At 41.5% G+C, this 72,089-nt stretch overlaps 2 protein-coding genes across 3 annotated transcripts; both read left to right on the top strand.

Moving 5' to 3' along the window:
- The first annotated feature begins 14,486 nt into the window (after window positions 1-14,486).
- LOC307089705 (uncharacterized protein) lies at window positions 14,487-17,533 on the top strand. Its single transcript, XM_079756114.1, has 8 exons — window positions 14,487-14,548; window positions 15,024-15,169; window positions 15,300-15,423; window positions 15,794-15,945; window positions 16,200-16,279; window positions 16,537-16,650; window positions 16,792-16,893; window positions 17,054-17,533. Exons 2-8 carry the CDS (start codon window positions 15,036-15,038, stop codon window positions 17,140-17,142), a joined length of 795 nt encoding a protein of 264 aa, XP_079612240.1. The 5' UTR covers window positions 14,487-14,548; window positions 15,024-15,035; the 3' UTR covers window positions 17,143-17,533.
- A 20,370-nt stretch (window positions 17,534-37,903) lies between these two features.
- On the top strand, window positions 37,904-67,593 carry znf618 (zinc finger protein 618). Of its 2 annotated transcripts, none has more exons than XM_079755591.1 (14): window positions 37,904-38,202; window positions 45,041-45,348; window positions 47,224-47,301; window positions 47,704-47,748; window positions 52,535-52,624; window positions 52,935-53,015; window positions 54,055-54,144; window positions 55,539-55,625; window positions 56,455-56,532; window positions 57,236-57,280; window positions 58,253-58,330; window positions 58,802-58,984; window positions 60,940-62,063; window positions 63,604-67,593. In XM_079755591.1, the coding sequence occupies exons 2-14, from the start codon at window positions 45,069-45,071 to the stop codon at window positions 64,240-64,242; spliced, it is 2,898 nt and encodes a 965-aa protein (XP_079611717.1). In that variant the 5' UTR covers window positions 37,904-38,202; window positions 45,041-45,068; the 3' UTR covers window positions 64,243-67,593. The 2 variants fall into 2 exon arrangements, with proteins under 2 accessions (XP_079611717.1, XP_079611716.1); XM_079755590.1 differs by having other exon boundaries at window positions 45,041-45,402.
- Window positions 67,594-72,089: the final 4,496 nt, after the last annotated feature.

The following is a 72,089-nucleotide window of genomic DNA, read 5'->3' as shown; positions in this document are numbered from 1 at the left end:
CTGAGTGTATCCTGCTCCTCGTCTCAGAACAGGTGTGTGCCTTAAGCCGTTCGCGTGAGCGTTTGACATGTGTGTCCGGGAAAAGGAGCGTGACCTGGTGCTCCCTGACACCCTGGTGTAGCCAGCTGCTATGTTGGTGACACGTTGTCTGTTTGGCTGGGTCGGACCTCCTCCTTATAAACAGCCTTCTTTGACCCACATAGCGGGCTTGGTCACATTGAGTTCCGTTTCGCTGTTCCCTGCAAAGTCTAGAGTGGGTGTTTACATCCGCCAGCCTGGGACCCACCGGAGGCTGGGAGCCAAGAAGTAGTGGATGTATCCTTAACGTTTGATACAACAACCACCATGGCTATATCCACCACAAAGCTTCCGTTATTGGGGACAAACACCGCTACAAACTTTGTACCGGTGTGTCTATTCGTCACTCCCCAGTTTCATTGTGTCGTTTTTTAATTGAATTTAACTCTTTTATCTTGAAGCCCAGTTCCAAGCCGTCCTTGAAGCTGCTTTCAGAAGTCAGAATTTGTTCTTCTTTGTGGAGAGAAATGTGCAGGTTGTAATCCATGTGAATCCCACTTGTTTATAAGAAAGATGAATTTAATGTGGAAAACCTCTCAGTGTCTACAGCAGCTTCCTCTGGGCCGGGGAGAGAGATGTGGTGTGTGTGTGTGTGTGTGTGTGTGTGTGTGTGTGTGTGTGTGTGTGTGTGTGTGTGTGTGTGTGTGTGTGTGTGCGCGCGCGCACACACTGACGGACAGGGTTGAAACCTGCTCCAACATCAAGGCTTTTTGCTCCATAGAAATACAGATCTTAAGCATGACTTTGTTTGACTTATTCAAGTTTAAAAATATCCCTTTAAAGAACTCCAAGAAGCTTTTATTGTATTTGTCATGCGTTAAGTTATTTGAACGAACCAGCAAAAGAGCCGCACACACAAAAAAAACGCTGGGTTTGGACACCTGAAAGGTGCTCCTCTTTGAGGGTGGTTTGTCCGTTCTCCCCGGGGACATGTGGCGCTCCTACACCCAGAGCCTCCGGCTTACTCCAACGCCAAAAGACACGCATGTCGGCTCAGTTTGATAGACAACCCCCCTGCTCCATGCACTCGAGCAAGGCACTGGCGTTTGACCCGCAGTTGCTCCTCAGGGTGACTGCGAACTGTGGGGCTGTCCAACAACCGCTGGAACTGAAATTCCTTTCCGGGGGTGACAGTAAAGACTCATCTGGCTGATACTTCACTCCCGAGTTTCGATTTGGATTCAATCTCGGATCGTTAGCGTAGGTATGTGTACTCAGTGTCGGGGGCCGAACAAATACGAAACAGGAGGATTTCAAAAGAGTCTGTGGTGGATGGACTGACTGGGAATACAATGGCGGTGGTTAGCTGACGTTCTGAGTCCGGCCGGGTCGAGATGAATCACTGCGATCTGGTGTGGGCTGATATAATTAAATCATATCCCGATGATGTGTAAGACACATAAATAAAAGCATTAAAAATAGAAAATGTTGCTTCTTAATCGTCATTAACCCTCCCCCCACACCCACACAGATAACATGTAATCTTAGAAAAAAATCGTAATTTACACAAGTGCAGCTGGAAGGGAAGAAAAGGAGCTAAAGTTGTTGGCTCAAAGATGCGGTGGGCGATAAGGAGAATGACCGGACCCTCAGGGCCCCTGAAGGCTGTCTGCCAAGAGCCCCCCCCCCCGCTGGTGCAGAAACAAAAACTTGCACAGAAAGAGAAATATTTGGGAGAAGAGTGCCAGCAGGAATTTATCTTTATTCAATTGTATAAAGTTTATCTTCCATTACTAAGAATGTGGTGAGTGATGGTTTTGGCTGAGCTCAGGGTGCTTTAAATAGTTTCCAGCTTGGCAGGTGTGTGTGTGTGTGTGTGTGTGTGTGTGTGTGTGTGTGTGTGTGTGTGTGTGTGTGTGTGCGTGTGGAAAGGGGGGGGGGGGGGGGGGGCTGGTGTGTGTGTGGGGGGGGGGCTGATGTATGTGTGTGAAGGAGTGTGTGCGTTTGGGAGGGGGGATTGTGTGTGTGTGTGTGTGTGTGTGTGTGTGTGTGTGTGTGTGTGTGTGTGTGTGGGCGTGCGCGGGCACTTTCATGGGTTATTTTTATGCAAGATACAAGTGGAGTGAGGTAAAACAACTTTCTTGCATAGATTTTATCTTTGAAAACAAAGCTGAAGAAATGACATGAAATCTGACATTTCTGACATTTGGCATTTTTGATGTGCCCTACGAACTGCGGGTCGCTGACCTACTTTGCTGAAACAGCTAACAGTGCAACGCGATACGGTGAAACCACATGGCTTTTTAATCAGCTGTGTCCGCAGCCCGGCCGTGTGGACAGTGTGTCCTGAAACGCTCGTAAAAAGGGATCAAATCCCCATCAATTTACAACATGATTTTCAATAAATTTGTTAATAAAATCTCAGAGTATCATCCCGTATCATCCCATCCCGTCCCGTTTTTTTATGGCTGAAAATCTATTTTTACTTACAAAGGTACCTAAAATAATCTGAAACTTGTGAACTTTTAAACCACAAGTGCTAATCCTGTTTATTATATAAACTAACATGGTTGACAGTGGGACAAAGCATATCACAGGTCTGTCTTTTAACTTGGTAAAAAAAAAGGGTCAGCATTTTATCACCAGATAAAATCGCCATTGCAAGCTGTTTGAAATGCTGTAAGTTTGTGACAACACAAATGGGAGGGTCCAACCTTTGTGTGTGCTGAACTCCCAGTTTGACCGTACCAACAGATGGGACCAAATTAATTCATCAATCATACTTGGTGGACACTCCCAACATTAGCTCATGGTAGAATGGCCAATTATACATGGCCACCCCCATTTTGGATGTCACAAAGGGATAGATTTTGGTCTAAAGTATCTAAGACTAGGGGCATGAAGTCCACAGAATGTGCACAAAAAAATGTTCTCAGCCCCTCGTTTTTTCATTTGCTGCTTGGTTAATCTCATCTGTCCTTCACAGCAGCCTAACCCTTAAATGCCACGATCATTATCATCAGCTCAATGCATTGTTTTTCCTCTGGTTTTCGGTGGACGGAAACGTTGAGCTCTTGCAATTGATTTGATTTGCAATTGACTGGTTTACAGGCTGTGTATACGATACCGAAGCCAAATGTATGGGTCTGCTTTCAACAGCGTTTTCAAAATGATGCCCATGTCCCATTTCATTCCATATGTCCAACTCCTTCAGCTGGCTCAGTCCACTCAGCTCCGCACAGCCAGCATTTTCAGATGTAGTCCACTTGACTTTTCACCCGTTCAGCCAGTGCATCAGACGAGGTGTGGACAGCTACATCTGGGGCCTTCCATAACAGTGTTGAGGGCCATTGGATAGCCCTCAAGTTGAGGGCTAATACATGACCTATATAGCAAATCAAGCCCTCAATCAAACCAAGCCCCACATCATAATTACTCAACAGGTCAGAGCCTTGGTCTTTTCCCAGCCGGATGACCACAACACATTCCACTGTCCTCGACTGGTCCAGGGTGTAATAGGTATACGCTTGTTGAGGTCACGTTTTGGCCATGACCTCCTGTGATGTTGACGCTTAAGGGAGATTTAATGGGATAGGGGTGTTGAGGTAAGAGGCTGTTTTACTGCCATTTCTCTCTATAGCAACTCAGTGTTTATTTATGTCCGGGTTAAATATGAGTGTCGGCTGACCTTACCGTAACTCACTCACTTTTGTTTTCGTTCGTGATGACAGTCCTGTTTGCTGAGTCAACACAACACCTTCTCTGCTCATTGGCTTACCTAAAGATAATAGTCTTCCCAAAACAATATTGCTATCTTGTGGTTTAACGGGAATCCTTGTTTTATATTATGTCCCGTGTTATTATAGATGTCGTTCTGTGTCAAATCTCTAATCTAGATGATACAAATGAACTAAGTGAGCTCGAGTTAGTATCAAAACAAAGTATAAAAACGTGTGTCTCCATCTGACTTTAAAATCACCGGGCTAGCATAGCATTCCAGCATGATGCTCTTTCAGAGGCCAGGAGTTATTAGCGGGCCAACAGATTTATGCATCGCTCCGAACATCGCTTTGCTTTTTATTTATTATTTTCAATATTTTATGAGAAACAGGCGAAACAGGTATGGTGTTACTTTTAATATTCCGTTGCCACGGTTGCAAAGAAATACAAAAATAACAATGCACTGGCGGTGACATCATGGGGGCCTCCGAGCAAAGCCTTGTTTATTTTCTTTTGAGGTTCTCCCGGGAGAAACGCCGTGCCGGGCGCCAGCAGGAACATCTGGAGCTAATAACCACGGTAGTATTTCAAGGTTTCCTACAAGTCCAACCCCTCAAAGGCCTCACAGATTTTCCGGCGTTTTTTCTTGAATTTATTCTCATTTGGTTAATCATTCGGTAACTGTTTCCGATCGACTCAACCATAGGCTTTTCATCGGAATCTGCCATGGTTCTGGGGAATCGGCATCGTTGCCGACAACCGAGGAACTGATGACTGGGTTGGCACCTTGGATCTTCTGAGAGGAGTTTGTTCTTTGAGTTGAGAGCTGCTGTCTGTTCTACTGGTGGTTGTAAATCATGCCATGGTTAAGGCCTCATGGATCTGCACCTGGTAGAGAAATCAAGAAAACTGTTTGATTCAGCGTTGGGATATGACACCACTATACAGGCTGAGGATATGCTGACACTGGCTTTTAAATAGATTTCACTACGTCAGACTCCCACCTTTGGTGTGCGCCACTGACTTTGATTACATTTTTGTTTTATTGGATTCCATGATATTGCTTTACCTTGACTTACCTTGGCTTATTATAGTTTTTGGCTTAGAATAATTGCATGCGTCATAGAGGCATGACTGTATCAAGGACCAACATGCTGGCTGTACTGCACCGTGCCTTCTGATTGTGTTTGCTCATGGATCATTTCTTTTTATTTCGTCAGTTTTTTCTGACGATCAATTTACACTATTTTTCGCATTACGCCTTGTTATGAAAAACTAAAAAGAATACTTAAAAAGCTATTATTTGGCAAGCGGAAATTACTGTTAGCATTTGTGAAACACACTTGAGTATGTAGCCCTCTTCTTAATAAAAATGACCTTCACTAAATATGGGTTAAAGGGCACTGAAACTGGTCTCATTGACATACTCTCACAATCAGTACCTACACTGCTGAGCTAGGTGTTTCACTGCTGGTTCTCCAACTTTATCATAGTTTTCAACCTTTCACTAAGTTTCTCTACGAACACGATGACACCGAACACACATTACCTAATTTGAATCAGTTTCTACACGTTTATCTTGTTTGGTCAAGCTGCTGTCGGAGGTGTTTTTCACATACATCCCACCTTCACCAGCAGCTGATTGTGTTGATCGAGGAGGCCTTTGTGCTAAAACGCGGGTTTCCCCAGTTAGATAAAGAGGATTATAACCTATTCTATATTTTGCTGGCGGGAGGCTGGACAGTTTCGATGCTAGGACCCAAAGGTACTGGGTTTGGTCAACCTGCGTCTGCAGCTTTCCTGTTAGGCCATCGCTGCAGGGATCTTTAGCTAGATCATGATCAGTCCCTTTTGATAAGAATAAACCATTAATATGATGAGGATGATGAAATACATTTCTATACGTTTTTCACATACGTCCTGATACCTAACTCTAATGTTATATTTGGGTAATACCTTGCAGTCAACTCCCCTCACCACTAGGGTCTAGTGGTAAGGGGAGTTGACTGAGAGGTACTGAGTTTGATCAGCAATGTGCCCATGCCTACCTCACCATCCTGCAAGTCTGCCAACAACTGTCCCTTTGAATAAAACCACCTGCCAATTGTTCTCCATAGGAAACAGTAACCTAAACAGAGGGAGCTGATGTGATGTAGGTGTTGTCTCAGCTAGCGGTAATGATGGCAACCCCCCCCCCCCCCCCCCCCGGACACGCCTGACGTTCTTTCTCTTGGTCGTACCTGCCAGCTCTTGCTTGACGCTTGGTGACGCAAGAACCTGGTGTCGTTTCTCTTTCCATGAGTCACACCAGGCTCTTAGCGTTTTGCCTTTTAGCCTATTCATCCCACTCTCGCCTTCTTATTCTCTGTCTCTGTCTCTCTCTGTCTCTCTGTCTCTCTCAAAAAATAAATTCAAAGTGCTTTATTAGCATGAAAGAATTTGAATACAGTATTGCCAAAGCATATTCAAGTTACACAAGAATAATTGTACAAATAACAGATGACAATAATAATAATAATAATTATAACAATAACAACAACAATAATAAAATAAATACAAAGTTAGACTGAATCTCTCAGGTTATGACATTTCAGGACATATTGTGCTGCAAGGGCAGCAGATGGGCCTTCACCAAGAAGAATTGCAATTTTGTCCATGTCTGCAAAATCCGGAATATAGGTTTGTAATTTGGTGAAGTATATCTGTCTTAAAATGTCATATTTTTTACAATTTAAAAGGAAGTGCTCCTCTGTCTCAACCTTCTCTGTCTGATAGTGACCACACATTCTGTGTTTGCTCGACAGCCAGGTCTTTCTGTGTCTGCCTGTTTCCACTGCAAGATTGTGGTCACTGAGAATGTACTTGGTCAGGATTTGTCTCTGCTTCACATCTCTGACAGAGAGGAGATAGTCTAGACAGAATTGAGCATGTAGGGCCTCTATTGGATGCTTATCCCATGTAGTGTAGTCATGTGAACTGAGTGGACGCCAGACCTCACTTCCATACAGCGCGATAGGCTGTATTGTACTTTCAAATAATTTGTACCAGATTGAGAAAGGTATGTTTATTTTTTAAAATTTAGATTTTATGGCATAAAGGGCTTGACAGGTTTTTTCTTTGAGTGCATTCACTGCCATGCTGAAACTTCCAGATGCAGTAATATCCAGACCAAGGTGCTTCCTAGAGTGAACATGTATTTGTTTTCCTGACATCTGGGCTTCTTTTGTAAAATCATAATTTTGGTTTTCGTTTGGTTTACTGTCAGGGCCCAGTTCTGGCAGAATTTCGCTAGCAGGTCCAGGTGCTGCTGTAGGCCCTGTTCAGAGGGTGACAGGAGAACCAGATCATTTGCAAATAGGAGAAAATTTTACCTCTGTGCTTTGAAGGTTGAGTCCGGGAGCTGCAGACTGTTCCAACTGCACCGCTAACTCATTTATGTAGATGTTGAATAGCGAGACAAGGCTGCAGCCCTGTCTCACCCCCCGTTTCTGTTTGTTTTGTGCCAATTTTTACACTGCATTTATTATTAAATGTCAGTTAAATATATCAGTATTATTAAATATCAGTTCTAAATTGTGCATTTTTTCTTTAATCTGGTTCTGATTTGTTTGTTAATTTTACTTCACTGTAAAGCTGTTTTGAAATGCTCTGTCCAAATATTTCCATTTGCATTGGTATTTCTTTTGGTTCTTTTATGCTCCAATTGTTCCACATACTCCAGAACTCATTTTTATTGATGGATTCTTCGATTTCATGAAGAAGTTTGCTGTTATAGTGTTGTTTTATCTTTTGATAGTTTCTTTGTATCTGTGTTTCGAGGGTGGCGGTGCTTTTGATTGACAGATTCTCAGTTGTTTCCTCATTTTTTTACATTCTGTGTCAAACCATTTCTCATTTTTTTTAATGGTTACTCAGCCTTTTAAGCCGCCTTGTAGAAAATGTTGTTCACTTCTTGAACAGCCATGTTGATGCTCTTTTCATCAGAACTGTTGGTTAGTAAAGTTAGTTATTTTGTAGGTTAATTCAGGTGAGTTTAGTGCTTGTATACATTTTTCTGTGGTATCTAGAGCCCATCTGTAGGTTGGATTGAGTTTGTACATTTTATCAGCTTCTTTACATGTGTTAGTAGACTGGTTGGTCATTTTCAGGAATATATTTATTTGGTTATGGTCACACTCTCTCTCTCTCTCTCTCTCTCTCTCTCTCACTGTATATTTCATCTACCTCACTTTATCTCTGTGAAAATACCAAATAAAGTAACAAAGTATGCAAAAGAAAAACATGCAATATCCATTGGTGGTACACGTGTGCACAAAACTATTTTTCTATCCGATTTGAAGGAGGCTGATTAAAATACAGCAATTGAATGGCTTTACCAGATATATTACAGCAAATATCCCAGTTCATTGTATGTGTCCCCACTTATCTCATGGTGCATTTATACTGAGTACACATTTCACACACAATAACGATAAAACGTTGCCCAACTAAAAGGAATGTGTACAATAAAATGCAAAGGATTGCAGAGATCCTGATCACGTTGTTGTGGTCATGGCCAGAGCCATTGAGCAAACATGACAAAGAAAGAATCTAGTTTTGAATTAGTATCATTCTACAGTTGGCCAAATTGGGATCGAACCCAGAACTTAGTGCGAGGGTCAAAAGGCTAGTCACTACACTGTCCATCCCTTCTCATGTGAACCAGTCCCTAAAATAATTATCAAGGGGTACATCTATGCGGTTTTAATCCCGTTAAAGGTGACATATTATACCACCAGGTGTGAGTATGATTAGCCAATTACAATCCTTTTTGAATATCTGCCTCTTCTGACATCACAAGTGGGCGTGTCCACCTAGATGTGTGCTGGATAGATCAGTCCACCAGCCTACCCAGTGGACTGTAGCAAACGTTACTCATCTATCCGTCATATATCTAGGTAGACACGCCCACTTGTGATGTCAGAAGAGGCCGATTTTCCAAACGGCCTCTTCTGGCCGTTTGGAAACTCACACCTGGTGGTATAATGTGTCACCTTTAACATACTGTTTACAACGAAGAAACGACACAAGCAAAATGCATGGGCAGACAACAGAGCAGAATGTGGAATTGATTGATGACTAATCCGGAGATTAGTGCTGCCTATCCGCTCGGTGCACCTGGGTTAAGGTTGGATCGTTTGTTTTGCCAAACATGTTATTTTGGGCATTCTCGTTAATTACACCTGAATAAAAAAACGAAATGAAAATAGCCAATGTGGAGATGTTGAGCTGCCTCCTCTTCCATGATCTCAGCCCAGCAAGACCCCATGCTCAGCCTCTTGAAGAAGAAAGATATCTGCTTCATATTGAAGGGCCCTTCTCGACCTTCAGGCCTTAGTATTTATAGATTCTATTTTGGGCTGCTTCTCCTCTGGCACTGTGCCCCGCAATTGTTCGTACAAAAAACATATTCATATTTTGTACACACACACACACATACACACACACACACACACACGCACACACACACACACATACACACACACACACACACACACACACACACACACACACACACACACACACACACACACACACACACACACACACACACACACACACACACACACAAACACCTTATCTGCCCAAGACATCTACTAAATAAGGACCATATTACTAGGATGGGATACCAGAACACCAGATGAAAAGCTAGTGCTTACCGCCATCCTGGTGGAATTCAGTTAATGTTTAACAAATATATTAACATCAAACAACAAGTAAACACGACATTACAGAACATAGCTAAATAAACCCTCATTAGTCATTCCTTCGCCATGTTATCCGTAGTTACACGGTACTCCTGATGTCTATTCACATGTAAATAAAGCTCACCTATATTTAGAGAGACTGCAGACGCTCAATGAATAATGAGACTCTTCCTGAGATTCACTGTCTGCCTGCGTCGACGGAGCCCAGAGAGTATTAAGTCTGGTAAACAACTAGCCTAGCTCACCCTGAACCACATGCTAGGACCTCTTTAGAGGACGAAACACCAATGAAAAAATTGAACATAAGCCTTTTGAGATATCGTTCAAGTACCCGCTGATAATTTTTCCAGCACACTTATGCATTTGAATCAGGATTATGACCCCTAATATTTCATTGTTTCTCCTTTTTAGAGAATGCGCACTCTGGCACAAAATCAGTTTGTCGGGTAATAATGCAAGGTCTCTTCCTGATGAGGTGCAGCAGCACATTTGATTTGACTGAACAGTACTGTCTCTTTGGCCATGCATGTTGACCATTCTAACATACGGGTAAAACCTGCTAAATACAAGTCCCCACAACAACACGCCAGACACGGGTGACATATTGGCAAAGTAAGTTAAGGCCCTGAGGTTTAGCAAATATCATTATGCTTCGGAAATAAGCGGCTTGTTCCCAGATGAATGGCTTTATTCCTAGATGTCATAAATCGTGTGCTTAGCATTAGCCAACGAGCTGCATGATGTTTGGATTGGAGATGGTAAAAGCCGACACTGACTATATAAGAGTCTGTCATGTCACAGCACAAAAACATCTTTAATTTATTTTTGTATTTTTCTTATTTTAGTTTCCTTTATATTTTATTTCAGGGAAACTATGGTCCTGCAGAATATCGCAAAAAAATTGGCGATTTTATTTATGATGGGGAAAATCTCAGGAAATGTTCAAGTGGATTAGAAATCAAACGTAAAAAAGAAATGCATGAAGACACTCACTTCAGTAAATCATGGAATACTAACCTCAAGACCCTTGTTTGTCTGTTTGAATGCGTTCTCTGTCTGTCCGTCAATCTCTTTCTGAGGGTCCATCTCTATAGCGTAAAAGCACTTACTGTGTTGCTTTACTTTTCTGGCCTACGTAAAATAAAAACAAAAGTTTTAATTATTTCGTCAAATAATTAAGTCGAATGAACGACAACACCAAAGATCAAATCATGTATACTCGCCCAATGTCTCCATCTTCCACCTAACACAGCGAAGGTCAACTACTCAGGGATTTATCAACGAGACAAGTGTTGTCTCGTTGATATCAAACGCCCTGCAACACCTTCTCTTAACCAACACTCGTATAACAAACACACACACACACACATACACACGCACACACTTATGCAACACATATGCAACACGTGCAGCCTGCAACGGCAGGGAAAGCCATCTTACTTGTTCTGTACAAATGCAAACACGCACATACACACACACAAACACACACATCAGAGGGATATGGAGCCAGAAGATTAGAATGAGCTACGGAGATAACTGTGCTTATAAGTCATGTGATCCCTGCGGTGATAGGGTTAGGGTTAGAGGCCAACCGTTGACCTAAATGGTCTCTACTTACCACTCCATCGTCCACCATTGTGCCCATCTTTATTTCCATCTTTTTATAGTTTCAGGTGCACATGTACACAGTGGTGTAGTGCAGGGTATACAACGTACACCTACTTAAGGCTCAGTTATGGTTCCACGTCGACGCAACGCAATTCTGCGTCGGGTTTTAGTGAACTGACCAGTCACAGCCCTTGCTGCTGCATCGCCTCGACGCAAGGTTACAATTTTTGGGAGGCGCACGTCAGGCCCTTGCCGTGGACACAAGGAGGGTCCGCAAGGACGTAATGGGTCCGTAAACCCCCTTGCGTTGCGTCGACGAGGATCCATAACCAAGCCTTTATTTCATCATTCGGCATTGCGTGTACCCACTTCAAAATCCCCAATGACGCAAATTATTCAGTAGTGTCCTGTAATAGCCATACAGTCCAACACAGGAGTAGCTAATCCATCGCATGGGAATACATTTAGGTTCTTCATGTGAATAAATAGATTATCTTCATGTGGCTGAAATGTACGAAGCTCCTCCATCACGGTTGTTAAATTGTAGAAAGGAAAAACCGTGATGTGCAAATCCGTGTGAACGGATTTGGAAACCGTGTCTTCGGATTCCCAAACCGCTCGCATGGTTTTTTAAATCCGTTCCCTCGGATTCATTATCCTTGCCCTCGGATTTGGTTTGTTCTACACAGCGGGGACTCTGCTTGAAGCATTGTGACAGCGGATGCATATCTGACTCAGACGGACATCTCCACTGTATTGTAATGCACATAGAATAACTGCCATAACGGAAAACGAAACACAATGCAACACATAACACACAAACTATTTAAATGTCCCAGGGTCGCTACAGTATGAATGACGAATTACGAATTTAGTGTTTATCTTTCCACATTGTATTGTATTAGCTATGGTATTATTCCACTCTTTTCTTGAGCTTCCTGCTGTAGGGTTCAAAGTATGACATACAGATGTCAGATACAGAATACCAGCCGCATACCAACATTTGATAAAAGGGATCACTATAAAATATACTTTCAGATATCTGATACAATACAAAGCAGAACCAAAGCAGGTGGTTGTGTGAGTGTTTTAGATTGAAGGTCTTATAGGTGACGCCCACTTGTGATGTCAGAAGAGGCAGATTTCGGCTTGTTACGGCTAATCACACTCACACCTGCTGGTATTGTATTGGGAAATTATGTTTTCACATTCTGTTTCAGTAACCGCCATTTGTTGACGCCCTCCTGTTCTTCCAAGGCCCTCCCCCAGCTGACCTGATGATTCGCCCCCCCCCCCCCCCCCCCCCCCCCCCCCCACACACACTGATTTGACAAGAAGAACACTGCAATACATGCGCACAGAACAACTGCCATAATTTGTTGACACCCTTGGGGTGTTCAAGGGTCAAAGTGTCCAACTGAGAAGTCATCACTGTGAGACCCCACATTGCAATTGTCAATGTCAAATCAAATAATGTTTACTTAAAGGACAGTTAAAAGAAGTATACAGTTTCCTGTATTCCCATCAAGTAGAAGAATGATGACCACATAAGCGATTTTCCCACCACAAGTCATGTGTGGGAGCAGACCTGTTCTCAGCATTTCTGAGACCATTGCATCAAAAGTCCCTAAATTTGACAATGAATGGGACCAGCTTGCGGCTCTCTGGGGACATGCAAGTTGATTTCCTGTCTGTAGGCCTTGGATGATTGTTTGTAAGACCTCAGATTATTGAATGTTTGTTGCATATTCTTTTATTACCCAAATATATTACCATAATTGTTATAAGTTCGAATGACTCTTTTTTACCCCGTTTGGTCAGTTTATGATTGACGTGGTTCCGGAATTCCCACCACAGTATAATATGTCACCTTTAAATTTATTTTTAGCAACACTGAAATATGAGTTTCCTGCTTTTGGTTGATTAGCGTCACCTGTGTTAGAGATTATGTTATTGCTATTTCATTTACCCAGTTCCTGCTCTTTGGTGTTAGTTATTTATTGTTTGAGCTTTTACCCATTTTAAAAGTTTAAAATAATAATTGTAAAAAAAACATTAGTGTCTAATTAATTACTATGTGTGGGGAAACACTGCATTCGCTTGGTGGCTGCATGAGCCACTTTTCAAAGCAGCACATAGAGTAAGCTAGATCGATATTGAAATATTATATCGCTAAACAAGGTCTCTACTGGAATGCAGAGGTTAGGGGGTAAGGGGCATATGACAGAATTGAAATGAGATTAATTGTAACAGGCTTTACGATGGACATGGGTTTGAAGATTGGTTGTAAACAAATACTACAGAACTCAACAAAATGGATAAGGTTCATGGATATTTTCATTTGAAAATCATACAATCATACCTTTTTAAAGATTACCCTTAAGAACAAAACTCCAAATGATTACATAATATATTGGCTACTAAAACATACTTCCTCTTTGGGTTTCCAAGATTACCCACGTTCAAACTGTAAATCTGCAAGAAGGTGAAATAAGAGTTAAAGTAATGTCCTCTTCTAGGATTACAATTTGACTGTTTGCGTAATCCACCTTCATCCACTCCTGTTGTGACATTGGTTTTCTCTGCTTGTGATATGAAAATAAATTAAATTAAACGATTAGGATTAATAACAAGAATGAGGACTCATTTTATGAAGTATTCATAAATGTTAGTTCATAGTAACTTACTAATACCATTCCAAATTAAATATTTGTAAAGACATATTTGTAGTAAATGATTAGGCCAATGAAGTAATTTATATAGGGCCATAAAAAATCGAATCACGTTTTTTATTTTTTTATGAAGAACAATATCTTCATGGATCAGTAAATGGAACATAAATGGTAAATTAATAACTTTTAAAGTAATGGAAATAGAAAATCAATTTAAATGACTCATTACAATTTGAAAGTCAAAAACACACACACACACACGAGCAAGCACATACATATGTGCATGCACGAGCAATCCCGTGCAAATCGGAGGACAGATGTAAAGATCAACGGCCTCTTGATTACTTTAGTAGTCCGGAGTGTAGTATACGTTTGTTTCTTGGTTAGAAGGATCCATTATCTGTTGCCTTGGCGATCATCTAGGCACCTAGGCAACCCACAGCAAATAGGAATCAAATAAACACAAAGAAACAGAAAAAGCACAACCCGAAAAACAAAAGCCAACAAGAAATTATTGAAGTGTACAAATATAGCATATAGAAGACACAAAAAACGTTTAGCATAACCATGGTTTACTTGAATGCATTACAATTGTTATTACAAGAAATCATGTAGTCACACACCTTGACTTATGACATCGTGACGTCTAGTTGAGCATTAACCAAATTTAAGGGAAGTGAGTCTTGTATATATATAGACACCAGCAGCATTTGGAGATGCAAAACCATAGCGAAGACATCAACAGCTCATTAACGTCAGATTGGGAAGAAATCGTTCTCACTGGTGAGTTGCTTATTTTTTTTAAAACTGTTTCATTGAGATGATTGATGACTCTCTTTGGCATGCAAAGGCTAACGCATAATATGTAATTTTTGAAAAACAATAATGATGATGTTGGAAATTTTTATTAATATGTTCATGAGTGAAGCCAGTCCTTCATAAATGGATTGATAGGGATAGGTCATTTATTCAGGCGCATGAGTGAAGGCGTTACAACAATTCACATAAAAAATCCCATAATAATACAATAAAAATATAAGAAATAAGTAAGAATAGATAAATACATCTCTATAAATGTTTTTTTTTAATACATTTACATTTAAATACAAGTGAACTGACCTAGGTCTTTTTCAAAAGCCGTAAGGACAAATGTAGATGCAAATCCAAATGTAAACCAAAGCCTGACCTTAACCTGTTCCTGATTGTTTTGTAATGTAATTGTAATGTCGTAAATTTGTGATTTTCTTCCTCCTTACAGCCCTCTTAGGAAATGACCAATCCGGCCTTCGGCAGTCGGTCTCCCATTATCAGCAACGATGTGGAGAAGCAGCATGGACAGAAGATCAGCAGAGGGGAACCACCCGCCAAGAAGCAATGTTGTATAAAAACATATATTGCGACACTGTATCCATATCTCGTTAAAACCAGTCCAGTAAGGGTTGGGTGTGCGACTGGTAAAAGTGTGTATGTTTTGCAGCGCTGATTTGTGATATGGCCACTTAAAGTCGATGCTGCTACCTTAACCGCGCCCTAGTCTCCTTCTTCTGTACGGTGCTATGTTGGTGGCGCTGTTGGTGAAGGCCTACTACCCTGTGCCACCATCACCAAACTGCTCCCCACTCCTGGCACCCATCCCTTCTGATGACTTCCTTAAACTGGTATGAATCAAACCCACAGACAGATGCATAACATCAATCTATGACGATTATTATACACTTCATTTTAAGCCATATAGCAGGGACTTTCTTCAAATGTGATTTAGAGTGATTAAAGATGCATGTCACTGAGGAGCAGGCTGGGGCGTTTGGGCATATTGCTCAAGGGCATCTACCAATAGACTGCAGGGATCGGGGGTTAAACCGCAGCAGCTTTCATCTGGAAATACACCATTACCGCTAGACTGCCACCCCCTTAAATGCACACAGGAGGACATGACAACGATTCATTTCTCTATGGATTTGTATGATCAATTGAGGAAGCTGGATTTGAGTAAAAAAGAACAACTTTTGTTTCACTATTATCGATCAGATCTTCGCTGGGAGGTGGATCCTGCAGGAGGCGTACTCTAGTGACTCCATTGATCAGTATGCCCTGACCCACGCTAAGAGCTCTTGGGCACAGTTCACCAGGGGGCCCGACGGCACCATCCACCTGGACATGGCCCACATGCTGAGTGTCCCGTGAGTAGCGCTCACTTCCGCTTTCAGCTCCCCCATCACAGGGAGGAGCACTCACCGCTAATGGGTGAAGACCAGTGTGTAGATCATTATTTGGTAGCTTTAAACCTTATATATTGGGTGACACATTTTGGCCTCATGTCAGGAGAATCAAATCTTTTTACGTTAAAGTGTACTGTAGTCGATTAGCTTGAAGTAGCTGTAACTGCGGCTTTGAAATCAGAACAACAGGTTTTATTCCTTTCTTCATGTAACAGAAAGAGGAAAAATTGGTGTGTCTACCACCACTTCAGGGGCATTGAACAACACAACAACACACTGTACCTCTATCTGCCCAGTAAGTAAATGAACCAATAAACAAATGCATAATCGCATGATATATTTGATGATGTGTAAACCTACACTTTGTTGATCTACTGTATCTATTAACTCCATTCAAAGCGAGTTAATCCATTTATAAATCGTTTTATTCTTGCCCCTGTGTGAAAATGAACAGCAACTGTCAACCGTCAGAAACCGTCGTCATATACATAATACAGCTATAACTTGGGTCTATATAAGGAATATAAGACATGCATTGGGTCTCTATTTCAGTGTTCAATTCGTCAGCGAAGTTCCAGTTCCTCAAGGCCTGCAACGAGTGTCTGGTCATGACGGGTGAAGCCAAGGTTCCTGGATATGAGCCTCTGGACTACCTGTTTACCTATGGTGATGCAGTACTCGTCTGTTTATTCTGTCCCTATCTCTCTCTGTCTGACTGTCCAACTGGTGGTTTTCTAGATTAAGCACTACAATGTGGGGGGATGCTCATAGTTGGTTTACCTAATAGTGCTAATTTGTCGTTTGCAGGTCTATATCCAGACTTAAACGAGTATTACATCCGACCAACCAGACTGCAGGCCTCCTGCAAGCACCTGGTGACCCCGCCTCCTTTCAAGTATCATGGAGCAAGTGAGAAAATAAATACCTGTGTGTGTGCGCGTGTGTGTGTGTGTGTGTGTGTGTGCGTGCGTGTGTGTGTGTGTGTGTGTGTGTAGTGGCACATCCAACAACCTCTTCATCTAACTCTCTATAGTTGTTGAACTGGTCATGTTTCATGTGTCCCTTGCAGAATTCTGCCCTAAGGACGTGAATGAGAGTGATTCTCCAAGTCATGAAGCGAGAGACATGGATTTTAAACACTTTTTTATTCCACGGTGATCATGGTCTACAGTAAGAAATCAAATGGCTCTATCAAAAACAAATAATCTCTCATTGGAAATTTTACATGTTTTTTTGTCTTTAAAGTGCCACTATTATATGCATATAAAACACCTGCATTTCAGCTTGACAAAACCTTGCTTCATCTTTTAATTCATGGCAATATATATTGATTGTCTCAATACTTGTTACATCCTTGAATTAAAATAATATTTTCTATCGTGTTACTGAAACTATAAAGGCATTGAGTTGATACTTTTGAAAACAATGTCACATTGTTTTCAAAAGTTGTTTGTGTGTTACTTGCTGAGAGTACCATATCTTGCTATATTATGATTGTTTGCTGCGTTTTGCAATCTAATAAATTGTTTGTCTGTGATTTCATTATGTCAGTGTATTTTCTTAATGAATCAAGGAAACTTGAGTGCATGATTCAGAGAATTAGGTGGTGCCCACAGCAAAGTTTATCATTTAAGTTCCATTTTAGTTTCCAAATGTCTGCAGTTAAAACAAGTGTTTGGTAGTTGCTAATGTTGAAATCAGCTATCATACTGATGATAGCTGATTTCAACCAAGGGTGTAGGAACCGGGGGGTACGGAGGGGACGTGTCCCCTCCAATATTGGAGACAGGCGCATTTGTCCCACCTAAAAATTATACCGGGGGGAGAAAAATATTTTATTTTATTTTGAAAGCGCAACACAGCGTCTTGTCACCGCTTCTTATTCTAAAAAACTGGATGATTGAGGAATTAAAGAATTGATTTGATATTTATCAGTTCATTACTGCCATTCAAAATGTGTTTTCCGTTACATTTACAAATGTATCTTTTTAGTAGAATAAAATATATTTGTGAATTTTTTCAGTGTAGTTAATTTATGACATATTTCTGTTCAAACCATTAACGGATCTGTCAGGTTTCCGATATGTGTCCCCCCCAATGTTAAACTCATTCCTACGCCCCTGATTTCAACAATAGCTGATTTCAACATGAGTTACGTCAACATGTGCACAACTGTGTAACAACCTGTTAAGACATTATGATAACGATTCAAAGTCAGTTTCCAAAGATTCTGGTATGCGAGTGTGTGGGGATGATGGCTTGTTTAAGCTGCCTTTAAGAGTATCATATACGATTGTGTGAAAATGGCAAGTGATAAACTGAGACATAATTGAGGTAGTGCATCAAATTGTTTGGATCGTATGGAGACTGATTTGATGGCTTGCTCTACTCTAATTCTTCTACACCTTCTACTCCAACGTGACAAGATACCCATCTTGTCACGTAGAAGTAGTCAAAATAAACCACTTGCATGTAAATCATTGAATTCACATATGAAGCAGAACGAAGAAAGCTTTGACTGACTGCTCCAGAAAACAGCTTTAGGCAGGAGTTTTCTGAGTTCAGTGTGTGCGCTCAAGCAGAGCGATGGTGGCCAACGTTAGTCTTGTGAAATGCTTAGCCAGCCTCATTAAAGATCTGCTCCAGTGATTTTACTACTGGTACAGATATGAATTAAAAAGGTGGCGCAGAATTATGAGCAGCAGATAGAATATAAATTTCAGGAATAATTTTCACGATGGTACAATTGTTTATTTAAAACACAAATTTGGTATTCTGATGGGAGTGTTCTGTGGGGTGATTGTCATTCAATTCAAAATGGAGATCTTTTTGAAGTGGTCACAAATTCGAACAAGCTCTTTACACCCAGTCTGCCAAGGTCTGCAACACAACTGGGTCCACTGCTGCTGGGCACATCAGATCATGATCATGTCCATAAAAAGCTTTTTGGTGATTGGGTAAGGGGCTCAGATTGATGTCTGTATAAATATGTTAATGCTGGTTTCGGGGTCTAATTTAGAGAGCTGTTACATCATAGAATGATCCAAGCATGTGTCCTGTTGTTTGGACTATTCATGCGGACAGTATAATACCCTGAAGAGGACTGATTCTCTTTCTGTATGACCGGTGAATCACCGTTTCTGTTATCTGTTCTGAGTGAGATTCTGCTTACTCTGCATACATAGGATGCACTATATGTACCTATATCATGAAATAGGACATACTTTTAGTTTACACTTCTTTAGTTTTGTTAAAATGAATGTGGGACATTTGGGATTGAGTCATTGAGGCATTTTCAGGATAATTTGAATTGTGAGTATTTTGCTATTTTGTTTGGATTTATTTTGTAGTAGTTTTGAGGTGTTTTGGGGGTATAATGTTTGTTATGCTCTAGGTTGATTTTTGTTTGTGATATAATGTTCTTGCTCTGGCCATTTCTGGGTAAATTGCAGGTTAATTATTGGCATATTTTGAAGATTTCATTTATATATTGTTGTTAGATTACGGTGATTCTTCTGACCCTTATAATTGAAAAAAGTCTCTTGAAAATGCAGTGCTAGTGGATAAACTTTCACAAATTCCTTTTACATCTAAACATTTATTGTTACTTACCTCAGATCAATTCCTGGTTTAACATACCTATCTCAAATAATTAGTCCTGGTTGAACAGATGAGGCATGCTCCAGTCTGGGAACAGTGGGTAGCAGATGTTTCTGAATGCCTGTTCCTTCAGCTCGTCCCCTGGGTTTTCTTCTTAATACTTCCTAGAATATTACACAGAGACCCAGTTTGCTTTCTTCCTCCTTCCACTTCATTCACTCGGATATGAATGACATCCGCGAGAGTCGACGTAGTGTCGTGTGGATTGGGAATTCTTTATTTAGGACACTGCATACAAACTGCTTATTAGATGTTTGATTGAGTTTCCAAGAATACAAGTGGAAACGAGTTAAATAGGATGTTTCTGTATTTTTCAGGTCAGATTTTCTTCTCTTGTGTGTGTGTGAGCATGCGTGCGTGTGTATGTATGCACCCGTTCGTTGGTGAGTGTGTGTGTGTGAGTGTGTGTGTGGGTGTGTGTGCAAACTGATATCCAATGAGGTTCAAGGCACTGACACAACATAGACATGAGTGTTACATCTGAAGAATGTGATTTTGCCAAATGTTTTCATCCCCACTCAAGTGTTTCACAACCCATCCATAATCCCCCACTCAGCACCGTTAAGGTAGGATTTACAGTGCATTTTAGAAAACAACATATATACACACAAATACATGGACACACAAAAACCTACGTGTGTGGGGGGCCCTAAAGTCCAAACTTCAATAAACTGCATACAGAAAATCACACACAATGATACAATGTATTAGTCTGTTTAGATCTTTCAATATTATTCAATCTTACAATTATGTTTGAGTTCTCATTGAATTGTAGTTGTAACCCTTTTTCCCTTTTTAAAGACCTCTTTCAAAAGTACTCCCACATCCTCCTTTATCGGATTTCCCTGATGCACCTCATCTTTTGGGTTAAGGGTTAATAAAAAAAAGCACACTCAAATACCAGGCCAAGTGTGTGTGATTATTCAATCTCAAGTTGACACGGTGTGCATCGGATGCTTTTGTTTCAGTCATCTCCTCCCTGGCCTTCCCTGGAATGAGGTCAGGGATGCAGTACATTAGAAAATTGCTTTTATGAAAGAACACCTTTGGTCTGAATGGAAAAATGGGGGGGGAAATGTTTCATTCAAATGAAAGTGGTCTTTGGCTTGCCTTATCCAGTTTATTTGATATATCATACCATATTTGACCGACAAGCTAACCTGGTTCCTCAACAGCGCCTCCCTGGCGGAGGAGGCGCAGCAAGGCCTGCACTTCCTGCGCCGGATGAGGAAAGTCTCCCTCCCCCCTCCCATCCTGATCACCTTCTACAGAGGCGCTATCGAGAGTCTGCTGACCAACTGTGTGCCTAGGTAACACAATTTCGTTTAACATGTGCACTGGTGCACTTATTGAATGACAATAAAACAAGTCTAAGTCTATATTTGTAGACATAGCATTATTTTTCTATAGATTACTCACTAATATGCCATTATGGTCTCTCTATTTCTGCTGCTTATAAAATACTGTACAAACAATATATTATTAAGCAAGCAAAAATATATGATTACTATGAGCAAATAGATATTTACATTTAAGTTATGTTGATTGTTTCACTGTACATGGTCACTGTTGATTTTGATTCTCTATCTTTTTGGAAGACAAATTATAAAAAAACACGGACAGTATCATTAAATCAATTGTAAATATGACCTGATTTGGGTATTTCTTTTTGGTAATGTAGCAAAGTCTTTGTAGAGGTGCTTTGTTACATTGAGGTACTGCTCCGTCTGTGAGATACGGTTTGTTCCAGAGCCAACCATATACTAGACCGCACAAACAGACTTCAAGACTGATCTCAGTGTGAGGGTGGTTTATTTCTGGAGCGACCTTGCCGTCTGTCTCGCTCGTTGTCACAGAGATATGCAATCACACTCAACTTTTGACCCTGTTCTTTCACGCTCATTTGTCTTAGAGATGACCTTAAGCTTTTTTTCATCCATATGCATGTAGCACTATGACTTTCCAACATGTCCAAGACATAGATATAGGTCAAGATATGGGGATAAATACAAATAATTTTCTTCATATGCTTGCATGGCTTGATATCTTATTCTTTCTCATTATGGCAGATAAAAAAGCAATGAAATACAAATAGTTTCTTGATCAATATATTGATATCCATGATGAAAAACTCAATATACTTTTTATATCTTCCCTTCATTATTTGATCCATGTGTCAATTCCCTTTTACATTTTCGCTAACCATATCCCTTTCCATTTATTTTTCATGTCCCTCTGAAATTTCTTTACCATTTATTTATTTTCTACTTTAATCGTACAGTTCAATCACTACATCTTTTTCTTTCTGTACCATTTTCTCTTCTTCAGTCCTCCTGCTCTCCCTTACAGGTATAGGCAATGTCACAGAAAATCACATAGTTGCATAACAAGACCAGTACAAATATCTAAATAGCTGTTCAAATCTAGAATCAGATTTAGATTAGATGTTGGTTTTTTTTCAAATTATTTATGCATCACAGATGGATTCCAATGACAGCAGCATAATTATCATTGAAAAAAATAAGCAATTCTATATCCTAATATTTCCATGTAGCCTATTATTTTTTTACATGCTGTATTTTTTTAATGAGGTACTGCTGGGTACATAAAGGTTTACCCGGACTCTGTTTGAAGTAAGAAAGTTCAACTTTACAGTGTGCGAGGAAAAAAACTGCTCTGTTGGACATCGTTATTTGAGGTTACATATCAACTTTTTTTTTTGATTTTGTTGGCTTGTCAGCATACATGTGCTTAACCAAGCACACCTTAAACATTTAGGAACCCTGTTGTCTCTTGTAGTTTGTTGTTTGTTATTGTAGCTGACGGTATCATACATCATGCTATCATATTTCATGCTATCATACATCATGCTATATATTTCATGCTTTCATACTTAATATTTGCATACATCATGCTATCTTATTTCAGGCTTCATACATCATGCTTTCATGCTATATATTTCATGCTTTCATTCTTAATTCTGGCATATATCATGCTATCATACTTCATGCTATCTTAAATGCTATCATTCTTCATTCTATCATACCACGTGCTAGCATGCTCACAGTTCAATCCATTCCTGAACTTTTGCAAAGATTCAAAAAAGAAATTCCTTCACAGCTTTTATCGATTAAAGACAATGTACCTTAAGGTGAGTCTAAAAAGCTAAGTAAACAATATCAACTAACTGGCAGGTGTAGAGTTGAACTCAAATTTACCTTTGTAATAATTATTCTAAGTAATGGGCCCGTGGCTATCACTGTTGCCTCATAGCAAAGGTCATGGGTTAAAACCCTGCTGGGTTTCGATTTTTCCCTGTTTGATGTGGGTTTCCCCACACACAGAAAGACATGTGTGTTAGTTTAATACTCCTGCCATTACCCTTGACCAAGGTTTTGGCAGTATGGCTACATTTTGTCCCTGGGCAATACACTGTGTCTGCCCATTACTCCCAGTGCTGCTAGTGTAGGTTTAACCGCAGAGATCACATTTTGTTGTGCAATGACAACAAAGTTGAAATTTCTTTGGTTTGAATGTTCTTGTGCCTTAGTAGCATCTTGTATTCTCCTCTGTCTGTCTACCCCTACAGTTCACCAGATCCCCAATTTTTGGTCAGAATTTGTTTCTCAAAGCTGGGAACCAATCCTGATCTAAAAATATGGATTATTGTGTGAAAACAGGCCGAAAGCTCTCACACAATTGAATTGGATTTTACCTAACAGTCATTTCTATTTATAACCCCATATTCGAATAACTGGTCATCCTTGAATCAACACTGAACAATATATTATTTAATCTGAAACCTCAACTGATCCTTCAACCATTAAACATTCCCTGGCCCTTGGCCTTCTTTGTCTAGCAGCTATCTCAGTTCTATCTTGGTTATAAACCCTAGCTTGGTAGAACTGAATGCGGAACATAGCTGGTGATTATTGTGCTAGCTGAAACTTCATCTCTGACCTGTTGGCACATACAGACTATTTCACTGACCATTAATCTGAAGTTATCAGCCCTCGTGATCCAGTTATTAGGGGTCTGGGAGTAAAGAGAATAGAATTTACTGAATGCCTTAACCAATCAGTGCATGTGAATGCAGTGACTGTTAACAGCCGTCTGGTTGCATCTTGCTTACTGTGCCAATTAGGTGACCAGTCCAGTCTAGTCCAGTTTTCTGTCCTTGAGTACACTTTTTTCAACTCCTCTTACTGTAATATATATTGTGTATTATAAACTGTAAAACAATGCCTTAAGTTCACAACCTCAAGTGAAATATTAATGTCTGTATAGTAAATTATTAAATGGTCTCAGTCCATACTTTTTCCTCCTTCAATATTACAAGAAGCACTCTTAGTTTCCTCATGGAGGCATGGGTAAAGGTCAACTATATTTTTTTAGTGGCCAACTTACAACCACTCACCTCTAAACCTGGTACAATTTGAATTGGTTGTACATTGTTGTTTTTGTAATATTTGGCTTCTTCTGGCTCCAGCTATGGCGGTAAGCTTTAAAGTTCCGATGTGTAAAATGCAGGTGGCCACCTTGCTATCCAATGACTAAGTTGTTCTATCCTGGCATGTATTGTGTTGGCTGCCAGTAGGTACTTACAAAAGGATGTCTATGAAAGCCTTGATTAGCCAAGTGTCCAGTGATGAGGTTTAGGTTCCCCCAGTGAACACAAGTCAGCGGTCCGTTGACTTTGGTACTTTTGTTAACAGGGAAGGACAGGCACAGTGCCCAACAGAAAACCAATAGGCTCTGTGGCAACGGGGAAACCTCCAGTAACCTTCCCCCAGCAACGCCGGTCTCCTCCGAGGGGGGAAAGTACATGCCTTGACGTCGCTCTAGAGTCACTCCCACAACCGGCTGCCGCTGCCGGGAAGAGTGTTTTGGGGCGTTGCGCTGGCACTCCGGGCACGCCTGACAGTACTGGGAGATTTCCCTCAAAAGGGAAGTGAAAGCGGTCTAGTATTCTGTCCCTAGTCTTGGTCACGTAGGGGCGGGGCACCACCCACTGCTCGGCCACGAAATCCACTCCCTCTCTACTACCCGATGAAGCAGGCCCGCCCTGGTGCTGAAATGGGAGAGGGGTAGCCTACTAACCTACTGGCTGTCATGGGCGAGGACAGGGCTCCAGGCGTGATTCAGGGCACCCGGTCGGTGGAAAGTCAGAGAACTTATGACTGCCACGCCCCTTCTGGTCCGTGGCAGTCACGGTGTCTGGGTTGCCTGGGGTGCCTGGGGAGACTCCTTGTAGTCTCCCATCAGGTGGAAAGGTGTGCCCGGCGGTGTGTGTGTGTGGGGGGGGGGGGGGCGTCCCTCCCGGGGCTGTCGCCCTCTCCGGAACACTCTGATGGGGAGGAGTGGGACACTTGGGACACTCGGTAGGAACGGGTCGGCCTCGTCTCCTCGGCTTGGTCCGGGGGGGGGGGGGGGGGGGGGGGGCGGTGGGCAGCGGTACAAGGAGATGGGCACGACCCCCCGTGTACCGTGCATGCCCCTCGGGGGGTCCGCGCAGCCACGTGGCCTGTGGCGTAGACTCCCTCGGTGGGGTCCCATTGGCTGGGTCGGGTAAGGGTGCCTTCTCCTCTCTGCTACATGCGACACGCAGCCCCTTGACGCGTGAAAACAACAAACCTAAAACAACTCACACCAAGTCCTGTGTGTTCCTGAGTGGGTTCAACGCGTAGGCGCTGTACTACCGCTCCCCTGAGCCGCCTGGACCGCTGGGCTGGAGCCAGGTGGCCGCAGGTTCCTTGATCAATTCGTGAAATACGTTTAGGTATTTAGTGAAGCAATAGGTGAAAGTGTAGGTCATTGAATGCGATTGTTATTCCCTCCCTAGATCGGTTCAATAATAGCAAAGCGTGGAGTTCGATGGGACTGTACAAAGGTGCCAAGGTCATTTTTTTTTTCTGCTTAAGCCTGCAAACCAATCAGTTCAACTCATCACAATCTGCAACCAAGAGAGGGTTAAACTTCCATGACACCTGTAAATAATGCCACAGTGTGTGTGGATATGTGGAACTCCATCTTGCCAGCAGTTGATGTTGATGGCGCGCCCGAGAGAGTGCTAAGCTTCTAGGACAATCTCTGCCAAGTCTGTTCCGCTAAATGACACTAAATTCTGCAAACTGCACCTTTAATAGCTATCTTCAATATAGTATGGTTAAAATTATAATGTATTTATAATTTTAACTATAATAATACGACAATATTGTATTGTGAGATCTTTGATTGTAAATTGTCTTTAGTCATGCACTGACATAGCCTTCTTCTGTGTTTTCTGGCTTTTAACATTCAGTTTATTTTCAGAGAGTGCACTCCGTTATGGTTCATTATATATAAATATTAATTTGTCTGTCAGTGTGTGCGCGTGTGCAAGTGCGTGCGTGGGCATGTGCATGTGTGCGTGTGCGCGTGCAAGTACATGTATGTACGTGGGCATGTGTGTGTGTGTGTGTGTGTGTGTGTGTGTGTGTGTGTGTGTGTGTGTGCATTTGCGATCAGGTGCTGTTGAAAGTAAGGTGGCACTATGAATATCAATGTGCTGCAGTGTTTCATAACCTCACTCCAATGTCTCACACTCCTTCACCTCCCAGAGACAGAGAGACACTGAGATAAGGATAGAAAGAGGAAGAGAGGCACTGAAAGAAGGACAGCAAGACACTGAGAGAAGAAGAGAGAGACATTGAGAGAAGGAGAGAGGAAGAGGGCCACAGGGAAGGAGAGAGAGGAAGAGAGAGAATGAGAGAGTGGAAGAGACACAAAGATGGGGAAAGAGGGAGAGAGAATGGGAGACAATAGGAAAGAGAAAGAGACAGCGATTTATTGTTTCACTTCTTATGACAAATGTACTTATTGTAACAAATGCACTTATTGTAAGTCGCTTTGGATAAAAGCGTCTGCTAAATGCCCTAAATGTAAATGTAAATGAAAGAGAGAGTGAAAGAAGACATGGATAAAAAGAGAAAGCAAGTGAGGGGGAGAGACGGAGACAGAGAGAGACTAAGAGAAGGTGCAGAAAAGGAAAAACGAGGAGAGAATTGAGAGGAGGAGGAGAAGGAGGGCGTTGAAAAGAACACACGAACACACAGACTCAAGAGGATGGCAAGAAAGAGCAGGAGAGAATATATTGTTCTAACCGTAAGAGCACGATGGGATCAGATACAAAGAGCACTTAAAATCTCAACCTAAATATATATATATGCCTATATATGCCTATATATATATGTATATATATATATGCCTATATATAGATATACATATATGAATATAACATTTAATTTTGTATTTGACATGTAACAGCGTATATTCATTGAGATAATCCCCTCTGTCAGCCTTAAACATGAGTGTGTCATCATCATCCCCATGTTCCTGAATCTTAGGTCCTCACAAAGCCAAACTGAAGTCTTAATACATAAGGTCTGGTGCCTTTGCTTTTTTACACTGGGAGGAATGATGCAAGGATGACTCTAACATGTTACAGTTTGGTCCAGAAAAACCTTTTATGCATCCTTTTAGATGTACAGACAGGCGGACAAACAGATAGGTGGACAGATAGACAGACAGATTTACACAGAGATAGACTGATTGATAGCTAGAAAGATCACATTAGCCACTACGTGCTTGTTGATATTTTGCCACTAGAAGCACATAACGGGACTAACTCTGACAGAAGGTCAGGAGTAGAGTAGAGTAGAGCAGAGCAGAGCAATGAAGGTCACAGCGGAGACTATCTGCCACAAACATGGTTGAATCCAGTTTCCCATGTAATTTCCCTGAAATATGATTTTGTTCGACCTTGCAGTCTGAATTGAAACCGGTAGCCCAAACAAAGGAGGCATATTACTGAAAGAGACAATCATGTGTGGAGCTGGTATATATTTATTTTCATACAATTATTATATGATGGTCCTTTTCATTTCCCCCCATAAAGTTGAAGGATTTAGTTCATGCGGTAGACCCATGCATAACTGTACAATTTGCCAAGCCAATGAGCTGGATGGCTATGCATTAAATAGCTATTAAATATCTAATGAATTAGATAGTCAATAATGGTTGGGTACCGGATATATAAATGAATTAGACCCTGGGCCTGTACCTAAAGCTACCCTTTGTTTGGCATGAAAGAGTGCAGTCAATTTTAAATTAAATACCTATAATGCTTTTGGTGTAACAATAAATCCTATCGTAGGCATTTTTTCTTGCTTCTGTACTGCTGGTATTCTGGGTTATTGTATGGATTGAATAGGATGGGCAAAAATATGCCATTGGCTTCAGCCTATTCCTTTTTCGGTTATAATTATGTGATTTTACTGTGTGAAAGGGATTGGTGTAAACATATATGATCATGTCTTTGTCATTTGCATATCCACTCAATTGTTACGTTTTTCTCTTCATATTGTATGACCTAATGCATGAAAAAAAAGATTTATTCATTCATTCATTCGTCGTATAATTTGTATTAAAGACACAGTTTGAAATCTGCCGCTACTACCGTTGGTGTCATGATTATTTTGTATTTTACCTGTAGCCAGGAACAGACAGCTGTAATATCTTGAGATATTAAAGACAAATGCTCTGGATGTTTTGAATACTCGCTTCCTAGCTTACCAGGCGTTATTCCCCTATAGCGCCCATCTTGGTTCTAAACACTAGCTGGGTGGGGGAACTGAATGCAGAATTCCTCATTCAGTTCCCCAACCCAGCGTTAATGCTACATGCAGTGCTTTATGCCTGCACTGCTTGTATTGTATGAAGTGTGTGTGTCCCTTTGAACGCCATCACAGAATCCAGGCAATCATCTTTCTGGATGCCACCCACATGATTGGAGAACTAAGATGGAACTAATATGGAACCACAATGCCCCTCTTGGAACACGCCCCAGGCTGAGGGGAGTTGCTGGTTGGTGGAGGGGTCAGTGGTGTTTTCAGCCAGCTGCAGGAATCTGTCTCAGGCTCTCCCCTTGTTTGAATTGGCAAAAGAAAAGGATCATTCGGAAAACGACACAGGTGCATGAAATCTTATCTAGAGTATTCCTGAAATTCCTAAATGCATTCATGACTCGGATCATTTTTAATGTCAGTTTGATATGCTTTATACAGTACTGATTAATTTGTATTTGAACATTTATTCATTTTGCTTACTTTACTTACATTATTTTTTGCTTACTTTGCTGGGAAGGAGAAATGTGTTATTGTTTAACATGTTTTCTAGGATCAATTTTATACTTTGAAATACTTCTAACTTATATTTTGAAAAATAGCATATACGTACTTTATTATATGCAAAACACAACATTTGTAATTATAGTACAGCAATAAAACAAATAGTGTGAAATGCATATTAGGAATGCTGATTAAATATACAGAGACTACAGAGAACAATTTTGTGGAGGGGTTCTATAAATATGAGTGTACCCGGCAGAATCATACCCTGCCAAGCCCCTGAGAAGACACATGTCTATTATTACTGTCTACTAATGAGCTTCCACTTTTAGACCATTCATTAAAACGTTTAACTGCTCAGGTCAATCTCACTAACACACACACACTCAAACAGATTCACAAGAAAATGCACACACACACACCCGCACACGTACACACACACACACACAACGGCAAGCTGGCACGTATAACAAAGCACATAAGCTTACATGTATCTCTATCATTTACTCCCAGTGGAGTGCATTTCAGGTTGTTTATTTTTTTTACCTGATATTTGCTTTCCAATATATTAGTTCCTTAACTGTATGGGGAGTTCCTCTTGACCTGAATAAAAACAGGCCATCATGAACTGCCATTTGTCTTGCAGAGTAGGCCAATTCTGGGTCAGAATAGAGACTAATCTTCTAAATTCTAAATTATCTTGATAAAATTTGTATGCATGGACACACATACAATCTATTTTGTACGAGTTTGCTTGTAGTATATAATAAAGCAACGATCTTAGCATTGCAGTGAATAGAGTTGTCAAGAGGTTCGAAGGATTGGAGTTATTGTAATTCCATTATATGAAATGTTAAGAGATCACCTCTTTGACAATAAAAGCTCGCTATCTCCACCTGCTGGATACCGGGAGGTACGACAAGTGAAAGACGTGTCTACTCATCCACGCAAAATCCCACAATCGAACATTACGTCATACTGATTATTAAGAGTAGGCCTAGATCATGTATCATGCCTTCATACCACGTTCTGAGAGTCCAAGTAGTCTTTATTCAACGATTCTGACAAAGTGCCATCTTTTTTTTTTGTTCCTCCGGAGTTAACATCTCGTTCCCCTCTTACCATCCTATAAACATCTTCCGTGTGTTTTGCTCCGTCGCTGCCACATCCTTCTCCTCGCTTGCCGCGGTCGCCCCTGGCCCGCAACTCAAAGCACGTTTTCGCCCCAAACACACACACACACACACACACACACACACACACACACACACACACACAGTGTCATGTGCGCGCGCACGCGCACATGACACTTTCCCCGGTCCCGACCTCTTTATATGCGCCCGATTCACGAGATAGAAAAAACTAGTGCGCTTGCTATAATGGTTCTTTAGATCTTTACATGCCTTGTTTTACAGCAGAATAATTTAAACGATTGCACAGAGGAAGTTGTGTTATAAAGTTCCTCTGTGCTATTTTTGGAGGTGCCAGACATTTATTTTTGTGTATTTTGTGTTTATTTATATTATAATAGCATAGAATATAATGTTAGGGTCAGCCAGGCACCAGACTGTTTGTGTCGTCTGTCTTTATATAGAATAGAAGGTCCCTCAAATAGATTTCAACTCCCTCCTTCTCTCGTCCCAAATATTGTAAGACCTTAGTTTAATTGAAGACTGAAACCGTGATAAATGTGTGCGGCCACTTGTCTTATTGAATACTTTTATTTCAAGCTTTTTCAATACCGGTTTCTCTGTATTTGTTATTTACTGCCTGTGGTCTTAAATGAAAGGTTTGCGAATAAAAAAGCTCCAGGCCGGATTTAATTTAAAAAAGTAGGCCTACCAGTAACACCATTTTGGTTCCCTCCAGTCAGTGTGGAATATTGAAAGTTTTTTAATTTTTTTTGTATTTACCTTTGTCCTTTTCATTATGATGAATATAATAGTAGCCTATAATAATGGTTACTTACTTAATTGTAGCCTACCAAAAAGTCCCCGGCAAATGTACAACAGAGGTGTATAAAGAAGTCTAGAAGTAGTACTTTATCTTCTTTTATTGTCTTCTGAGTCTTTCAGCCAAATCTATTTCCAAAAGGCAATTACCAGATTTAAAGGTATAATACATAACACTTATAATAATACCTGAACTCCTAATAACACATAACAACTTCAGAAAGTCACAATGTGAACGCATCAGCCAAAAACAGGCATTGGCATTGAGGCTAACTATAGCCATCTCTCGGCCGGTCCGGTATAAACAAAAGGTGTGTTTGGGTCATTATGGAGACTTTGGATCAATGGTCCTCTTTTTATTCTTAGCGCACGGTCAGTCATTGTTGACCTTGTATGGATGTGAAAGAACAGGTTGGTTTATTCGGGTCTAAACTAAATTGCTACTTTCCCAACCCAAATTGCCGTTGCTCAGCTCCTTTCTCCCCTAATCAAGTGCCTGCACCTAAACGGTAGGATTAGACCAATGATAGCCTTTGTTCCAGGACAGCAGGCCTGATGATGTCACACTTGGCAGTCATTCAGATGAAGAATCCAAAGATGCCTTTTGATTGGCTGGAGACGGAGCTAACCACCAAGGGATGTTCAACTTGCTACTTCAGCGCAATATTCATTAGAAATTAGAGGTAAGGTGAGATATACAATAATATAATATGTATTTTATTGATCCCACAAAATGTGGATGTCACAGCAGCAGTAAACAGAATGCAAGAGATACACATTTCAAATAACAATAGGCCAAAACATTTATTGAACCTATATTTACTTATAAACAATATGAATATATGTAGGTGATAATCTTAAGTACCTCAATATTGTATTTAATTTAAAGTTTGACATTGTCCATATGATAAATGTTCCCAGTGTGAGGTCATCATTGGAATAGTATGTCACGACACGCATGCGTAAGAGGGAGACTTCCATTGCTTTTTGTAAATCCAGCACAACCTTGACAAGCAAGGGATTCAGAATAACATTCTTAAGGTAAAAGAAAACTCAGGGGTGAAGTGCTACACCAGTCGATTATGCTGAGAGTTCAAATTCCATCAGCGTTTCATTTGATGTTTACTATGAAAACATGATTCCCTCATTGGCAAATGTGTTATTTACCAAATTTGTGGTATTTGTGTCTATGACGTTCGATTTTCAATACATAATCCCTATTCTTCTCCTGAAATTAAATCTGCAAATCAATTGCATAACAGCTATATTATATTGTTTAGAGGGAAAGTACACACACACACACACACACACACACACACACACACACACACACACACACACACACACACACACACACACCACAAACAAACACACACACACCCACAAAAATACTCAAATGCACAAAACACACACACACACACACACACACACACACAAACACACACACACACATTCACATTTTCTTCATTGCAGAATATCAGACAAATGATTAGTTTTCCTATTTTGTCTCACGACGTCACTCAGTCTTATTCCTTAGAAATGCACAATGGACCATTTAAACTCTTGTTCCCACTGCCAACAGAATGTACATTTCCCTCTGGTTTCTCACGCAGCGTGAGAAAATATACACATAAAATACGGCGTCATTCCTAAAAAAAAAACCTTGTGGTTGAAATAGTAATAATAACTGTGAGCGTTGTGATGCTGTTGTATTCTCTCACATTGTCAGAGATAATCTAATGATACACTGCCAAGGTGAGTTCATACTCCGTGTAGGCAATTGGTGCACAGAATAAGGCCTATCTCGTCTTATCCGTTGGCTACTATTCAAGTGACTATTACGCACGCTTAGTCCATATGAACAAAAGCGTACACGTTACAAATTCCTCATCTTCCTATTTGCATGGTTGACCATTGACCAATTAGTATTTACATTTACTCGTGTGCATTGTGTACATTTTCACGTAGATGCAAAGACGAGAGAGAGCGAGAGGGCGAGAGCGCGCGCGCGCGCGCGAGAGAGAGAGAGAGAGAGAGAGAGAGAGAGAGAGAGAGAGAGAGAGAGGAGTTAGACAGTTAACTGGTTTTATTCTGCCATCTAGTGGTAATATAGCGTATAATAAACCAATCAAGCACAATGTTTGTAACTATAGTTCTACTATTTCCACGTATGTAATGCCCTACAAAAACATTCGGAATAAACCAAACAATTCGCTCTGTTTTTTTTTCATCATGCCACTATATGTAACCTTAAACTGGCTGTGTGTGTGTGGGTGTGTGTGTGTGTGTGTGTGTGTGCCTGTGTGGGTTCATGTGCAAAATGTATTCAAAGTTATATGTATATTCAAAGTATGTTAGCCAATTATGTAACAAATGGTGCTCGAAGTACAACCTACATTAACTAATGGAAACCTGGTTCTACACTACACTGGGATGCCGGTCTGGAACCTATCTACCAACTGATTTAGCAAATTCTAATTTGCCCATTTACCGGACATTGTTTATGAAAACTACTTAGTGGTCACAAACAGGTGGAACTTGTCTGGGGTCTGCTCTCATCAACAACAAAGTGTGGAAGGGACCCACATGGGGAGTGACAGATAATACACCAGCCACGGACCCTGGCTAGTGTTTAAAATACATTTAGAGGGCTCATAGGCTTACTCATAACAGAAGACGTGAGTGGTTGAAGATCATGTGAGATTGTATTGTTATAACGAATTCACACAGATTAAGTATCTAACAAATCACAGTTGAGTAGAATAGAGTAAGACCTATTCAAAGATCAGATCATGTGTGCATATATGGACAGCAGTGGCGACTTCACTCAAAGCAGAGTCAGTAAACATCATTTGTGATTTGAAGGGTAACTCTTAGCCTATGACAACAAATCATATTTGGTGTTTCTGTCCCGACAGAGCCAGCGGGAGTAAAACCGAGGGATTATGGCCGGCCTGACCCGCTTCAAAGGAACCGGACTGGCAAAGGGGTGTGCTATAAGCACACTGGAACACATTGTATTGAGGCATCATCAACTGACTAACAGAATTCTGACTGGTCAGACTTTCATCAAAACCTATCTCGAAAAACAGCTTTCCCGTGGGAGGAAACCACTTAAATCACTTTAAAGTGGACATGTTTTGAAAATGCAAATGCAAATTGGATGATTGTGTTTTTAGTTTATTTATGACTCAGATAATGCAGTTCAAATTATGACAAATAAAAAGCATTTGTGCTATTTTCATTTTCCACTTCTACTTCTTGAATATTGTCCAATTTCTTGTAAGGGCATTTTTTTAAAAAATGCAGATACAAATAGATTTTTACTTTCCTTTCCCTGCATTTGAATATTGTTCACTAGCAGGGCATTTTTGGAAAATGAAAATGAAGTTTTCATCTTCATTTTCTTTTTGGTTCAAATTGGGAAAAAAATAAAAAGCATTTGTGCAATTGCATTATCATTTTCAACATTTTTATTAGATTTTTGTCCTAAAAATGATTTTTTGCGTCACTGGTTGTAGTTGCCATGTCCTGCTCACCCAAAGCCAGATGGAGCTTTTAAGCATGTGATGATAGGCATGGTGATAGATATAAAGTTTTTTATTGAAAAATCCCTGGTAAGGATTCATGTACTGCTTGATATACACATTAAACACTCAAACATACAAATAAAGAGGCAGCAAGAGGGACAGAAAAGAGAGGTGAGAAGATTAAGATGTAGAATGCAGTTTGTGCATTATAAAAAGGTGTGCATTACATATGTCCAACTGGGTCGAGGCTTTTCCAAGCAGTGGAAAACGGTACATCCCTGTTAAGAGAATGAATTCCCTGTTGGCTCCTGCCTTCCAAACTCACCTCAGACAACCGCACTCATTCTGTGAATGTATAGTGTCAGAGTATTCAGCCGAACTTGATGCCTCGATACTTGAAACTTGATTTAAGAACACCTTTGTAGTTACCACGACCCAGGCCTGGTCGAACGTGCTAAGCAAACATTGAAAACAAAACCAATTACTTTCAGTACTATCCAATTTCATGAATTAATGGTCAGAACCGGGTTGTCATGGCTACTAGTTTTACCCCCTGGTGTTGATGTATGTAACAACAGGACTTATCCTTCTGTCTTGCCTTGAGGTCCGTTACGTAGGACCACTGAAACTTTCTTCCAAAACGGGCACAGCAGGGAGTCAATGAATCCGTGGGTCTGGGTTACATCACGCGTTTGGTGCTACGGCCTGTTTCTGGTGGTGCTTCCTGAAACCAAGGGCGGAGCCACTCCACCCATCTCAAACCAGGAGGCTATCAGGGTTTTCCATCAACAAACTCAGGAGGTAGGGCATGAGACCGGAGGATGAGGCCCAACCCAGGCTGGCATTCTACGCCGCTGTGTAGGTTTCCTCAACAAAGAAAAAGACCCTTGGGTCCTCTGGGATGACACTGCAGATAAATGGTGCACCGTGAGAGGCCAACACGACCTATCGGATAAAGTTTGGCTCCTGGCCAGCTTCTTCTTCGCAGTGTCGGCCGTACCTCTCATTTGGCTTGCCATCGCTGCATGCTAGGCCCAATAAAGGGCCCTTTACAGTAGCTGCTCTGATAACATCCCACAGGGACTTTACCACCCCACCTACATGAATAGCATATAGGTTGGGTGCGGTATCTACTCAGGGGGTTCTATCAAAATGTCTTCCCTTTATCAGCTAAATGATGGCTGTCTCCAAGAACACTGTTGTCTCAAGGCGTGAGGGGAACATTTACAATTCCTACAATTCTTTGGGTATGTGGTAGCAATACACATGTCTGGCTAGATTTCTTATTTCACAGTAGAGTTAGACATCTATCCTTCCCTATACTGCTAAAAGTTCTCATTAAAAATGATTGCTAGATGAAGATGGGGCTGTGTCTTAAGGACACAAAGCTCCATATGGCTTGAAGAATATGAGTTTATGTCTGTGTTTGAACATCCAGGCCCTTTTTGGAAATACGTTTCCTACACTTACAAGTGCTATCCTCTGGGATGCTCTAGGTTTTTTGTTACCTGAAATTGAATCAAATATAACATATATTTTCTTCTCCACGTTTCAGGTTTCCATATGGCTAAAGATTCAAATGAGGAAGTAGTTCCCTAGTGAATGAAAAAGGGTGCAAAGTTGTATTTTACTAGCTCATCAAATTCATAGCATTACTGACATTACTACGTCATTGTTTAAGCACACTAAGCACTATGTGTGGCGTAAGCTAGAAAAACGAAACTCTGACTGTGGCAATTTTTCATAGTTTCTACTTCTGCCCCCCCCAGACTGTATCCGATTATTAATGTTCATTTTTAATCCTATCATATTGTTAAGTATATATTACTTTGTAAACGTTGTATCTTTATTAATTGGGGTCAATTGAATCGTTCTTAGATTTTTTTTGCGTTGATTGATGTGATAAATTGTACTTAAAATGGAAAAAGTGAGGTTGTCACACCAGAATATAGATGACGATAACAATAATATAAAATACAACAAACTATATCAACATAGGCTACAAAATATTAATTAGACTTTAAATTCTAAATGAAATGCAAATCATATATGACAATATTCTTCATTACTGAAACTATGTTCAATGATATTTGATTTGACTCGATTCACTTCCTTTTTGTGGTAATAGGCTAGATATCAAGTGAGTCAAGAGAGACCTTACACAATAACTTAACCAGTTGGTTATTATGGGACCCCTTATAGAGGTCAGGCCACACAATGACCACCCTAGCATGTGGCCAGGACTTGCATACAGGGTTCTACCTCTTACTATCCACCTTACACGTGATAATATTAAAAAGGACCATGCCAACATGTGGGCCTAGCCTCGATTTTCAGTCTCTCTTGTGTGTACAAGTCAGGATAACCTGGAGGAAGACCCTAACCATTTTGGCTGGCCAATAGGGCAATAGGGCAATAGGGTGGCCCTTGCTGTGATTGGGCCGGTTGCTCTTGACACCAGAGCCATTAATAAATCTCTGCTTGACTAGAGTCAGTGGACTCGATGTGGACCAATGGCTGGCTGCAACCACAGATGAAACGGAAGTGAGGGGGGGAAACCGGTAAAGCAACGGATCAGTGTATGTAGGCCTGATGATGCATCACATCATTCACCATCCCGAACACACAATAACAACAACGTCAGTATCTGGTTAATCGTGACATAACTCAGAATACTAAAATGGTCCCTGGTTTTTGTGGTTAGTGTCGAAAATGTATCTCAAATGTAGAGAGATGCTGATCAAAAAAGATATAAAGCTTGGGCCAAAAACGTATTTTGCAGACATCCATATCAACACTTGTCTCTTAAAGTTACCCAATTAGGCTAACTAGGCAGCAAAATAACTTTCTTTCCCCTCCCCCCTCGTGGAAAACCTCATGAGCTTAATACAACTGAATTTGTTAATTTTTACCCTATCCTTACTTACATATTCATAAATGGGTAAATTTACATTTAAGATTCCTCCTTCCAACAGGTAAAAACTATAATGAGCATGACAAAAACACGCAAAAACTAAATGAGAAGGAAAATGATATAATAAAAAAACAAACAAATCACCAAAAGAACAATTGGACTACTTTTTTGTATTTTTATTTCAAAAACTTGATGGCCAGTCAAAGAAATCCCTTGGTTAAACTCTAAAGTCAAATAAAGTCTTTGCATTCTCTTCAATAGTAAGTATATGAACATGATGTTGCTAAATGATTTGAGGCAAAAATATGATAACGTAAATATTATCCAAATACATCTAATACTGTCGGAAGCAATCTATTATATGGTATATTTCAGCTGGGAGATTGGGAAAGTACAGGTTGATGTTCAGGTTACAAAGAGCCATTTATTTGCATAACGTTTTGAATACAAATACTGTATAAGAGTCTCTGACTGTGATATATTCCTCTGTAGTAGTGTTATTGTGTGTGAATAGGCTCTTTTAAACCACATTATTACTTGTGTTGTAGCAGCCTTCCTTATCCCAGTGTAACGTTATTGTTGTCCATCCACTTGCTTCCCCTGTTCTCCGAATATTTATTTATATATTTTTTTAACGTTGTCTAATATAGCTGCCCGGCGCTGCAATTTCGGAATCTGCCCTTGTATATGGCGGACGAAAATTTCCACACTGGAGGTATACTGCAAGAGAAACCCGAGGTAGTCCGAAAATGAGGCTTGCGCGGACTATGGAAACCTCGCGGAAACCAATCCTCATTCGCCACGACCTATTGAAGAAAATGTAACGGCGCTGGTGTGGACGGAAATTAAGTTGTTTCGAATTTGAACATTTGGAATTTTCTACTAACTAATTTAAAATTTGGAAGAGGCGTTTGTGTGCAGCCAGCAGCCACCGCTGGTCGAAAAGGGGAGAATTGCAGCTGAGCTGCCTCGCTTAATCTTCATCGTTTCGGGAGGTAAGTCGGAGCACTTTGGATTTTCAACGCATCCTATTCTTTCTAAATTAGGTCGTGTTATCACTGATTATTGTGCAGTCTGGCCGGGTATGCTCTGAGGATGAAAATGTAGCGCGAAAGGGTCCTGGGTTTACAAGACATCCCCAAATACTCTCAATCTGTTGATTTTTGACCGCTTTTATAGAAATAAAGTTTACGAAAAGGCTCCAACAATTGGGATATATAGGTAGGCCTGCTGTACTTGTGTAAATCATACGGGCAGCCTATATTGGTTGTATTTTGGTAACTGGTAACATGAAGGACGCGAAGGGGTGGAACAATCTCAAACACAAAAACCTCCTGCAGCCATGTTTTGTGAAATTCCTGAAAATTTGATGAAACGTTCCTTTTTATAAACTATTTATAAACAATTTCTATCTTTGATATCACATCCTAGTTGTTATAGACTGTCAGCTGTTAGAGCGTAACGTTACATTACCTACAATGTGCAAATGCTTTTTTTTTTTATTAAAATAAAATATATTTAGCGATGGAGTTAAGTTCGATTCTAGCGCCACCTGTAGGTGGTCATTTCGAAAAGATTAAGAAATTGTAATTAGCTTAGTTTGTTTTCAAATATAACGATGAGTCAATTCTATATCACACTCTCTTCAGAATCTGCTGGCATTATAATCATGCGTTAATGTCTTTATTTTGCATTTATTTATAATTTAATGAAAACAATCAACGTGCATCTTTGTTATATATAATGGAAGGCCATATTACTATAAATAAAGACACAATTTACTTTTTTAACGCTTATTGGTCCACAACTATTTTTGGCATGTTCTCTTACTTGTATATCAGTCCTGTTGGATGAGTTCATAGCCAAATCTGCTTTATAAACAAAATAAGGAGTTGCAACGTCAATATTGTGTAAGAGGTAATTTACGATAATAGGCCAGTGTTAGAGGAAGACATGTATAGGGAATGTTAGAATTTGAAGTATGAAAATGACCCTTAACATTTTCATATTTTGTTTGTTCTATCCCAAATTTGAATTCTGACTTACATTATAGACCATAATAAAATACTGGCATATCAAAAATGGAGGAGGTCGTTTTTATGCAAATTAAAGAAGAAGAATTTCCATGGCTACTTATCCAAAAGAGGCCACAATGGGAATCAAACCACCAACCCTGCCAGTTTTGTATCCATACTCTACCAGTAAAGATAAACAGGACTATCATAATAAAGTGTACTGAACTTGCATGAGGGGAAAGTTATACTGAACCTGGCTCCTTAATGGTCAGCTCCTTAATACACATTTCCCTTTACAATTACAATATTGCATTGGCTTTATATGGCCTGTGTAAGGCTCTGTTAGTGGGCTAGCAATAACAGAATAGGACACTAAAAGAGAGGCTAAGTCACACACACTTCACCATCATGTCTGGACCTCAGTAATAGAAAAGGTTGACTGGAATCAATGGAGCTAAATTATAATATCTTTAGATTTTGAACTGAATATCCATGTAACGTTCCTGGCAGGGTTTGTCTAATTTAAATTAAATGTTTCACATCAAGAAATAGTTAATTTGTGTAAAAGAGGTCATGGTTACAAGATGTGTAGCCAGTCAACTAGAGTTAAGTATTGCTCAAAGAGGGAGCAGAAAGCAGCAGGAGTAACTTTGATGACAGTGTTTAGGCGATTATGTTTTCATATTTTACTAAATTAAAGCTTTTTGATTTAGCTCTGGGAAGTCCCATGCAACGTCTTCTGTTTTCTAAGGTCCAGGCTTGATGCATGAGGGGCAAAATATTTTCCCCGTCTCTTATTTTATAGTGATGCTAAGCCACGCCGACATTCATCCCTAATTTAAAGTCGCTGTGCTTGAACTGTGCAAACCAGCCACACCAAAAAGAACGTCATCATCCCACCCCTTGCGCAGGGTTCATACGTCAGTTTATCGCGTGTCGAGCACTTCAGAAATGTTTAAGCGCCTGAAGCATAGTGCACTGAACACCAATGTTACTTTGAAATGGCCACTACAAATTCCATGGCTTTGCGTGGACTGGCCACGCACATCATACCGATTGTTAAGCCTGTTTTAAACAGGTTTTTATAGGTTATTCAAGTCAACCAATATTTAGTTCCTTAGAAGTCTTGGCCAAAGCAAATGTCTGATTTGCTATGTTCAGAGATTACACCTTCATAGTTCAGGATTTTGGTGGTGGTTTGTCTCATGCCTCCCATGTTTTCAACAATTTGAAATCACAAGCTATTGCCCTACCGTTGCAAATAAGCCCAAGATGCAATCCCTCTTTGCCTTTCTTTAATTTAGTCAGTGTTGTTATTTTGAAATTCCTTAAAGAGCCATGGACAGGTCACTGCAGTCATTTGACATCAATTAAAAAAAGGAGCTCGAAAATAGAGGGCTAGGTTAAGCCTGGTATCTTCATGCCCACTGGTTATCTAAGAAACCACAATGACCTCAGCAACGATCAAACGGCGGAGCCATCTCTTCTCAAATGTTGATTAACATAGTGGGATGGTACCCTTTGCTTTTTAAGTTGACTTGTAGGCCGTTGTTTCATTTAAAGAAAATGTATTCCGTCGCTGTCAATGTAAGACATTGGCTAACATAAAGCCAAGTCTATCTCACTGCTAAGTACTATTGTGTGTGTGTGTGTGTGTGTGTGTGTGTGTGTGTGTGTGTGTGTGTGTGTGTGTGTGTGTGTGTGTGTGTGTGTGTGTGTGTGTGTGTGTGTGTGTGTGTGATTTGTTGTAAACGAAGCAACGTATTTCAACACAACCATAAACTGTTGTTAGGGCTTATACTTTTTAGTATTCTCCAAGGCGTGTTAGAAAATGGCATCACTTAAATTATGCTCCAGGGGAAAGGCTTTTCAGGCTTTGAGGCTGATGCATAAAAAAAAAAGAAATCTGTGCATTCTGCACATATTGTGCCTACCGTTCCCTTTTTAAAAATCAACCTTATTGCTCTCATGAATAATGCAGAGGGACATTCAATTGCTGCAGCTATAAAAAATTAGGGCTGTTTACTCGCGGTAGTTATGTACAGAGAAACAGACAGCGTTTCTTGTTTTCCTTTTTTTTTTTTTTCAAAGGCTGAGCAGAACCGCCTTGCTTGTGTTTCAGAAAAATACAAATTTTTCAGCAAAGCAAATCTTATTTCTCTGAGTGAAAAGGGGAGGGGGAGGTGGTTAAACTCCCAGGGGTTTAATGAATCCATAAATCACAATAGTGGCCTGGTATGCCACGGCTGCCTCAGCTCTGCAGTGTAATTTTGATTTTCATCAAAAATTTAATCTGCCAGCCTACAAGGGCTTAGCTGCAGACGGAGGAAGCTGCCCTGAATTTCTAATTTTAGGGGCCCTGATCTTTGAGGATTTTTTTTGGTGTAATTCAAGTCTATGCTTTTCAATATCTCTTGTTATTAAATTTTAATTCATGTCATTAACATATAGATTGAAAAGTTTTTTTTTATAGGCGGCGGTTTCAACGTGTAGGCGAATGGAATTTTACTAGCTGACATCGTTTTTTTCCCTCCAGAATGTTTAGTGTGTGTGTGTGTGTGTGTGAGATTCATTGAGGGAGTCATCCATTTCCCTGCATTATTGCTTTGTGAAATGTTGTATGTTTCGTACGCACCATCTTGGGGGAGACATTTATTGCACAGGACATGAAATGTGCATTTGATTAAAAAGAGGTTGATATTTTTACTGGATATTTTGAATATGCAGTGTTACACACACACACACACACACACACACACACACACACACACACACACACACACACACACACACACACACACACACACACACACACACACACACACACACACACACACACACACACCAGTACCTCACTCACAAAACAGTCGTAGAGGTCAGGTCACACAATGACCACCCTAGCATGTGGCCAGGGAAACTCGAAGGAACCTAAAACAACCAAGAAACTTACTGTGACATAACTGGTATTCTTTGACATGTGTCATATGACATGAATCATGTCAGGTTACTTTATTACTTTAGATGTGATTCACCTACAGGCTGATTAGAAACTCCAATGAGAACCCAGGATAGCAAGATTATGAGGTAAAATGGAATGGATCAAATTATTAGAAAAGTATATTGAAAAAATTCAATACACTTCGTACCTTTGCGGCAAGGAGTAAAAATATACCGTCCATATATAGGGCAATTATTTTAAGTAGCACAAAAACAGCATAGAGGAGAAATGGTCTCTGTTGTGACCAACCGTTTATATAGTATGTACCAAGTATTCTTGGTACAATTTCTTGCACATTGTGGTTATTATGCATGGATCCACAAACATATTTTTGTGAAGAATAACTTGCATATGTTTACCTAATCTAATTTGTTGTTTATATATTTGAGAGGGGGGGGGGGGGTTCTATTTCTATTCATGTGTTTACACATTTAATTTCAATTCAAACTTCCATAATGTTCTCTTACAAGGGCAATATCGACAATGGATGTGATCGATGCTTTGAACTTAATTTCCTGTCTTGACTCCAGCATTTCTCCTGAGGGGGACATACCACTGGAAATCTGTTTCATTGGATTTTGAGACAACAGTTTCCCAGAATCTTGTTAGAGAACCGTTGCATAAAGTCATGCATGGACAGGTCATTGTTGGGGTGGAATGTTCATGTTTTGAACTTGTGATACAAGGACATAACAGAATAAATCTATCAACCAGCCTATTCAAAATCAGATTTAACTTTGTTATTCTTCGCTGCCATCTCAGAGGAAAGTTTGGCTTTTTGTTAGTTCTTTGTAAAGAAGTGCTGAAAAGAGTAACTACAGGGAAACAAATTCAAAGCAAAATGCAATCATGTAAAGCAAACGCAAACCCTATTAACATGGACAATGATAGATTAAATGAATGCCCAAAGGTACTTTTGGGGTTAGAGTTTAATCGAGGAGGTAAAACAGAGTTAATAGGCTGTAGTCAACAGCTTTCACATTAGCTTAAAAGGGAAAGTGATTGGTTGACAGAAGATTTTGGTTTTCTCCTTGGTTCATCACCCAAGCTTTAACTTAATACTCAAAATATTTTTTGGTGGAATTGGTCTAGCACTTCTTGTTCTCGCTTGACATAAAGTCAATAATGCATCTAGTTTTAAATGTTTTAATTTATCTTTCTGCTACTCTGCTTTGAAGGAGGTGAACTATACGAATAACACATCAATTTATGTGCTAATATGTTGCCATCGACCAAAAGAAGAGTGTATTATTATTATTGTTATCCCACCTATCGACTCGTCTAGCTATCAACAGCAAAATAACACTTTCCCTTTTGCCTGGAAGCCAGCAGTAGTCAGCAGAATACATTATTCAGATCAATTTGACGGTCACTTATATATTTAATGCAACATACATTCAACGCAGGTGTAAACATCTTGCTAGGCCTACTGTGTATGCATTGGGGATCGAACCTAGTACCTTTTTTTTATTAGCAGGGAGCCAAACAACCTTCCTATTACACTGTCCTAGATGGGTGGTAGGATGGATGTGGCTGATCATAGCAACAGGCTTTTTTTGTATCTCTGGTCCAATGGATGCTTTTGTTAATTTGCTAATAATTGTCTGTTTTGTTCAATCTAAATTATGATATGAGCTGTGTTCTCTCTGCTGTGGTGTCTGAAGATATAACGACATGCAGAAACAGAGCAACACATTTATGGGTAAAAATATCCAGGCATTGTGTGAACATTTTCAACCATTGATTCCATTTGTATGGGAATGTTATTAAACAATATGTTTTAAAATTGCTAACACAACTTTTTATTTTTTTGATTATAAAAATATAGGTGTGCATTTTGGTATGTGAGGTAGCTTTTGGCGGTGATAGATAAATGCTCATTTTAAAGAGGTGTTTGTTCTCTCCCCATTTGGACCTTTTACGATTCCCATGCATTAAATGTGAGGAAATTACTTTCAACCCATAGCTGCCAGGACCTTGTTTTGTTTTTGTGTAATGAATTTCTGAGAAAAGGTATGCAGCAGGCTATGAAAAACAACACCCACATTATATTGGCGTGCTTTGTTTTCTGTGCTGAAGACCAATTTACCTTATTTGTACAACATCATTCATTTTGGCACATTCCATTGTGAGCGCATGCACTTTTCAATGGCTGGCCGCTAAAGTAGCAAGATGTTTAGTAATTTTAGATGTTTTTGAAATTGGAGCACTCGTTGTGCTAGAACGCCTGTTCTGCCTGCAGGAACCGTAGGTCTTCTTGACATTAAAGATCACCTATAAAATATGAAACCAGCACCGTGCTTCTCTTCAAAGCTAATTGCATACAGTAACCATCGCTGCTTTTTATTCCCTTTGCAAAGTCACCCTTTTAAGTTTTCAGCGTACCCTTTCATTTTTTTGGGGTAACTTTTTCCACCATTGCAAATACTATGTGTGTATTTGAAAAACCAGGCCTTGATGTTATATTTAGAAAAAGGTTAGCATAATTGTCTCAATGTGTTCACTTCTGGAATAGAATGCAGCTAGAAACTATACATAAGATGGTAAAGATGCAACTTAGACTCTGGGCTGTTAAATTTGAGCTGTGAGGTTTGGACTGTTATAGGTACAGAAATGGCTTTAGTTGTAGCATGGACTTTTCCAATGGACTTTTCCAACCTCTTTTCCTTTTCAAATGCTTCATCGTGATTGATGCAGTCATACATTCTAATGTAATTCTCCCTCCCTTTCTCTGTGCCTCTCTTCCTCTAAACATCTCTCCCTCTCTCTCTCGATATACTTCACTCTCTCCCACTCTTTCTACCTCCCTCTCATCTACAGTATCAACACCCCTGACGGCCCATCCACCATGAGTGCCCAAAAGGCAGCCAATCCTGGCGCAGGGCTGGCAGAGGCGGCTGGGGGCGGGGCCAAAGGTACCCCTGCCTCTATCTTGACCCCGACCACTGCTACATCGGCGCCAGCAGCTGTCGGCACGTCGACCAAACCCCCGGTCCAGCCGCCAGTCACGGTGAAGACAGAACCGGGCACCACCAACGGCAACAGGGATGACGCCGACCCAGCGGAGATCTGCGTGGTGATCGGTGGAAACGATGCGAGGGGCGGAGCTCGTGCGGCGCAGACCCAGGGTATGTTTACCCATGGTACCCCTCCTCCAACGAAGAACACAGACTCATGCATAGGTGTGTGTGAATATATTTACATGTGTATTACCCGATGTCTCTGCTGTTTGCCGTTTTCTGATCAGGGCAGGTAGAGTCGAACAGTGCTGAGGGGGCAGGGTGGCGTAGTGGCCGCGGTGTCAGTGACCCAGAGCCAAAAGGTCCTGGGTTCGATCCTCATTGTCCATTCTACCTGTAGGCATCCTTGAGCAAGATGCCCCTAAGCCCTATCCTGCAACTTGATGACATTTTTCAACATGATCATTGTTATAAATTAAAGTGTCTGCTCTGTGACTATATTGTAAAAGAGGAGGCCTTGAAATGTTGAAGTCAGATGTATAGATTTTTTTACATTTTTAAAGCTTTTTTTTTCATATTAAATGTAGGTACACCTGCACTATATCACTTTTTCTATGGTCCCATTGCTTTAGGTCAAAACTGGTATTCGTTCACCTTGATTTAGTGCTTTAAGGAACATCTGAGATTATTCAGTGTCTATAGTGGTTCTATACCTATTTTTTTTAAATGTAAATTTTTGTCTTTAAGCAGAGGCTTTAATTTAAAGCGACTTGTGACTGGCTGAAAATGAAAAGTGTAGACTCAAAACGTTCCTGAATGCCCCTGTCAAGCTAAAAACATAGCATGGACACGCCTTGTGTTGTCAAGACCAACTTATCATAGTCGGCGGGTGCCCTCTAATTTGTTGACTTTCTTTTCGTACTGGATGTGCATCTTTATAGAAAACAGCCGTTATTGTCATCTAGTGTGCAATTTATTTCAAAAGGTTGGAGGCAAGATGGCCATATAAAAGTATAAGCAAATGTCCCTGAAATGTGAGTGTTATCTGGGGGAAAAATAGTGTTGCCTTTGAAGAGGCGGTGAATTCTCCCACTGATTGCAGGGTGTGCTGAGGAAAACTCAAGCATACTTGTAGAGCTTGCCTTCGTTACTCTTCTTGCTCATTGACTGAATATTAGCACCAAACTACGAATAATATCTGAACAACATCAGTGTGTTATCAGATCAAATTGATTATTAGAAAGCCATTGTAATCAGCTCTATGGAAATAGGAGTGATTTGTTTCTGTCGACTGACTGTGTATGTGTATTTTATGTTGACATTTTGGTGACTTAAAATAATACCTATTACTAATATTAGGCTAGTCATACATAGTAAATTATGAGAAAATACTGAGTTGCTCAAAAACTGTCCTCAACGTTACTCCCGTTGCTGTTTGCAATCTTGTACCAATAACATATTTTCAACAAATTCCTGTATGTGGTCAATTATATTATAATTAGACAAACTCTGAAATTAAGATTAAAATAGATGCTTTTCAAATGTAGCTGCGTTTGACTCTTTGACGTTCAGATGGGCGTGACTTAGCTACTCTATACACTACGTCCTCTTATGTCCAATGTGCCTGTCAGTCATACACTTCACAGTCTGTGCCAGGGATGAATTCCATTGTTTGATACAACCAGTCGATCCCTGAAATACAGTCTTATGGCCGAGACACAGTTTTTGTATCTTAAACAAACAACTTGCTATATGGCGGCCTGGGGCCAAATTCCATGGCTGCCTCATCCAATCAATGTTTGCTATCGGATTGGAAACGCTTAGCATTCATGTGCCTTTTTCTAATGGTGCAACTGCAAAGCGAGGCATGATTGTGGGTTTCATCCACAAACATATGGATCGAAATGAAATGACATCTCATCAGATTTATTTTGGTATCAAAATGTTTGCATTGTGATATGTGTGTAGAACATGTGCTTGTTTGTGTAGATGCTCTTTACATATGTTGGCCATGTAACCTATTTCTTTCTCACTCCCCTGTAGGCTCCTATGTGTGTAGGGTATGTGGAAAGAAGTACAAGTACTACAACTGTTTTCAGACCCATGTCAGGGCACACAGAGGTAAAGCACCTGCTTTCTATCGATCTTTGTGACAAGGCTATGGCGCAATTTAATCCCAATGCACTCACTTGATGGTCCAAAACGATTGTCCAAAAGGGTCTGACGCTAGCTGGATAGAAGATGCTTTTGTATAGTTATTTTACCGAATGTCATTGGAATTCATTACCTGGTAGATCTAGGCCAAATGACCAGTAGCACATTTATTTGAATACAGATAGCCTAAGTATAGTACATTTGTCTTTTTAATAGCCATATTTTGATCTTTAATTGGATAAGCACATTGTTATTATATATTTTTCAAATATTCCTATGTATAATGATATCACTGGTCCAAAATATGTGCGAGACCATTTTTCAATGGCTTAAATTATTTCTTACATGTGTATCTTTTTCTCATTGCAGAAACAAATACAGTTGTTGGAGAGGCCTTACCGCCAGCTCCCAACAGTGAGTATCAAAATGTAAAACTGCAATATAACTAGCACGCTATTAAAGGTTGTATCAGCGATGTGGGGTGACGTCACTTCTGTTGATATTTAAAGCGAGATCCCAAACAAGCAGAGCCTGCTCGCCCCTCCCTTCCGCGTTTGCATCAAGTAAAAGCTATCATGAACGCAGCGCAAAACCCCACAACACCCAGCCCTTGTCGGTGATTTGTTGGAGTTGTATTTATTTTGGTTTTGAGTGATTGGTAGTACCATTAGTTTTTGTGTGCGATCTCGGAGCATAGTCTGCCTACAGAGACGCGTTTTATTGACGGCCTGCTTATGGGGCAGGCAGCTAGCGAATCATGAGGAAAGATCAGATGAATAAGATCATTTATGTTTCGGCCTAGAATCGCTGATACAACCTTTAACGAGCCCGCTATACACACTATTAATTTCTTTGAGGCTTCCTAATTGGTTGGATTGACGACGCATTTTTTTTTAAATATTATTAAACGTATTCAATAGATCCTCTGTACAGCGGACAGACAGGGGTGGTGTTTCCCACAAATTATGGGTCTGATCTTTTTTGAACTAAAAATGAAAACTTTTCACATTTCCTAGTAGGGCTGGGCGATTAATCGAATTTGAACGCGGTTTCGATTTTGGCATCAAACGAACACAAAACTAATATAATCAAATTTTAAATTCGAAATTTCGAAGTTCTCAGTTTCAAAGTGTTTTTTGGGGGAGACATGCTGAATATATTTACATCATGTTTTCTAACTCAAAAATAATCGTTTGAATAATGATTTCAATATTGATCAAAATAATCGTGATTTCGATTTTTTCCATAATCGAGAAGCCCTATCTCCTAGCTTGTAAAGCTTAAGAACATTAGTATTGTAATTAGTATTCACCATCCAAATGTAATTAACATAACCTCCTCCTGCATTTTGAAATGGGAACAACTGGCAAGTAGTTTGATTTTGGCACAATCCAATCCAATCTCTCATCTTGGCACAATTAGCTATTTCTTTAGTTGGAAATGGGTCATATTTTGAAAGTAAGCTGTGCTCTTTAAGTTTATTTCATATTTTCTTCAAAGCTAGGGTAGGCCATTTGCACAAACCAGCCAGAGTAAGCCTTATTTTTTTTAAAGTATCTAAACCAACAAAATCCCTTCAGGCCTCCCTCCAAAACTAATCCCAAAAAAACATGACTAGCTAGCTAGCTTTAGCAATAGGTTTGCCTAGCCTTTAGGATACCTGTCGGATACCTGTTTGAAGATCTGTAGCCAGGTAGGGCGGTAAAGAGATAGTCATCATTTCATTCAGGCTGACTGAAATGATCCATGCCTCTGACAGCAACAGATAACAGATCTTTGTTCTTTTTTTTCTCAGAGCATTTGCTTTACTGATTGCTGTCAGGATGTGAATAGAATTTTGACAAATAGCTAAAACATTAAATTTACTACACAAGCTTTAAGTATGATAAATATTACAACTACTTAGTATTCACAGCAATTGTTGACATTCTGACGATCAAGACTTTTTCTTTCAGTATTTTTTTATACATTTATTCCGACCGTGATAGATGCTTTTTGAAAGGTGTACATTTAAATCTGTGTTCACATTTGCACTAAAGAAATTCTATATCCAGTGCAAAAATCCACTGGGTGTTCATCTAGGACACACCTAAATATACGGTTTTATTGGACTGTTGATCTAATTTGGTCTCAGCATAAAGCTCTCTTTAGGCTGCTTTTGGCTCTGTCCCGAAATGCGATCCCTTTTCCCTGTGAATGTTTTAGTCCCATTCAACACATCATCCCGGACATGGAGCAGAGCACCCATCTGATGCTCTGAGGTTGTCTGCATGCTTTAATTTTTGAGAAAATGACATCATGTTACGAAGAAAAGCTTTTGCACTTTGAATTAAAAACAACAAGCCAAGAATTAGCCTTAACCAGTAACCTTCAAAGAATATGTGTGTGTGTGTGTATGTTAGTATGTGTGTATGTATGTGATTCTTTGAAGGATATGGCATGATAGTTGTTTAAAATCAGTTGTTTTTCGGGATGGACTTCTTTTCATGCTCTGTGACATAATTGTACTTCAAGTGATGACACAAATGCATGTGTTCATGAGTAATAGCACTCCCTGCCCCCCTGCTTCTTGATTCTCTTCTGTCTTAAATTTGTTTTTCTGCCCGCCCACATACACTTTAACAATAAGAAAAGGAGAAGCAGAAAAGTGATGTTGCGGCTTCCGCTGGCTAATTACCGGCGTCACTGACCTGCCTTTTACAGGCCGCCGGCTGCAGTCCGCTGCAACAAAGGCCCCTTCTGAATAATGATGATAATCACTTGACTACATTTCATTTTGTGTACTCTCTTCTCTGTACTGAAAAGACACCTTGCATAGATCCGCCAAAATAGCATCATTAAAGTAAAAACCTCATAAAGACAGTCATAAAATTAAGTGTCAGTAATATAATGAGTTGGTGCGAACCATTAACGTAGATGTCAGCTAGTCGTGTGTTTTTTGGGCAGTTGCTTTGAAGGGGGGCCTGACAGGAGGGGAGCGATTGTTTGGTTGGATGCTATCATGATATAGCTTACTCTTGCTGGTTTCTCCAAACTGCCTTCTTTAAAAACGACACATTTTACATTTCTCAGGTATCCGAGGTATTTCTGAACAAGACTCTACACTTTGCTTTTTTACGTCTTCTTGTATTGGGGTAGTATAATAAAGATAAATTAATTTGAATGTCTGCTTAATTTGTCAACATGTTCAGACGTACTTGCTCCAGACACTTTGTACACCGGGAGCCAAGCTATCAATGGGTTCGGGGGGGGGGGGGGGGGGGGGGTTGGCTTCTGCCATGTGTTGTGGCCACACAAAAACAGTTCAGTCAAAAGAGATATGACCTCACCTGACCCAGCACATCTGAACCTGCCCTACCCCACATCCACCAGGAGTACTGGTGGACGATACAGGAAGCCCCCTCTAGGGACTGGTGCAGTAGACTAGCAGAGCAACCATGGACTAGCAGAGCAGTGTTTGGTTAATATTCTGATGGACTCTCTCATCTTTTCTTCAAGAAAGGGAAGAAAGGGGCTGGGGTTTGAACTTTTGCAATGAAGATGGTAGTTGTGCAAACAGTGGTTCACGACAGCTTTTTGGCAGATTTAAATTTCACCCACATTGTTTTGAAATACTCTGTAGAAAACTTTCAAATAAAGGAAACTGCATAGGTGTATAAGTGTAACACAGATTCTATGCTTAAACAGCTGTTCAAACTTTCTGAATTTGAAGATAACCACGTTGACTTTATTTTTGGAAGACCTACAAAGACCTACTGTGTGTAAATGTGGATTTTCTTTAGCAAGGGTCTACAGGCCTTAATATCTCACCAAGTCCCCAGAGCCAAATATAGCCTTATCCCCAACCAACCAGGAAATCTTTCTCAACAGAGCTATGAGGAATTTAGCTCGCCGTTGTTAATACCACTGCGTCATTAAAATATTCATACGACTCGCATATGGATTGTATAAGGGAGCTCATTGCTTGAATTTGACATGTGGAAAGGAATAAATTAAATGTGCACTGTGTTACCGTTTCCACTGCTGCCATCACTTTTTCGTTCAAGATTAGATTTCCTTGCCTTTTTTTTTCTAACCTTCCCACACTAAATAGATTTTTTGTGAAGGAGAGGTGGGGGGGGGGGAAACATCCCTGGGTTGATTGAGGCGTTGGCAAATGGATTTTTATACTTTCAACGTCCTCATAATGTCAAATGATTTTATCAAAAGTGATGGCAGAGCTAAAAAAAAGTGACTTGGTGCATATTTATTTTTGTTATGAGTTGAAGTATGAAACCAGGAGAAAATTAACTAAACTTTGTATCAAAGATGTTTTAAAAGTTGAATCCTCCACCACGTCAATACGTAGGTCCAGCTTGTTTTCTGTACACGACAGTCAAAGGCCACGAGCTAAACACGACGTTCAACTGTCGACGATAATTGTTATATCATTCTTTGTCTGAAACGTATCAAATTTGTCATTGATCATTTCTGCTATTTGTGGGTCGATTGTTCACTTTAGTTTCTGAAGGCAGCATTAATTAAACAATGACAGCAGATTAAAAGTGTTACCAGGGGGCTTAGTTCTGTCAGATGTTGCCAACAGAGCTATGATTTGATTTGCCAGTGATTGATTTGGCTTCTCCGTGGCTCTTTTACGAACGTGCCTTGACAATAGCTTGTTTAGGAATGATTCACAGGCCTGTTCTTTTGTGCGGATCCTCATTCAGAGTTAAACTATAATTTAATCTAGCAAATTAGCAGATAGCAATTAGCTAGCTCCCTCTGTTCCCCTTTACCCTCTTCAAAGCATCAACCAGAAACACAGCACTTTATGGAAGGGTTTTTGTTTTGTTTTCAAATGCCTTTTTTTGCCGTGTTTTTTGAAGTGATTCACTTTGGTCAATTTTCTTTGATAACATTTGTATTCTAGTTGTAGTCGCACTCCCTGCCAAATTTTAAATGGAAATGAATGGGTACAACTTAAATACTTTTGGAATAATTTTGAAAGACCCTGCTCCTTTTGTGATTGACTGTATAATAGTTTGATTATTAAACCATGGCCATATGAATATTCACATACTATCCGTTGGATTAAATCCAAGGTGAAATATGTGCTATTTATCTTTTCATTCCTTCTACCGGCTACCGGACAATAAATATGTAATCCTTGTTGACCATCAAAAGCGAACCAAAAACGAATGTCCCGTCTCCTATCTAGATAACTTCCGGTACTCGTGTGACATCTGTGGGAAGAAGTACAAGTACTACAGCTGTTTCCAGGAGCATCGGGACCTGCACGCGGTCGATGGTAAACACCATGCTAATCATTTCTATATATATATATAGTGTCCATCACTACAATACTAATTCATATCAAGGCATCTAGAGATGCATTTTATTTTCATTATTACGACAAATTGTTTTTTGTTGTTGGGGAAAAAAGCAATCCATTATAAAGAATTGTTTTAGAAATTAATTGAAAATAACAAATATTGTGGCAATTCCACGACCCATGTATAAATGACAAGATAAACATCTTGTGGTTGTGGAATTGCCACAATATTTGTTATTTTCAATTAATTTCTAATTGAAAATAACAGTGCTTTCTGGCCTCTCAGATCCGTACGAGCAGGTGGGGTTACCGGTGGAGGACATTAAGGAGGGAGAGCCGGTCGAACCCTATCAGAAGATTGGACCAAGTAAGACCTCATGTGGATGTTTATGTGTTCAAAGGATGCAGCTTTGTGACGCCAGGCAATTCATAGTGCAGAACAGGATCCCATCCAAAACAAAACTATACACACTGTTCTATACACATAAGCAATATTTATTTGTTGAAATAAACTTTGGGTAGCTCTGTATTCCGACAGCCATAACTGAGTATTTGGTCAGGGACATAGGTATCCCGTTCCCAATTTGTCCAATCAGCAGAGAGAACTCCAGTTTAGCTGTGCATGTTCACTGTCAGGTAGCAGGATTTCAGTCTTGATTCACAATGGGGTAACACACAAAGCAACCTCCCAGGAGTGGCAAACATAACCAAACATGCTCATCGAAAAACGAAAAAAAAAGATGCAAGAAAACTGCCAGGGAAAAGAGGCAGGAGTCATGTAAGAGGCGCATATATAGTTGTGTGGCCTTCGATCGGTGGGAAAGCCTGTGGGTGGAAGTGCCAACTGCAAAAAAAAGTTAGCCAAAACGACGACTTACAGGCACTTTAAATATACTATTTGTGTTAAATAATGCAGGATCTGGTTTGATTCGTGACCCCAATTTTTATGTTGACTCCACTCTCTGCTTTAACAACATCAACTTTTTTCTGGGACTCCGGCTCCAAACCAATGAATCCAAATGAATTGGGTTCATTCAAAAAAAAGAAAAAAAAAAGAAGCTTTTTACACTTGACATAAAACATTCAGTTGAGTGACTTGAGTTATAGTTTGTGTTGCCCTTAACCACAGTTAGTCTCACACATTATACAACTCCTCTTAATCTAAAGGGCATTTAAAAACTCACACCTAAAACCCAGAGGGAAGAAACCATGGGAAAGTACACACTCAAGGGATCCCTCGCTCCAGGGGAAGTTAGGTTTTCAGTATGCCCAATGAGCAGTCGTAAAGGCAGCATGAGTCAAAACCAAAACAAATGTTGCGTAAGATTACGTCATTAGAAAATATTAGATCAGCAATGAGTTGCTTTCTGATTTGCCTCGCTTTTTGATCTAATTTTCCATTTCAGAAACGGGGAACTATGTGTGTGAGGTTTGCGGCAAGCAGTACAAGTACTTTAACCCCTACCAGGAACACGTTGCTCTTCACACACCGATGGGTGAGCTTCTAATTGCACTTGTATTATCAAATAAAAGTTGCATATCAAATGAAAAAGGAAACAGCATTACATCGTGCAGCACTGTACCATATGCTATTTTATAAGGGGTAAGGAAAGTTTAGTGGCTTGGGGTGTGGTCTCCCAGCTGGAAGGAATTGGGTTCCACCCCCATATCTACAGGCTAACCTGCAGCCGTCCTTGAGCAAAGGTTCCCCTCCCCCTACATCTCCTCAGTGGCTTGTATCTAAATATGAATAAATCAAATTCTAAATCTGTCTGCTATTTGACTGAATAGCTCTGATAAATACCATGCTTGTCATTACTATAAGATGCTTTACAGGCTGGTTGAAATTTGTCTGGCTGTTTTTTTTTATGGATTTTCAATTGGCTGTAATTTCGTATTTTTGCTAATGCAGCGACACAGTAAATGCTTTGCATATGGGAGTGCATGCAGGGAATGACATTGTTACTGTAAAACTATACTGCCATCGTGTTTTGATATCTTATTTTTCTATTTATGATTCCAGATGTACAGAACATTTGATATTTTGTATAAGTTAAATTAAAAACAATTTATTTTTGGGTTTCATATTGTTAGACGTGCATAATCCAACCGTGAATGAGACAAATTCCTTGTGTTGCCCAATGGCTTTCAGGTCAGGGCATGAGTTCTTGAAATCCCACCAATATAATTCCGTACATAGTCATTGAACATAAATTAAACACACACAAAAAAAGTGGATGGATTGAATCTGATCCTCATAAGAAAGACTTTTGCCAAAAAGGGAGGAGGGGCTCCTTTAGTTTTCCCAGGATTGTGTCCAGGGTGATTGGGAGCAGCTGATAATCACACTCGGCAAGATGCATGATGGGTACGGGCATGTTTCGCTCTGCCCGAGTCCTAGCATGCTCAGAAAACCAAATTATAAAAAAGCGTCCTCAAATTATGTTTATGTTAGATATGTTTTGACCTCCGGGCTTGCTGCAGTTATGTACAAGTCTGGCTACCAAAAATAGCCCCTCGGAAAAAATCCTGTTTTCATTTTATTAGGAAGCAAACTGTGAAACAGAATTATGCATTTTTTTTCCTGGTTTCAGCATATCTACTATCGTAATACTATCATGCTATAAATTCTTTGGCTTATGTTAATGAATATAAATATAAAAAGATTATGAAACATTGTAATAAAGAAAATATATGATCCAATATGTATTTCTAGTGACTAAACTAAACTGCTAATGACTGGATGTATAGCACAAACTTTTACAGACATTCAATATGTTTTTAGTGTACCCATCCTGCACTCTTTGCCGATGTCTGTATGAACAACTTGAGTCACAGTGAACTACTTTTCCAAGTAGTGTGGGACAGAACTCTTAGTTTGTTGTTCCAGGTCGTTCCTTTGACATGAAGTCCCCGTGCACACAGCAGCGAGGGAAAATTGACTTGAACAAATTTGGTCAACCGAGCAAGGAGAAAAGTAAGCATCGTCTTTCCCTATCTACCGTGCAGTCACGAAATGTTGTTGTTGTTGTTTTTTTTTCTTGTTGGTCTTTTACATTTCCTTTATTTTTTACACACTGCAGCATGTGGTTAGGCAAGATGGTGAGATAAGATGGCCATTTAAAAAAAAAAAACAATACGCTGAGAACATTTTTATAGAAGCGCCGGAATTGGAATCGTTTCAATTCATGTTGGGTATAAATACATCACACATCTGATAATGATGTATAATAATAAATCAACTCTTTATTTACACAGCAGCATTTTTAAACACAATGGGCGAGGAAAAGCAGATTACATGGCGATAAAAGCGCAACAGTCAAAGGAAAGTAAAATTCTAAATTGGAAGGCGTAAGACCTAAAATTAAAAATACAAAATAAACTGTTCACTCTCTCAGCATTCCCTCGTGTGCTACTCCTGCTTGTTCGCATCCTACAGCGATGGACTACAGAATATATTTTAGTACCTTAAAGGGTGTCTTTAGCTGAGGTATCTTTCACCTGATCAACCCCCCCCTCCCTCTTCTGCTATGGAGCTCCGCTTTAAAGGAACTATTTAAAGCGTGACGCACACACACTTCCTTGAAGTGGGTCAAAGCAAGGGAAATGAAGATGAAAAATGTGGCCCATATTTTTGATACTGTTAGAAAATGTGCATTGTACATTACATTAACACTACTACGACCATGTTGGATGTAGTGCTTGGGATTGTGTGATTTAGAAAACCATCGTAATTCGATACAGATATAGTCACGTTGTTTTTCGTGGTTTACATTTCCTCTTATTGTCATGTTTTGTGTTCGAAGACACTCTGTTAATTCGTAAAGTGGAAAGCACAATGCAGTCAAGTCTGGTGGACACCAACAGCTCCAAGAACTCAAGTGGTAAGCAATGGGAAGTTTCATGAACTCACTTATCTATTTAATCTTGGTGTTTAAGCAGAAATCTGTCATCATGTGCTCATAGAGAAAACATGTCTGGCAGCGCTATCCCATAATAGACATTGCTGTTAATACTTTGTTAATGAGCCATCGCTGCACTGTATCATCAAAAAGGCTCTTGTAAATATTTAGCACAAAACACTGAATTAAATAAACACTTATATGAGTCAAGCCTTCTAATGTGGGCTTCATTGATTCTTACAGTCAGTTAAACAGTTGAGATATGTGTATGATTTGGTCTGGATTTTAGATTTTTACTTGCATTTAGAGTAAACAGTGAAGGAGAAATAATTGGTCCAATTACTGATAAGATGATAGGAAAAATGAAATACCAATTCAGCCTGTTTATATGCTTTGATCTCAAAGCTGTTACTGTAGTCTAACCAACACCCAAAGCAAGACGATGTTTTGCCAATACAAACAAACACGACATCTCTAGCCCACTCAAAGAGGACCCAATATGGTATGCCAAATGGCCTTGAGAAAAGCAGCGTTTTTTTATTCAAACCTGTTTCTGGCTTCAACGATCAGAAGAGAAAGGCCTCTTCTTGAAGTCAGTGTAGAGACTGTGATGTATGAGCATGCTGTTGTACCGCCTGTGGCCTACAGAAGGCGCTGTTTCACCCACCTCTCTTCTCCTCCCCAGGAACCACAAGCCCCCTGGTGGCTAGCACGTTCACTACAACTCAAAGTATGTCCCGACACCATCCATCACCAAGAGCACTTAGCAAGTCATTCCCTGTCTTCATGTCCTCTTCTCCATTTTCTCCTCTAATCCTTTCACATTTTTCTATTTTTTTTTGTTGTACTTTTCATTTTTGCTTTCCTTTTTTGCTAGCGAACCCAAAATAGTTTTGAACGTCTTAGTCTCAACATAGAAATCAGGGACATTTTGTCACTGCTACTAAAATAATGGTGTGAGAATCTGGTGATAGCTGACTCGGGCTTGCTTATAAAAAACAATCACAAACTGGCCGTAAACCATGGGTGTAAAATATCCCTCCTCCTTCCTAAGTATTTTTTTATTGGAATCCAAGATGAAACGCGGCTAATTTACACTCTAGATAATCAGTACAGATAAAAGTGCAGGGACAGTTTAAAACAGAGTGAGTGGTGTTAAATTTGTTTTTAAGTCATTTTTCATTCACAAAATGTGCAGCTTCTCTAAAGTAGGTTTAGGACGGTCTATGAGTTTATGTCCAATAATCTGGCAATCTGCAGGACAACAAAGAAAAGCTAAATTTGTCTTTTTATTTCCTTTTTTATGTTGTGAAAGCCTCCGGCTTAGACTTTCCAAAGAGAAAATCTCAGAGAAAAATGGTCCCTTTTTTTTCAATAAATAGACCAATCAGGGGCAGGATAGTCTAGTGGCTATGATGTTTGACTCCCAGCCAAAGGCCACTGGGTTCGATCCCCTGGTCACCCCACCTAACATTTGGGCATCCTTGATGGCAAGATACCCTCACAAGCCCTAGACCCCACCTGATCCATAATTCACTCTCAGCTGCTTTGAATAAAAGCATCCGCCCAATAGCTTGATTGGCAGTTAAAAAAACCAATCAGCAATCACGCTAATGTCGAGAGTTTTTGCGAATGCCAAAATCTCACTGGCCTAACCAGAGAGGGAGTCCAACTTCTTTTGGCCCTTTTTGTGATTTCCTAGAACCCTACACTTGTGGCGCCTGTGGCATCCAGTTCCAGTTCTACAACAACCTGCTGGAGCACATGCAGTCCCACGCAGGTGAGTCCTTCACACCTGGGGGATGCACGGCTGCACGATGCCAACAAGCACATCATGCATGGAGAAGGGGGGGGGGAACGTGCACATGTTTGTTTAATTTTGGCACTAAAATGAAGCCTCTCTGAAATAATATTAATAATAGTAATGATAATAATCGGCCTGAACTAATATTAATTAGACAAAATATAAGGTGCATGTCAAACTGCTAGTTTTTACTGCTGAAATGACAAAAAAGGTATCGGTACTAGTCTGAATGTTCTCTCTGTAGGGAAAGTTAGCTGGCTGCTTTTCTCATCTCCTCTTATCTCCTTTTGCTATATTTTGTTGCTTAATTCAGTTTCAACCCACTCATAACCATTGCATTGTGTTCTAATCCCATGCCACGCGTCTAACATACAAACTCACAAACCCTCTTTTCGATTTGACTGTGGTGGTGAACGTTTTTGTTGTTATCCTGTCTGTGTTTTAAAGCCGACAACGAGAACCACACCAAGGGGGATTCTCCCAAATCACCCCCAGTCTCAGGCCCCCAGGAGCCACCGTGGAGGGGCCAAGGAGGGGCCCAGACCACTATCTCTGCAGTCCAGACCCCAGCCCCCCAGGCCCAGACCCAGGCCCATGGAGCTGCTCAGAGGAACCACTCGCTCCCCAGCCGTGAGTCAGCATGGGAGGGCTTCAGGGCTCTGTTAACTAGCTCATTGAAGATGGGGGTTAGATGTACATGAGATGTATTTTTGAATCCCAGAAGGGAGCTGTTGGGAGGAAAGGACAGTGAGGAGTATTAAAAAGAGATGCAGAATTAGGATGACTTTATTTTTGTTGATAAAAGACCAAAACCTTTTATCAATATAGATCACAATTTTGTGTTGAACTACACTCATCAAAAATAGCTAACATTTTTTAAATGTTGAAATAAAAGTTCCAAGACTATTTCAATGCACACAAAAGGCTATTTCTCTCAATATTTTTTGCACACATTGGTCAAAATCTGTGCGTGTGTGTGTGAGTGAGCACTTCTCCTTTGCCAAGCTAACAGCCTTTCGCTTGGCAAAGGAGAAGTTCATCCAACAGCCAATCGAAAGAGAGTATTTGACAATGCTAGACGGTTGTGTCAATGAACCGCAGTCGGGTCAGGAACCTTGTGAGGACGACGGGCACACCTTCCATGAGATGGTTTCTGACACCTTGTGCAGAAACTCTTTGGTTGTGAAAACCAACCTTTGCAAGCATCTGCTTTCTGGTTGGCCAGTCTCAGACGATCTAGCAGAAGAAGAAGAAGCCAGATGTGACCATGGTTTGAGCCGGTTTGGAGGCCGGTCTGCTGTACTACTGAATTCCCATAAACAGCATTGTGGTAGGGACGCCTTGAGGTACGGATGCTGCCCAAGGCAGCATCTGTGCCTGGTGTTGTTGAAGACTGCACAGGTACACCTGTGTAACGATCATGCCATTTAATCAGCCTCTTGATCTGACACAACTGTCAGGTGGGGGGGGTTGTCTTGGAACAGGAGAAGTGCTTACAAACACAGATTTTAACCAATTTGTGCTCAGAATCTGAGAGAAATAGGCCTTTTGTGTGCACTGAAAAAGTAATGTATCTTTTATTTCAACTCGTGGACAATGAGAGGGAGAACAAAAATATTGCGTTTTTATTTTTGTTCACTGTATAAATGTGTAATTAGCTTTGGAGTCTGCATTGTCGTTAAAAAAACAACACTGCAGTAGCACACAAACCAATCAATCCCGGTTTCGATTGTCCTTTGTAGCCTATTTGCGGTTGCTGTTTGCTGAGATTGTTTGAGAAGATTTTCTGTTCAGTTAGCACATTTTTTATTTATTTTTGCTTTAGAAATTTAACACCACAATGACTTGTCTGATACGCACAGTTAAATTTCAATCCAACATTTTGATTACCCTTCGCATTTGTTGTTGTTGCTCTCTACTGAGCTTATTGACCATTATTTTAATGGTATGCATGATTTCAAACACAAATAATGCAGTCTCGTTATTGGATTTTGCTTTGTGTAAAAATAACGCAGGGTTTTCCAAGGCCAACTCCTTTACTTATTTCAGGCTTTACAGGCTTAATCTTTTTCAAATATGAATGAACATCGATCAAGAGTTTTTTCATGAAATGTACATGTGTAATTATATATTACATATGTGTGTGTGTATATATATATATATATATATATATATATATATATATATATATATATATATATATATATATATATATATATATATATATATATATATATATATATATATATATATATATATAAATAAAAGAAAGAGGACATTTACTTATGTATATGAAATCAGCAAAGAATGTTTTATGAACATTGAACCGGTTCCACGGTCACGGTTGGATTTGACTGTTCTCCTTTTTGTTTAGTATTTGCACTCAAAAGAGAAACTCCAACAGTAACTGCATTATGTTACGCAATATAGACGCCCTTCAAAGTATACCATGCTGTTCACTAACCCAGCGAGCGGCGACACGACAAATCACCCCGTCAGCCTCATGCGACTCTAGACCTTCGTATTGATCCATCCTTTGTCCCCCCCCCCCCCCCCCCCGGCGATCACCACGGCGACGGCTGCAGACAACGGGCTCCCGGAGAAGGAGCGGCAGCAGGTGGCGGAGCGGCTCCTGCGCGTCATGTGCTCGGACCTGAGCGCCCTGGCGGTGCTCAGCGGGAAGGACTTCCTGAAGCTGGCGCAGACGCTGGTGGACACGGGCGCCCGCCACGGAGCCTACTCCACGCGCGACGCCCTGGGCGGCAGCATGAGCGCGCTGGCGCTGCGGCAGCTGCCGCGCATGTACAACCAGGTGAAGGTGAAGGTGACGTGCGCGCTGGGCGCCAACGCCGCGCTGGGCATCGGCGTGACGTGCCACTCGCAGGCGCGCGGCCCCGACGCCTGCTACGTGCTGACGGCCCACCAGGTGGAGGGCGCGCGGCTGCGGCGCTACGTCCTGGGCGTGCGCGAGGCGGAGCTGAGGGAGGGGCCCGAGCAGGTGCAGCAGTGGATCCAGAACGTGCTGTCGGAGTTCGTCATGTCGGACGTGCGCACGGTGTACGTGTCGGAGCCGCGGGTGGCGGGCGCCGGCGCCGGCGTGGGCGGGGGCTCTCCGTTGGGCGGGGGGGGAGTCGGAGGGGGCGGGGGCCGGGGCCGGGTGTGCCTGCGCTGCGCCGGGTGCTCGCTGGGGGCGGTGGTGCAGGCGGTGCTGGGGAAGCACAGCCTGCAGGCGCGGGGGCTCCACGAGCTGGCGGAGCTGCTGGCGGCGTGCCGCGAGATCGCCTCGTCCACCCGCCTGTCGCTGCGCGAGGAGCCCGCCGCCGCCGCCGCCGCCGCGCCGGCGCCGTCGGGCGAGGAGGGCGGGGCCCAGGCAGCCACGCCCCCCTGCTGGGACCGCACGGCAGAGTCGCTCCTCCAGGTGCACGCGCACTTTGAGCAGGTGTGCGAGGCGTACGGCCGCAGCAAGGCCACGGCGCCGCTGCTTCAGGGCCTGAACAAGCACCTGCTGGCCACGCTGGCCTGCCTGCTGGCCCCGCTGCGGCTGGCGGCGCTGGAGCTCAGCAGCCAGCGGAGGCCCACCCTGCAGCAGGTGCTGCCCGTCTACCTGCGGCTGGAGAAGCTGTTCACGGCCAAGGCCGGGGAGCCCGGCGCGGGCACGGCCAGCAAGCTCTGCCACTACTTCCTGGAGGCGCTGAAGGAAAACTTCAAGGTACTCATTCCTTTTTTCGTTGGATTTGGTCCCGAACCACAAACAGTAGTACACCACAGCCCCTTCCCTTCTGGATGCCTCCTAAACCGCTAGAATATTAATGATGATGCTAAAACTTTAATAGTTTAGTAGTAGTTCAAAGGGAAACATTTCTGGTGTGGTGCCTATTAAAGGGGTAGCCTGCTACTTGAGCTGTACCTACCAAAACTGATTTTGGAACCGTATTCAGTAGTCGCCTTTATTCAGTCCGACTTACGAGGCGGAGGACAATTAAAGTACATAATGAAAATTGGAATAACTAGACATACTCTGTGCTGCAATTTTCTAAAATAAATACCTAGACAGAATACAGAGCAGCCGTAGGATTTTTTTAGGATTTAGGAAAAACATTATTAGTGGCAGCGCAAAACGTTGCAGAACACACATAACATTGGAAGTGCTTTCTCAATCCCCAAACGACAGAGCAGCTCCACAAAGCACGTTCCATTTAGACTACTAGCGAAAATAACAAGGCTCAAGAGCGCAAGTCAGTCGGTGAGATGTTTCCTGAGGAGCTGGGCGTTCAGGAGGGGATGGTTTTCTGACACCAGTCTGAACTTTAAAACGTACTTGATGGGCTTTTGTGCCTTTTTAAGGACGGCACAGTGAGGAGAGACCGGAAAGTGGTTTGAAAGAGACTTGATGACGTCGGCTTTGGACCGCAGGTCGGAACTGAACCTGGGTCGCTGCGAGGTTAACGCACTAGCGGCTGAGAGGAGCCACCACCGGTTCCTGGAGTTGTTGTTTTTAGCACTCTGGTCGGGGGGGTTTTGGAGTGGGAGTTTGAGGAGCCGGGGGTTCCCAGTGGCATTCCTGCTGGGAGGGATTGTTCCATCTTTTCTCCAAAAGGTTTAAGTCATCAATTCGGTGCTTTGCTTTGAAGGGAGAAGCGTGAGGAGTTGAGGCTTTGATAAACGAGCCCATGGTTTTTATAGCCGTATTTTTTGCTCTACCCTGGAACTAGGGTGGGATCAATCAAAACATGGCGGGACATCACAGATATAAAGACATCATCAAGCCTCACACTTTGTTGGACTAAAGAACAATGTTTCATGTTTAGTTTTTTTTATCACTCCATAGAACACATAATAAAAAGAAACCACATTATTCTCCACCATTAAAATCTCAAGGTTTCTTCCTTCATAACAAAGTGGAGCTTTTCCTTGCCCTTTTGGGGGGGGGGAGAGGGTTCGGGGGTGTTGTAAATGTGTCCTGTGAAGACCTTTTGAGACTAACTGATTAAGGGATGAACAAATCGGCGCAGATCGGAGCCTGGGCTGGAAACCCAAGAACCGCAAGGGGCGGTTCTCCGCCCCTTGCGGTTCTTGGGTTCCCAGCCCAGGCTCCGATCTGCGCCGACGTGCTCCTGCAAACCTTCAGACCACACCACAGAACCCCCTGAAGCTCACCCCATTGTTTTTGTGTCCCGACAGCCGACCCGCTCAACAGTCCACTCCGCGTCGTTTAAGGTCTTAATTATGTGGTGTTCCTCCCGTGGCAGGTGGAGCGCGCCCACCAGGTGGCCATGATCCTGGACCCCCAGCTGAAGCTCCGCCCCGTGCCGGCCTACCAGCACGACGACATCATCGCCCGGGCCTGCGAGATGGCCTCCGAGCCCCGGGAAGGTGGCGGCGGCGGCGGCGGCGGCGGCGGCGGCGGCGGCGGCGTCGGAGGGGGTGGAGGGGGAGGTTCGGGCGCCGAGGACCACAACAGCGACGGATCCCCCCCACAGAAGCGCAACCGTCTCGACTGCTGCGGCGGCGCCCCCACGGGTGCCAACGCCCCGCCCCCCTCCTCCGCAGCCCCGCCCACCCCCTCGGGGAACGGGGTGGGCGGCGAGCACGTCCGCAAGGAGCTCTACCAGTACCTGGCGGAGCCCCCGGCGCAGGGCACGCCGGACCTCTTCCAGTACTGGAGCTCTGCAGCGGCGGGGGGCGGAGCCACCGCAGGAGGCGGGCCAGCCGGGGAGAGGTTCCCCCGGCTGGCCCGCCTGGCGCTCTGGCTGCTGGCGGTGCCGGCGGTGGGGGTCCGCAGTGAGTGCGTGGCGCTGTGCGAGCAGAGCCTGGCCATGAAGCGCCGGCAGCAGGTGACGGCCGAGGAGATGAACAAGCTCATCTTCCTGCGCTCCAACATGGGGTAGGACCGACTCTCACCGGGAGACTCGCTTTGAGGTGCGGCCGCGCCGCTAGCACACACACACATATATATATATATAGGTGTCGATCGGACGGTGACCCAATGACCTCCTCGCCGGAGATCCCCTAAGACTATTTATAATCGTAGAGGTTCGTGTGTGTGACACGACGAGGGTTTAGACGTGTAAAGACGCAGAGTGCTTCTGAAGAACACTCGAGACGAACTCAAAGACTTAACGGGCGTATTGTAGCGGTTGGATAAACACCGGTTGGACAGTGAGTTAAATATTAGATCTGGTGAGAAGAGACACGGACAGTACGACGATTAAAGGGTTGGAGTCATTTAACTAAAGTTATTTTTTTGTTTGCACCCCCTCCTTTTTCTCCGTATCTATGAATCATTCACTCTATATTATGTCACCATAGCGGTTATAGCTATGGATTACAATGGATCCTCTCAAACGGAGCAACAAGGGCATGAAGTTCACTGCCACGCACAACAACAACTCATTACACAGAATATATCATAGTATAAGGTCTGACTTTGTGAGATTATAGACTGAATGGACAGGCATGGCGTCGGTTTGAAGATGCTCCCAAAAAAATCTGTCTATTTGGTCATTTGTTAAAGTTTTATGAAATGTTCCATTGAAGGTTGAATATATATGTTCACGACCAAGCCGTCTATAGTTACGATATTGTTTTGCAACCTTTATCACAACTGCTGAAGTCCATTTGTATTGTTCCTTCTTTTTTTACAGTGAGAAAATGCTTTTCCATAGGATTGTAAAAGGATTTTCTATAAAAAAAATAATGTCTTCCTTCTCATATAGTTGTCCCTAGACCAAAATTTGATTTTAACAGATTCAGAAAAGTATATTAAAGTCATAACTGTGTTGGATTTGCATTTCACAATTCACTTTTATCAACGAAAAAATGCCATTTCCTGTATAGCCCCTGCTGTAGTGGATGACGTTATTGTTTAGCATTAGACATATGCATGGAGTTTGTTCTCAGGAAAGCCCTTCCAAGCAGCACGTTTATTTTTCTGCTATAAAGGGACACTACGACGACTTCACCTCAAGGTCATCCAAATGAGCGGGTATGGATGAACGCAAGGCAAGGTCCAACCCCTGTGTACTGTTGGCTCTATTCAACGGCACCAAAACCCACCGTTTGTAGGTTAGACAACGTCACTTTACAGACAAGGTATGCGTTATGATTTCACGATACATGATTCTATTTTAATTCATATTTGCTTGAAACTAGGGCTTGAAAAAAATGATTCAGGCCTAGAGTCTGTTCATCTTATTTCATGACTGCATTGTTTGTAAAAGGCAAATTGTTGTGTACTTTCATGACTGACTGTACTGATTACATTTATTTTTGGACCTAACAGTGACCTCTGCTGGTTCTTTTTCAGTGTCAGAACCATTTTAGTTTGATTCAGAGACCACTTTTAAAACGTTATATAAAATTGTTATTTAATTGTATGTATTAATAAAGCCTCAAGCCAATCTTTTTTAACAATGTGCATTGATTATACAAATTTCAGCGAATAAATAGACTCAAGAATTTTGATATTCTGAGGAAAAAATATTTTAAATGTATAAATCAGGCAACCATATGAAGAAAATGGCTTTGGTTTCTCTTTATGTAATCACCAATTGGTTTGGTGGTGTGGTCATGAACTAAAAACTAAAATGTGCATATATTATAACAAATCTAAACAGACTACTGCTAACCATCTTCAATCAGAGTACTCAAATGAAATTGCTTCACAGTCTAGTCCAAATATAAGATCAGAGAATATCTCACTATTGAATTCAGTTATATAAAATATGAGATCAGAGAATATCTCACACTATTGAATTCAGTTTGACCATTTTACAACTGAAACCACGCTGGTTGTCCTCAGGACTATCAGAACCATCCCTAATTAAACTGTCAGACAAACGGGTGGAAAATCAGGGGATTTTCCACCCGTTTTAAGCTAAATTAGAAACCTTTGCTTTGTCAGTCTAACACACACACACACACACAATGCATCAAAAACGCAAATCAAATCATGTGACCATGTTTTTCAGGGATTCAGTTCATGCACTGAATGAAACCTAAACTGTAAGGAGCTTAAGTCGGTGTAACTGGTTTCGTATTTTAAAATCAAAAGTGGAAGAATTCACATTTATTTTAGAGCAACAAAGGCATGACTATTCAAATGTGTTGTTTGCAGTAAACATTTCATTTTGGTCAGTTACGATTTTAAGCTATCTATTTTTTTTAACATGACGACTGTTATTAATTTGTGTCCATACTATTTATATATTCTTTCCTTTTTTCTTTGTTTTTTTCGCGCCAAATCAACTCTCCATTTCCAACTAGGAATGCTTTGATAACAAAATGCCACTTTTGAAGCACTAAAGTCTATTTAACTAATGACATTTTCGTTGGTGAGATTAGAGTTTTCTATCTGAGATATGCATGCAATGAATATAAAAAAATTCTCATGAACATGTATTATATATAATTATAATAATAGTTTTATTAATAATAGGCCGGATTGTTCCTTTAACAAATAAATCGAGACTATTGTTTGCTTGTGAAAGAGCCTTAGCAATTTATTGATTATGATTATGGTTCTATGATTATGGCTATAGGTGATCTTATTCCGAATCGCGTAGGTTGGTGTATTTGGGGTGACGTCATCTGGATTGAGCGACCATTCGAGTGTAAATAAAAGTGAACTGCTGTTTTTCTGCCACCAGGGGGCATCGTCATTGCAGAAATATAGGGAGCACCGATACCACCATACCTCTTTTTTCTACACTAGCGTTTAAAAAAAAAAGTTTTGATATATAGAACTGAACTTGGGTAACGTTATTAGAAAGTTTTTTTCTTTTCGTTTTTAATTTATTCAAATATCTGTACAAGATGATTGACATGGAAATGTGTCATGTTTTAGAACATCTAGTCCATTTGCAAATCAGGTGGAGAGTTCACTGTTGCATCTGTTGTATGTCTTTCGTTGACAGAAATGTTCTCCTTTTATACCCAGCTTGACAAAGAACGCAATGTACCCTATTATTTTTTTCTTTTCTTGTCTTTTTGTTATACTTTTAGTATAGTCGTGTAGATTCCGATCTGAGTTTGATTAGTACAACGCCTAATTTCTACTTTTGTAGCAACAATATTTTTATAAAACACAAGGGAGAATTCAATGTATTTCTTTCTTTTAGTTTTTTTTCTGTCTTTTCTGTGTCATACATGGCAGCGCTGTTCAATGTTTATTGAAATACATTAACTGTAATACGTGACGTGTGAACAAACAAACCCAAATAAATACCTAATCACTGACATGGCTCTCCCCGGTATGTTTATACAGTGTGGGGTTTGAACACTGTATGTGCGTATACGAGTAAAAAGAGAGAGCGAGAGAGAGGCACAGAGAGCGAGTGCAGTCCCGCAGAGGCCCCGGGTTGAGACCAGTCGATGAGCTCAACCTTGTGTATATTTTTTTATTTTTTCTAGAAGGCCGACCCATTCACTTTTTTCACTTTTTTTTCAGCCAAAGCCGAAAGTATAAAAGAAAAAAAAAAGACTTCCTACTGTATATAACCCCCAAAAGCCCCCTCCCCCCGTGTGTGTGGTTGTGTGTGTGTGTGTGTGTGTGTGTGTGTGTGTGTGTGTGGGGGGAGGAAAGGCGGGGCAGTGAGGGGGTTACCTTGTTGCTTTGAGAGAGAAAAATGAAGAATGTGGTCCGCTATAAGTGATGGCATGTGAAGAAGGACCCCCCGCCCCTACACACACCCCCCCTGAGAGGGTGAAAAGGAAGCTGAGCTCCGACTACAGTGGCGGGGGGGGCAGTGTGAGATTAAGGGCCTCCCGACATATGGATGGGGAGAAGGGGCCTTGTATAAGGGTGAAGCCATTGAAGACTCGCATATGCAGACAGAGCGGGGCAGGGAGGGGGAGGCAGGTTGGAGGTGCGTGAGAGGGGTCCGCAGGGGCCGCCAGTGGGGCGAATTAGGAGAGACAGAGGGAGGGAAAAAAGGAAAGTGGTGCTGGCCTCCGCTTTGCCGTCTTTCTCCCTCCCCCTGACAACTCGTACCCGGGTCAGCGCGACCCCTCCCCCTCCCCCCCCCACGGCGGTCTGCAGCCATGCAACAACACCCGCGCGCTGTCGCCTTGGTTACCCCCGCCACAAGGGCTGCCCGCGAAAGTGTAATTTGCAGCACATGCTTCGGCCTTCCTCTCTCCCCTCTTTCTCCCCCTCTTGACTCCCCCCTTTCCCTCTTTTGCCCTCCCTCCCGGACTCCCCCCTGTCCCCTCTCCGTCTCTCTCACTCTCTCTCTCTGTCTCCCCCTCTTTTCTTTCACTCTCTCCCTCTCCCCCTCTTATCCTCCCCTCACCTCCTCTAGTCCACAACCACCACCACCTCTCACACACCCCCCTGTGTGCTGAAGGTGAGGTTTTCCACGTCTGCTAACCGCAGAGTGGTATGGTGAGGTTGCGTTGAGCTCACAGCCTGCCCCGAGTTGGAGTCATTAGAACGGCAGAACGGGGGGAAAAACAACATAATCATTGCACAATTGCTTCCGTTGCGTGCTGGCTTATGGAAAAAAGTTGCAGATCAGCTTTTTTCTTATTTTTTTGTGTGTGTGTTTTGAGAGGGAGAGAGAGAGAGAGGGGGGGGTCAAGGGGGGTAGGGGGTTGCCTTGGCTGTTCGAATTTTTCCGGAATTCTATGTGTGTGTGTGTGTGTGTGTGTGGCCTGGTGTTACTTTTTTCTTATCACTGATGCTTAAGAAATTGGAGGGTAAACAGATGTGTGTGTGTAAGTGTGTGTATGTGAGTGAGTAGGGTTGTGGTTGTGTGTTCCCATGCATGTGTGTGTGTGTGTGTGTGTGTGTGTGTGTGTGTGTGTGTGTGTGTGTGTGTGTGGGGGGGGGGGTTCCCCTATCTGTACCATAATACAAACACAAGATGGCAGTCTCTAGCTTTGTCTCAGCTCCACCTCTGTGGAGGCGCTCCTGTGTCTGCCAGCACCACTTCACCTGGGGTGTGTGTGTGTGTGTGTGTGTGTGTGTGTGTGGGGGGGGGGGGGGGGGGGGGGGGTGTACTAGGATGTTCTTTTATAGATAATGACATCATAGGTCAGATGAAAGTGAACAATGAGTTCCTCACTGCTGGACCTGTGGGCCTGCCAAGAACTGCAGACTGCCACCCACCCATTCGTTATTGTTTGGGGGACAAGCTGGCCTGACTAACGCCGTGCGTCAGTGGTTCCCAACATTTTGGTCGGGACCCCACTTCGGTTCGAGACCACGTTTGGTTTCGAGACCACGTTTGGGTCGAGACCCCACCTGGGTCAACTTATGTACAGCTCTTATAGGGTTGGGGGAGACTGCTGACTTCTAGGACTTTTGCACTGTGCATTATGATTCATCAGCATCAGTGCAGTGGTTCGGGTGGCTGACTCCTGACCAAGAGGAACAGAGTTCCATCTCCCAAATGTCCGCAACGTAACCTGTAGGCATCCCTGAAAAGATGTCTTAACCCTTACCTGCTCCTGTAAGGAGGGAGGGAGGGGAGGAGGGAGGACGAAAGCTTTTTCCTCAAACCACCTTTCCCCAGAGCCTCACCAGGAACAAACAAACAGACAGGAAGGGAGGAAGGGAGGGAGGGAGGGAGGGAGGGAGGGAGGGGAGGAGGGGAGGAAGTGGAGCGAGGAAAAAGGCATGACATGAAAGCAAGGGCAGAAGGGAAGAACAAGAGAGGAGGAAGGAAGGAACAAAAGAGCGAGGAAGGTTCAGGAGGAAGGAACAAAGCATTTATATAAAACAAATCCACCTTTCCCCCCCCAAGGTGCAGAACGGGGGCCGGCCGCGGCGTTGGGCGCCGTGGGTTAGGTTCTTCGGGAGGGCCTGAGTGATATCAGGAGTGACACCGACGTACAGAACTGCCAGGACGCATCGTTCCCCGCGGCCATCAGGTGTCGCCCCCGGTAACGCTCCACCTAGCCCCTCCAACTCAGCAACACCACCCCTGTGACCTCACATGAACCCCCGGTCATGCTATATACGCACACGCATACACTCACACGCACACATGCCCGAATGCACGCGCACACACACGGATCACACACACATAGCGCACGCACACACTGGGCACACGCACAAACGAAGCGCACACACGCATTACACGCATACATTGTGCACAGGTACACACGCGCATGCCAAAAAAAGAACCGCACACGCATGTCTATATTTAGTTTTGCTTATTGTATACTTTGTATAGGTTATAGGCTTCACATAAGGTGTAGTTTATAGAGCAGGTGTGATGCAGGGTATGCTGCTAAAAAAAAGAGCGTCCAGGTGTGGTGTGGTATGAGTTTGTGTGTGCGTGAGTGTGCGTGCAATATGTGCACAGTACAGAGGTACACTCTCCTTGGATACAAAGCATTCATAGTCATGGGGAAGCAAATGACTCTGAAGCCAAGACGGAGAGAAATTGGGGGGGGCCTGACCAGAAGGATTTTTAATATTTCATGTCCTATTTGAGTTATGAGATGACTATGAAGTGTGAACAGATTATGTGAGAGGTGCGCAGATTTATTTTTTGCTTTGAGGAGAGTGAAGACAAAAAAAATTTGGAGAAGAGGTCAAGGTTGAACACAGTACATATATGTACAACTTACATGTTGTGTGCCACATTTGATGGTTGACCACATACACACACACAAACAGACACACAGACACACAGACACACAGACAGACAGACACACAGACACACACACAAACAGACACAGACACACAGATACACAGACACACAGACACACACACACACAGACACAGACACACAGACAGACTGACAGACACACTCTCTATGAAGCTAGCTAGACATCTTTAATTTTTCATTTAATAATCTGTACATAATTTGACAATATTTTGTCAATCGTGGGCTAGGTAGGAAATATTTACCAAAAACAAAAGTGAATCTGAAATGTTATTTTTGAGGCATCTTTCTGATTACACTAATTTGATTATTTGGAATCTTTCGTCTCCTTCTCTGTTTGTGCTATCCCTATATAGTCTTACATCCATGGATTGATTTGTAAGTGTTCACCTGTGGAGGTATCGTACCGTACTGTACATAAGTACAAATATAAATAAAAAGGAAAAGTCCTTCAGACGTTACCCGAAACCCAAATATAATGAGCTTTTACTTTGAAAGGTAACCAATTTCCTCAATCCCCTTTCTATTCTCAGTCTTGCAACGGGTTTTTTAAAACACTGCATTATCCATCGATCATGTATGAACCAGTTGAGCCCTATTCAGACTTCAGGTTAAAGTTAGCCTAGATAGAACACGTCGGCCTACTTCGCCAGGCTAACCCTATGACGTAATAATTGGGAGTGTTTAGTGCTCAGACAGGCCAAGCGCCATCCGCGACTACGTTATTGCTCCTGTTTTGGTAATTGGAAAACCAGTAAATTGGATTAAAAACCTTTAGAGGATGATTAAAATCAATTTACTTTTCTCCTTCCATTGTGGCAGTTGACGATTGTGTCATCCCCCCCTCCCCATCCCCCAACCCTCCCCAAACTCTAGTATTGCAGTTAGTTTGTAAATAATGACAGTCATCCAGACCACCAGAGTAGCCAACTTATGTGTCAGAGCGAGAGACTGCACTAGATCTAGAGAACGGTAAAGTAAGTACGTTTTTAATGATTTACCATTGAGTGACTTTTTCCGTCCGGATTCCGCCCATCTCATTTCAGTGATTTGTAACTACAGGCTGGCTATCGTTAATCTTAAGGGGGTGGATGTACTTCGTTCTTGGCATCGTCGGG

The sequence above is a fragment of the Pollachius pollachius genome (genome assembly GCF_949987615.1).
Source record: "Pollachius pollachius genome assembly, chromosome: 18".
Lineage (NCBI taxonomy): Eukaryota > Metazoa > Chordata > Actinopteri > Gadiformes > Gadidae > Pollachius > Pollachius pollachius.
Note: the sequence above shows the minus strand (reverse complement) of the source record. Positions and strands in the feature narration are given on the sequence as shown.

Bases quoted from the DNA above. Each gene is read 5' to 3' on its own strand.
- znf618 (XM_079755590.1), top strand. From the start codon at position 45,069: ATGAGTGCCCAAAAGGCAGCCAATCCTGGCGCAGGGCTGGCAGAGGCG. The intron at 47,749-52,534 runs GTGAGTATCAAA...TCTCCTATCTAG, and splicing joins CTTACCGCCAGCTCCCAACA to ATAACTTCCGGTACTCGTGT. The intron at 54,145-55,538 runs GTGAGCTTCTAA...TTGTTGTTCCAG, and splicing joins TGCTCTTCACACACCGATGG to GTCGTTCCTTTGACATGAAG.
- LOC307089705 (XM_079756114.1), top strand. From the start codon at position 15,036: ATGACCAATCCGGCCTTCGGCAGTCGGTCTCCCATTATCAGCAACGAT. The intron at 16,651-16,791 runs GTGATGCAGTAC...TGTCGTTTGCAG, and splicing joins GGACTACCTGTTTACCTATG to GTCTATATCCAGACTTAAAC. The intron at 16,894-17,053 runs GTGAGAAAATAA...TGTCCCTTGCAG, and splicing joins TTTCAAGTATCATGGAGCAA to AATTCTGCCCTAAGGACGTG.